Source organism: Zalophus californianus, chromosome 3 (genome assembly GCF_009762305.2).
Source record: "Zalophus californianus isolate mZalCal1 chromosome 3, mZalCal1.pri.v2, whole genome shotgun sequence".
NCBI classification, from domain to species: domain Eukaryota; kingdom Metazoa; phylum Chordata; class Mammalia; order Carnivora; family Otariidae; genus Zalophus; species Zalophus californianus.
In genome coordinates this window covers 9417585-9472500 of record NC_045597.1, presented here as the reverse complement: position 1 = coordinate 9472500, position 54916 = coordinate 9417585, and the positions used below count along the sequence as shown (strand labels likewise).

The 54916-nt window shown below is 39.0% G+C and overlaps 1 protein-coding gene and 1 non-coding gene across 4 annotated transcripts; one reads left to right on the top strand and one right to left on the bottom strand.

The window, feature by feature from the left end:
* Positions 1–13318: 13318 nt before the first annotated feature.
* LOC113920131 (thymosin beta-4) lies at positions 13319–48670 on the bottom strand. Of its 3 annotated transcripts, XM_035726763.1 has the most exons (3): positions 48568–48670; positions 47153–47374; positions 13319–13990 (listed from the first exon to the last, which is right to left on the bottom strand). In XM_035726763.1, the coding sequence occupies exon 3, from the start codon at positions 13844–13846 to the stop codon at positions 13712–13714; it is 135 nt and encodes a 44-aa protein (XP_035582656.1). In that variant the 5' UTR covers positions 13847–13990; positions 47153–47374; positions 48568–48670; the 3' UTR covers positions 13319–13711. The 3 variants fall into 3 exon arrangements, with proteins under 3 accessions (XP_035582656.1, XP_027446187.1, XP_035582657.1); XM_027590386.2 differs by lacking the exons at positions 47153–47374; positions 48568–48670 and adding an exon at positions 31006–31021; XM_035726764.1 differs by lacking the exons at positions 47153–47374; positions 48568–48670 and adding an exon at positions 19918–20055.
* On the top strand, positions 46815–46945 carry LOC113921202. The gene has a single exon (XR_003519598.1).
* Positions 48671–54916: the final 6246 nt, after the last annotated feature.

The following is a 54916-nucleotide window of genomic DNA, read 5'->3' as shown; positions in this document are numbered from 1 at the left end:
ACGTTAAGGAAAACTCAAGTCCCTTTGGTTCTTATTATTTGAATTCTACTTAAAGTGCTGTTTGAAAAATATAGACTAGGCATATGACAAATATGTACTTAAGAAACAGCCTGTTAAAAAGACAACCACTAAAATCTAGGTGGCAAACTATATTTTGGTTGAGAGGGTCATATGAGAAACGTTGACGCCTTTTCTAGAAAGATAATCCATTATCTTCCAAAATAATTTTTTTGAACAGAAAACTTTCTGTTTAGATTACACTTTATTCATTGCTTGTTTCCGCAACCATTAATTGAACTAACATTAAATTCCCCTTCGTTCCCTTCTCATCTACACTAACATAAAACCGTGTCACCCGCCGCCACTACCTAACCTAACAAAATGGACAAATTTTCTATTTCACCAGGTTATAACCCAGCTTCCTATTTCCTCAGAAAATCAAAAGATTTAAGGCAGGACTAAAGATTTTGTCTTATTTGGGGAAAAAAATACAATGTATAAAATATACAAACTAGTACACAGAATAATATCACAAACTCCAGAATACTCATGACTCAAATTAATGAATATTAGCATTTCAACATATTTGTGACCTGAGCATTTCAGAAAAGTAAAATTGACTTCTCTCACTCTTGTTAAGTAAACGAATTAAAGTTATGCCAATATATTTCCATTTTATGGAAAACTGACATAAAATTTTTAACTAATTTAAAAATATGTTCTTAGGGGTGCCTGGGTGGCTCAGTCAGTTAAGCAGCTGCCTTCGGCTCAGGTCATGATCCCAGGGTCCTGGGATCGAGCCCCGCATCAGGCTCTGCACTGGGGGGGGGGGGGTCTGCCTCTCCCTCTCCCCCTGCTTCTTCTCTCTCTCAAATAAATAAATAAATAAAATATTTTTAAAAATAAAAATATGTTTTTAGAAGCTCCATTTTAATTCCAAAAAATTAAAATCTCAAGATGCCTCTACTGCATGGGATATCAAACTATCTTAAAAACAACGAGCTGTTGATTTGTTGTTGAGGATTGAGTAAAGAAATTGACTTTAAAAAAATTAACCCCTTGACTAGCAGTTATCAAAAAATAAAAGCTGTAGTAACTTTCCCACTGCTAGAGTTTTCTAATATCTGAGATGAGATGCCAAAATTTGCATCCAATATCCAGAACCCTTTTGGGAAACATTAGTCAATTTCAGGTAAGATAGAAAAAGAATCTAAAACAAATAAATTCTATTAAAGTTAAGAAACTGGAAAGTTAAATAGTGATGCCCTCAATGTGCCAAAAGAGTCATGTCATAAAGCTCAAGGAAATTACCAAGATTAATGGCAGTGTAAATAAAGTTTAGGAAGTAAAGAAAGAGGGAATACTAAGAGTCTATAAAATTAATGCCAAATGTCTTAGGAGAAGCAGTCCGGAAAAAAAAAAATGAAGAACAGAATTCCTTTTTGAAAGAGGAAAAATGGGATAGCATTGCCAAATAATTAGGAAAGCATTTTTTATATTAATCAATCAGGGACGAATACCGTATGCTGCTTCTATAACATTCTGGTGTCCTGTCGTGGGTTCCAGAATATCCCAATATGGACAGATGCCAGAGAAACAGTTGAATCAAAAATATTCTCCCATCAAGTTCTTCTGAATTCACATAGCTCTACGGTTCTATAAAAGCTTGTTGAGTTCCCTGAGGTATTTCACAAGTAGAGTAAAATCTGGGGAGATGTTCTGTAATTATTGAAACTTTTTACATGCTAAGTTTGTGTAAAAAGAACACTTCTCATACCGGTTTTTCTTGCATTTCCAAATTGGACTCTCTTCTTTACATTGCGACCATGAATTTGATCCCTCCTCAAATAAAGACTTACTGCCAGAAAGCTATGGTTTGTTTTCCTATATATTGGTGGAAATTATTACATCTTTGTCCTATCACCTAAGGAAACACATAAAAGGTCATTAACTGTGACTACTATTTATTGAGAATCTATTATGCCAGGCACTGTGTTAGTTGCCTCTCATCTTTTATGCTATTTAAAGGAAAGATAAATCTTTTAGTATAATGTATGAGATTTCTATAGTTCTTTTCTATATTTACTGATACATTATTTACTTATGTTACATAGGCTATTGTTAACATTATTAAACAAACAAACAAAAAATACCAAATATTTTTGTCTGGAAAAGATGGCCTAACCCTGTTCCAAAGGACTTGGGATTCTTGATGACCTCTCCGTCACTCAATTCAATTATCCAACCATTATTTATTGAGCATTGGCCCCCCTGTGAAAGTAACTGTACAGGACTCCATGTTGCATGCTAACCTATAAAATTAAACCAGCTCTCCAGTTACACAATAAAGAAGAACAAGAGTAGTCCAAGAATCAACACAGGTTTCTGGGGGCCTCCAGTTTAGGGATGATCCGAAGATACTTTCACTGACCTGAGTTCAGACCGTTATTTAAGTTGCGTTTTGGAAGACATCAAAGTTGTTACTTATGCTTTGTCATGTTACAAATCACTATTAGATGACAAAAATTAAAACTATTAGAAAAAAATGCAAGCTTTAGAATACATGTAAATAAAGCTAAAATGAGGAAAGCCTCATCATAACTGTAAGAATTAACTGTAGACTTTGTGGCATATATAGGTAGGAAAGCCTATTTTCATTAGGCTGAGGTAAAATAAACCCATTACAATCAAGGTCGTCTAAAAATTAAACATATCTACAGCACATCATAGTTAACTAACCTAAAGATAAGTATAATGACTAGAATTTCAGAACACAATAAAATATACATTTTATTTTAACATAGAACATACGAACTTTCATGAGATTAGGAATCAAAAGTCTTTGTAACGGTCTTAGCATGCTTTTTCTAATTATTCCCAGGAGTTACTTTTCTATATCATTCTTTCTTTTAATAACAAAATCCCACCCCCCACCACAGTTTTGGAAGGACACATGGGTCCCCAGGTAGGGAAGAGAATGCCCAACCTCCGTCGCAGCGAAGTTGTGGTCATGTGACTGGGTTCTGACCAATGACGTGTGAGCAGAAGAAGACTTCCGGGGCACAACCTTCGAAGGAAGCTGCTTGTCTTCACTTCTCCCTTTGTCCTTTCTATGAGCTGAAAGGAATGCTGTGAGCAGCTTTGACAGCACAGACAGGTACACAGCCCAGGAATGAAGTACCGAGATAGAAGAAACTCGGTCAGAGCAGCCAACCTGTCCCTGACTGCCCACTTACCGCTGCACTTGAGGTGACAGAGAAAGAAACTTTTATTTTGTTTGAGCCAGTGTATTCTGTATGAATTTATCACAGCAGCTTATTCTCTCTACTATCTTAGGGACTGGCCTGCAATTAATAACACACTTAAATTTGGGTTACTTATGTTAAAAGGATAAAGAACACAAGTACATCACTTGTAACCTATGGCTTTATTCACAGCCTGTGACTCCCCTTTCCATTCACTAAAGCAGCTACTGATCTCTTAGCTGTCTTTTATAAACTCTCCTGCTTATCCTCACGTCCGGGGCAAACATCCCATTGTCAGATCTTACTTCCTTTGTCTCCTTCCCTGCCCCGCTCCCTGCCCATTAGATGTAACCTATGACAGTTTGGAGCTTATGACCCTAACAGTAAAGCTTTGATCACTGAAAGGAGAAGAAAGACAGAGGGCATAGTGATTGGAAGAAAGAGGAGGTCAGAAAGAGAAAAAGAAGACCAGGGTGTACACGAGGACCTCCGTGTCTATATTTACCTTGCAAGCCTTTTTCAAAAAGATGGTGCCTTTTGTTGTTTGCACACTTATTCCTTCTCTATTGTTGCTGTGAACGATTAGCATCACTTTTTAAGGGATGATTCTCAATTCTGCATCACTGTACCACTCATTAGTACCATTTTCCCCCCTCTCCCCATGTGCCCACATTGACTCATGGTGTCAAAACCTCTGCTCCTGTCTCCTAGAGGGAACAGTCTGGAAGGGCAACCCCAGTCCTTCTCTCTCTCCCCTCCCAATTTCTTAGTGACGCAGGAATGACTTAAGTGGCCCAGCCCCCTCTTCTCTCTCTTTCTTTAGATTTGTCTGCCTGCAAAAATTTTCAGACTCCTGTCCTTCAGCTCTTCTCTGTGGGAAACCCTGGGTCAGCCTCAGAGCCCACAGCCCGTCTTCTAGAAGCAGGTCTGGAGACTGGTCTCTCTCTGTACTCCTCAGGGGGCTTGGAGCAAACATTGTCAGTGCCCCATATAGATGGCTCTCCTTCGGCCATATCAGCATGTTCTAGTTGATTTCCAGCTTCCAGTATCTCCATCTCTGTACCTGAGGGATTTTTTTTTTTTTTTTCCAACCATGGAAGGCCCCTCTGTCCTGGTACTCATAGTAAAAGCCTGGGAATTAACACTCCCTGGGAGAGTTTCTCCATGATGAAACACCCAGCTCCCTTACCTCTTGGGAGGGATAACGAGGAGACATGTGTTTTGCATCCTTTCCCAGAGTTTCCTTGTGGGACTGAGAGAGTCTCCCACTGGGATTGTGGGCTTATGAACATACTATTGGCCCTCTCCCCTTCCCCATATCCATTCCTCCCTCATCTGCTCTATTGTCTCCCAAATAAACTACTTATACCACATCCTCTGTAGAAACTCAAACCAATACAGGGTTAAAGAGAGAAAGCAGGGGTTCTGGGCAAATGTGCCTGCTCTCTAGAAGCAAACTCTTCCTTGAGTGGTCATCGAAGTTTCCGGATGGAGAGGTAATATTTGATGAGACCAATTATTGCCCAAAAGTTAAGTTTCATTCTCCCAAACAACCTCATCAGTAATAAAACTAATATTTATTTCTCTCTTTCTAACTTGTGTGGCCACATTCCTTAAGTGAATCTGAACTCAGAAGTGGAGAAAAGAGGGAGGGTTAATTATTACCTCATAAGACCCCCAAATACTAGAAAATAATATAAGAGAAAAACCCCCATCTTTGTTCCTATTATGTTCAGAGAGTATAATCCTAAAACAGTGAGGAACCTGCCAAGAGACCCAGGCAAATGCAGGTGAATTCCCCCGAGTTCTTAGAAATATGAGCTTCTCTTGGCAAAATGCCACAAAGCTTCATTCTCACCTAAAGGAACCTTATCTCAGCCCATATGGATTAGATATGCCTGGTAGTAAAGCCCCAATTTTCTGTACAGCCTCCGTGAGAATCCAGGGACCTTTGTATCCTCTGAGGCAGGTGGGAATGGACATTATACAAGCAGGACACTGTAATTGGAGGGGTTCTGCAGATGGTCTGTCATATCAATGTCTCTATACCCTTACAACCACGCTTCCTACTTGCAAACATTAAATTTTCTTTCAATATGAATTAAATATCTTTACTAAAACCAAATCAAAGCAATGGCAACTTCTTTATGGACTACTTCAACTACACTTTACTTTCTCCCCCTTAACCCCCCAATTTTTTATGCTTATCTAGGGAAGTATGCCCCCGTTGGAAACCATTGTCATTTATGATTTGAAGTGTTCTCAAGGAAAACTACATTTTCTGTAAATAGGATCCTGTTCCTTATCTCTAGAACTCTTGAATAAGACAACTTTGGATATATCGTTTTTAATTTGCAGGAGAAATTTGTCCACTCAACTTTCTCAATTTGGAAAGAGATTTATATATTCAAAAATTCAGAATGTTATTTATCATGGACGATAGTTCACTTTCTAAAATTTGTATAACTGGAGAACATGAATTAACATTATCGAATACCTGCCTAAAGAACAGAGGTACATCCATCTGCACGATGAACTGTCTATGGTCAGCTCAGCAACCGTCAATGCCCCAATTCAAGCTTGCCTGGAGAAGCCAGGCACTCACTTCTGAAAATACCTTTTCTATGTGGCTCCAGGTTAGCTTTCCAGATTAGCTCTTTGAGAGGCCCTCAAAATGAGATTTGGAACCAGAAAAGAAAAGGCCAATTCTTTGAAGGCAATTGCCGGGCAGTGCAAGATTCACAGTGGTTTCTTGGTGGCTCCTTGAGAACCATAGCTGTCGTAAGGATCATGGCAGCGTCCCAGTCAACTCTTGAGAGTGTCCACTTTCAGCGCATCAGGCTGAAATAATGGATAATGGTTGACCTGGGTTTCATTCCTAGCTTTTCCAACAGTCCTAAATCTCCAGGTCCCATATTAAAACACTTTGAAATCAGAACACATCAAATGTCTTCAGGTCTCCTGATTTATTCCGGATGGAGACACTGTATTTTCTCTGCCCGTGTTCCAAACCATTACAGGTAACTGGTACCTGTTGATAAAGAATTTTCATTGAGTTCGTAATAGTTTATATGACATCTAAATATCTGGTATGACAATGAGAACTTTGCTTCAGGATGTTTTATTACACATCATTAAAAATATAAATTATATGAACAGAGATATCATTTCTTCCTATAAGTATTAACTGAGCACCTTACCAAACATGGGCTTCCATAGGCCACTTTGAATGAAAATGACTTCATTGGGCTTATTTCTTATATTTCCTCAAAAAAAGAGGTCCATAAAAACAAATTCAATTCTTCTAGAAGAAAATGCATGGGATTATTTTACCTGTAAACCAAATTTTCCTGTCATTAAGTTAAAATATGTCTTTTGTAAAGCAATTTATCAAAATCAATGTAAAAATTGCAATTCAAAAAAAGTGTCATATATACTAACACTTAGATTACAAAGTAAATGAAGAAAAATGCCAACTCAGAGGATTTACACTGCAGGAAATAAATAGCACAAGTTTGTTGGACCATAAATTTCTAGAGGTCAAAAACTGAAGCTACTTAACTTGCTTGATAGAGCACCCTAATAATCTCGATGTGTACATGTTTGATTATTTGTATCCTGAACATGGGACTTCTACAAAAATGTAGATTCTAAGGATTATGCTATGAGAAAAATATCCCATTTCTTTGTTCACATCAACAGACATTTTCATGAACATTTATAATACTGTAGATTTAAGTGCACATAATTGAATTGCTGTCCATGCAGGTGTGAAAAATGTTTAAAATACTGTGTTTGAACATTAATTTGGTTTAATGTAGTTTTGGCGTCTGGACAATAATGCACTTATACTTTATTACTTGTCTGAATGACATAAATAATATAATGTATACACATGCATAATGGCTCAAGATTATTGTCTCTTAGCATTAACTTTGTTTTTTTAAGATAAACATGACAATAAACAATACACAAGTAATTAATCAAGCATATCCAGGCCAATATTTTAGGTTTTATTTAAGGAATTTATACCTTGGATAAAACTGGAATAAAAATATACCAAAATCATATTTTAACCTCAATATCAACCACTTTCCTTCAATCAATAGATATTGCTCAAGCTCTGATACACATTAAGATATTTTTTAATTTTATTTTAACTTTTGAAATAAGCACATCCTTTATGGAGCCATTTCCAAGTTTTTGGATGTGTTTGTTTTCTTTAAAGATTTTATTTATTTATTTGACAGGGAGGGACACAGCGCCAGAGAGAACGCAAGCAGGGGGAGTGGGAGAGGGAGAGGCAGGCTCCCCGCTGAGCCGGGAGCCCGCCGCGGGGCTCGATTCCAGGACTCTGGGATCATGACCCGAGCCAAAGGCAGTCGCTTAACCGACTGAGCCACCCAGGCACCCCTGGATGTGTTTGTTTTAAAGCTCCATTAGTAAACTGAGTATGATATTATTCCATCAAGGCAATATTTTAACATAAGATTTTCAGATATGTTCAGGTAGCAGAAGGTGGAAGTCTTGATGCACAATGCAGAGCCACGTGACATACTGTTAACAGCAAACCTAGGTTACTAAACATAATACTTATACCATCTTTAGTAGGTTATGGTATGATCAGCAGCAGCAGCAGGCAGGCACCAAAATCTCAAGTTGAATTTGGGAGAAAAATAAAATTGGGAGAAAAAATATCAATAATATTTTAGTTTTATTTCCTACACTTTGGGAAAAAAACACCACTAGTTACAGAAAAACGTGACTATGTATTTCTTAAACACTGAAACTTCAAAGGCTGCTAAACAAGGGAGCGTGAGTCTGGACTACAATGCAAACCGTGGGGCACCTGGGCGGCTCAGAGGGTTAAGCGTTTGCCTTCAGCTCAGGTCACCATCACAGCGTCCTAGGATCCAGCCCCGCATTGGGCTCCCTGCTTGGCGGGGGGCCTGCTTCTCCTTCTCCCTCTAACGTTCCCCTTGCTTGTGCTCTCTCGCCCTCTCTGTCAAATAAACAGATAAAATCTTTAAAAGGAAAAGAAAAGAAAATTTAAAAAATAAATAAATAAAATGCAAGCTGTGTTCCATTGGTCGAGCCAGTGCCCCAGGCATCAACCTACATCTTCTTCCCATTGGTTCACCCCGGGGGCTGACTTTTTCTCATTGGTCTGCCAGAGGTAGTGCATTTTTCTAATGGGCCAGCCCAGACGGTATGCTTTTTCTGATCGTCGGCCTAAAAGGAGTGCCTTTTTCTAATTTTTTTCTGATTCACACAGAGCTCTGGATTCTTGGCCTTCCCGCCTAGGACATGTGAAGACCGAGGAGACCCACGAGAAGGTCCCATGAGACCAAGGAGACTCTTCTCTAAAGAAGAGAGTGTTGAGGCACGTAAGACTGATCAAAGAAGATAGACTCAGATTCAGAAGGAACGGTTGGTTAACTTTTGAATATAGTACAAAGTTTGAAATTTAGATTGGGGCTCATTTTCCACCTTTTTCTATCTGGTTAGCCCAGAGGACAATGCGTCTGATGATATTCTAAATAAGTTATTTTGTTGTTCCTTAAAACCTGAGTGCTAATCACTGGATGTATTGAAATCTTTGCAACAGAGTCTATTCTCAAGCACCCCATCTCTCCCACTTGTTATGTGTTGATTTCTGCACAGGAAGAATATGTATCTAAAACATACAAAACTCAGCATTGAATGGCAGTCGACCTGAAGCGGACTGGGCCGCTGGTCTGTATCTAATGTATTTGAGGATTAATAGTTCTATTTATTTACAAAATATTTGCAAATCTGTATCATGCATGCCTGCCGATTTTATCTCCAGCATTTAACCAGCCAATTCATTAGAAATTTGGCCAGCCTCTAGATGTATGGGAAAATCTGCATCACTAAAACATTTTGGCTCTGTCTACGTGAGACTGACCAATGAATGTTTAAAAATTCCAGCCATCTCAGTTAATCGTCTCTCTCTCTCTCTCTCTCTCTCCCTCTCTCTCTCTCCAACATGCAACTTGCATGAACACACACATACACAAAACTATTTGAGTTTAATTTTTCCTAAATTGACCATTTTTGTCACGTCTGAAAAGTAACTAAGAGACTAGTGCTGCCTGCAAAAGGGATTTTGTGGTTTTTGAAATCACTGGCTTCAGGGAAGTAAGGATGTGGGACAGGTTTGGACCATTTCCACAAAATGGGACTGAGTAGAATCCTATCAGGTTTGGTTTTTAAATAGTTTTTCTAAGGCCGACACACCATTTCTCTTTCCTCCTCTCCACCACCTCCATCCACATTGGAATTATGGAAAATGAGCAAGTTCACCAGCAAGTCATGAGCAAAGTGCTTCATTAACCCTTTGCTCTCTGCAATGTTGTATTTGTATGTTTAAAACTAGGCTTTGGGGGAAAACATCATAAAGTGTATTTTTATTTTAAGCTATTCATTTATTTGCTATTCACTTATCCTAATAATCTATAAGCTCTGTCTTTTAATTGTTCATCTATTAAAATTTCTACCTTTTTTATTATCTTTCTGTCCTTGGTTCCTGTATTATTTCCTTTTATCATTATTCTCACTTGAAAGTAATGTGCTCTGAGAATACGGTGTGTTGAGACTTCCATAGGACCTGGAACATGGCTAATTTTCACTCTCTGATAACTCTTAAGATTTTTCTCTTTCTCTGATGATCTGCAGTTTCTCTGTGATGCGCTTATGGGTAGGTTTGTCTCTATTGAGCCTATTTTATGCAGTGTATGCTCTTCTTCAATTCCAAAATTCTTTCTCTCTTCAGATATTTATTCTTTACCATCTTCTTCTCTTTTCCTGGAAATTCTAATATGGAAAATATTGATCCTTTCTTACTTTATGTGTTTGGTTCATGATTTCTTGTGCATGCCTCATGTAAGCTGTGTTTTTATTTCTCTATTTAAGCATCTTAAGCATACTCACATTAAAGTCTCTGTCAGATTGTCTTATGAAGTAAACGTCATGTGGGTTAAATTTACATTCTGACTGTTGATTTTGTTAGTGGCTATTCTCAGCATACGGTTCAAATGTGTGTTGGAATTTAGGCTTTTAGAAGGTGAGCAGGAAGATTTTTGTTTAGATTTTTGTTTCTCTCCCCTCTCCGTTCTCCCTCATTCTGCCTAATGGCTGCCTCCCTGCGGGACCTGCCAGGACCACTGTCCAGACCAAAACCAATGGCATTCCCGGTCCTCACAAGCTGCAGTCATACACAGGATACTGTACATTAAATCCCCAATGCAGTACTCGACCTTGAAAACTTGCCTGGTATGGAAGGGTAGTTTCTATCTGGAATACTTCCAGTAACTGTGGCAGGAAAAGAAAGAGCTGGAAAAGCATGGACTAGCTTTAGAAGCTTCCTCTTAGAAAGGAGACACATCACTTCCACTCACATGGCCTATTGTAATTCTTATGACCCTACCTGGGTTTGATAATGCAGCGAAGTATAATCCTCCCACAAGACGGGAAGCCAGAGATTGGTCATTAGTAATATAATGTTTCAGGTTTGCCCTGCCCAACACCAAATATCTGTTTTCCTCTCCTTTCTCCAGGCTGAGTACACTCAACCCCTCTCCAAGGGAGACATCCAAAACTTCCATCCAATCACTGCTCAAAGCCAGGATCTCTGAGCGATACACCATAGTTTCTACATCAGATCTAGATGTGGCTTTTCTTGATCTGGAGACTCAGGAACTAAAGAGACAAAGTATCTGCTTCTCACACTGCCAAAAGATAGTGGGAAAGGATAATACTGGTACACTTGCTTTTACTGAAAGAGGAAAAAAAGAGAGAGAAATTGAGAAACACACAGAGAGAGAGAGAGAGAGAGAAGTCACTAGTAAATAGCAAATTCAAAATCTTGCTGAGCAGAAGCCATGAGGACTTCAACTACTGGGGGTGGCATGTGCTCTGCTCTCTGGTGGTACCTCCCAGCCCACTGTCCTCCATGCCCCTTGGCTCAGCCCAGCAGAGGGCCTCCCTTTTTCTATTACTGTCCTTGGCCACAACTTGAGAGAGTATTGAAGAATATGCCTTCCTTGAGAGCCCAGCTTCTCAGCCAGCTTCTCTCTGATGGAAGTATGGGTGTTGTTTCGGGCTGTTCGAGCTGCTCTAACAGAACACCACAGACTGGGTGGCCTGTAAACAGAAATTTATTTCTCACAATTGTGGAGACTGGGAACTCCACGATCAAGGCGCTGGCAGATTCAGTGTCTGGTGAGGTTCCTCTTCCTTATTCATAGACATCTGTCTTTTTCCTGTGTCTTCACAAGGCAGAAGGGGGAAGGGGTCTCTCTCCGGTCTCTTTTATAAGGGCTTGGATCTCATTCATGAGGTCTCAGTCCTTATGACCTAATCACCTTCCAAAGGCCCCACCTCCAAATGCCATCACATTGGGGATTAGGTTTCAAATTACGAATAAACAGCAGGTGTCTAAGTGGCTTATTAAGTATCAATCATAGTCTCTTTCTGTCCAAGTTGGTGCTTCTTTGTGTTGTATAATTCTCTCAAAAACTTAAGCATCTTGTCATCTATTTTTTCCGATCAGTTTTCTTGTTCCATGCCCCATAGCCAGCTTAAGTGCAGCTACCTTGTGTTCATAAGGCATCAGTGGGAAAGCCACACACAGTCTCCTTTTCTTGAGCCATTTTGTCCAACTGAAAGTATTTACTGGGAGAATGTTAATCTCTTCCAAAATTTTAACAACCAGTGTGATAAACATGCTCTATATTTGATCCTTACCTTAAGACTGAGTCTTCATTAGCCTTTCACATTCCAAGAATTTCTCAATTTTATCTTGTGATGCTTCAGTTTGAGATGTATTTTTCTTGTCAACCTACAGGTCCCTGAATACGTAGGCGATCTCTATTCTTTTTCATTCTTGCTTGCAAATCAGCCAACATTGTTCTGATCTTGTCTCTTTCTTGTGATGAACTTTCAAATGCAGTCAAGAGCAGCAATGCATGCTCCTATAAGTTTGTGTTCCCACAAAGCTACGGATTTATTGGGCATACAGTTTGCCTTCTAAGTTAACACAGGCAACCATTTTACTAAGTAATTTGCCACTACATAACATGGATTACCATGCTTCTAACCTCCATTACCAGTTTCTTTGCAAACTAGTGCCTAGCCTATAAACCAAAGCCACATATTCAAGGTTGTTCATTAAAATAGCACTCCAGTCCTGATTCTAATTTCTGTTTCAGTCAGATGGATCTGATTACACTGCAGGAGTAAACAACCCTAGAATTTCAGTGGCTTCAAACAACACATGTTTATTTCTGTGCCACATTTATATGTCCATCACAAATAGGATGGTGGCACTGATCCCCATCATTATCGTCCTCACTCTGGGTTGCAGGCTGATAAGAAGAGGCACTTTCCGAAACATCACAGCAAAAGGGAAGAAGAGCATGTGAAGCATGTACTGACTCTAAAAACTTCTGCCTCAAAGTGACACACATCACTTCTGCTACCATGGTCACACATGATACGTAAGTATAATTCTCAGGCAGGAAGCAGAGCTAGGTTTTGGTGGAAAATGTTAGAATCTATCATTAAAACCTAACAAGTCAAAGAAATATACTTACTATTACCAAAAGACATAAAAGCCAAGCTTGCAAATTTTATCAGGGAACTGAAAAAACATGAAATGACATAAGAACTAGAAATAAAAGTATGCTGGATTCTATAATTAAAATAGTCAATGGAAATTAAGAACTAGAGATACAGGTTTAAGAGCAGATCAAGCCAGACTTCAGACTTTGAACTGGAAAGAAATATCTACGCAGCACATTACACAGACAGACAAATATACGGCTAAGAATCATAGAGAAGGTTATAAATTAAAGAAAGCAACAAATAGCACTCTCCAGGAAGAAATAAAATGCTCACATAATAGAAGGTCAGAGATGCTAGAAGAAATGAAGAGTAAATAAAGTGATAAGCAAAACACTTAATCTAAATAAACACTAAAACAAGTAACAATAATGTCTTATGGGATTTATTTTCTATTCAAAGAGAAATAAAACACATAATGGCCATAGTTTTTTTTTTCACATTTTAAACTTTTTATTTGCATATTAAAAAATTGTGCATTCCAATAATTAAAATCATACGAAGAAAAAAATGGCACTCTGATTAAACTGCATTGTACAGCCTGCCAGATACCTTGGGCCAACTTAATGTTACTGGTGGTCTCACCCAGCTTCCTTCACGAGCATACGTTATTTCCCTCCCTGCCAGCCAGACAGGCAGATGGAAAGGAGGCTTGGGGTTCCTGGTCAGTAGTTCAGATTCTTTGATGTGAAAAGGGGCAGCACAGTCATTTAAACTTGATCCAACCTCTTTGCATCTTACAAAGTTAAACAGCTAAAAGAAGTAAAATAAGAAGGCAATGCTTGTGTAATGTACAGTGCATATTGGCGGCACGCGCCTCACTATGATTCGCCTGCTTGCTTCTCCTGTTCAATCGTTTCTTTTGAAGGTAGTGGATTTTTCTCTTGAGTTTCTGTCTTCTTCAATTTCGACTTATCGAATTTCTCAATCTCAGCCATATCGGGTTTGTCAGACATGGTTGCAGAGGAAGCTGCGGAACGAGGTGCGCGTTCAAGTGACGTCCGATCTGCTCAGTGGCGGCCGCCGAATCCATAATGGCCATAGTTTTGAGCAGGTAGGGGATACATGGAGAAAATGTCTTCTCACATGCTTATGTTTTCCTGGAGGAAAGGAAAAATATCAAGTAACGTTAGACTTTAATAAGTTAAGAATGCATAGTATAAATTCCAGAGTATTAATTAAGAAAAATAGTGTATAACTTCAAATAATGAAAAAATATGATCATAAAAATTATCAATCCAAAAAGAGGTAAAAAGGAAAAAACAAAAGACACATAAAATAGGTTCAACAAATAGAATATACATAATAAGGGAGAATTTTAACCCAAATATATTGCTAATTATATTAAGTGTAAGTGGATGAAAAGATTCAGATTGTATAGACTTGCAGATTGTATAAAAAAACAATAACAATGATAACAGCTTTAAGTTATTCATAAGAGACATGCAACATAAGAACTCAGAGGAAAAAAAGCAATAATAATAAGAAAGATGTACCATGCAGACATTAAACTAAAGAAAGTTTTTTTCATAATGATAGAAGGTATAATTTATCAGAAACATAAAACAAATTTTACATTTGTGTATACATGTTATTGTGGCTCCAGAAATTTTTAAAAATATACATATATTTTAAAAATTACAATAATAAATAAATTAAATTAAATACATAGAATTAAATTTAAAATATACACATATACAAGGAAAGGTGAGAAACACAATCATAATGGAAGATTTTAACACTGTCAACAAAACAGACAAAACAACAATAAGCATATATAAGATTTAAACAGCATAATTAATATTAACTAATGGAGACAGATCTATAAATATATAACCCTGCACCCAGCAATGAAGGCTATATCTTTTTTTCAAACAAGTTTGAAACCTTTATAAAATTTGGCCATATGCTAAGGCACAAAGAAAGTCTTAACAAATTTCAAAGATATAAAATACTACACAGGATGTTCTCTAATCACGGTGTAATTAATCAAGAAATAAATCACAACAAATAAGTATAATCTGCATATATTAGAATTCAGAAATACACATTTAAGTGACCCACGGTGAAAGAAGACATTGCAATGGAAATTAAAAATATTCAACTAGTGGGGCACCTGGGTGACTCAGTTGGTTGAATGTGGGACTCTTGATTTTGGCTCAGATCATGATCTCGGGGTGTGGGATGGAGCCTCGCCTCTGGCTCCACACTCAGTTCAGTGGGACATCTGCTCAAAATTCTCTCACTGCCTCTCTGCCCCTCCCCTCTCCCTCCGCGCACACACTCTCTCTCTAAAATAAAATAAAATCTTCTAAAAAATTAAAAAATAAAATAAATACATCTTTAAAAAAATATATTCAACTAATGGTAATGAAAAATGGAAGGAAATTTATAACCTAAAATGTTTATATTGGAAAAGAAGAAAGGCTGAAATTTTAATGAGCTAAGAGTCAATCACAGAAATTCAGTAAAAGAATAGTAAATTGCCCAGATAACCTGGGGGGGGGGGACGATGAAATGAAATCAGTAAGATGGAATATAAAAAATAAACTAAGAAAAATAATTATAAACTAAAAAAGATCAACAAAGCTTTGAAAAACTGACAAACCTGATAAACTCTGATCCCCCAAAATAAAAGGAGAAGCACACACACACCCATGCATCCATATAATGTTAAAAATGAAGAAAGGGCTATCACCACAGATCTTGCAGACATTAAAAGGATGAAAAGAGAAAATAATGAGCAAATTTGTATGAATAAGTTTTTAATGTTACTTACTTAATTGGCATAGCTTTGTGAATTATTATGAAGTACAGACTCTTGTACTCCACAGATCAAAAGAACCCTAGTAGCTCCCAGTAGCCCCCAGTGTGTCTGATACCAATCACAGCTCTCTCCCTCCAAAAGTAACTACTCTCCTGGCTTTTATAGCCTCACTTCCTTGCAGGAGATTCCAGGGAAGGAGCGTGAGGAAAAGCTACCAAGTAGGGAGAAGAAAATGATAAAGTGGCCCGTAGGGAGCCAAAACAAAGGAAAGGGGGTAGAGAAATAAGTGAGAGTGGGAGGAAAGGGAAAGTCAGAAGAGTGACTCTAGTACCCTCAGAGGATAATATTCCTGTGGGATGGTCCACTTCAAAGAGAAAGAAACAAGCAAAGCTGGAGGGTGAGTATGAGAATCCAAGAATCAAAGGATATGAGAGAGGGGCGCCTGGGTGGCTCATTCGGTTGAGTGGACAACTCTTGATTTAGGCTCAGGACATGATCTCAGGGTCCTGGGATCAAGCCCCACTTGGGGCTTCGTGCTCAGCATGGAGTCTGCTTAGGGATTCTCTCTCTCTCTCTCTCTCTCTCTCTCTCTCTCTCTCTCCCCCCCTGCCCTCTCCCTGCTTGCTTGCTCTCTCTCTCCCTCTCTCTCTCTCCCCCCTAAAATAAATAAATCTAAAAAGTATATATTAAAAAAATATGAGAGAGCTAAAAGTGATGGGATGCAGAGCCCAAATGAAGGATTGGAGTGTTTCTGGACTTGGAAGTGAAAAGATGGAAAAATTTCTAACTAATGATTTCGATGTTTAAGGGAAATATGAATCCAAGTTAAGAGTGCGGATGAAAGTATAAGAAGGGGGAATGAAAAATTTATGGAGAAAAGAAAAGGAACAAAACAGTTAACTCAAAACGTGAGAAAGCAATTTATAAAACAAGTCCAGGTTAGTTGTCTGTCAGAGTCAAGTGTCCCCTTGGAATTTTGTATGATTTCTTTAAAAGGAAACCAGTTGGCCTGACTGCATCTCTTTCCTCCTGCAATGAGCATCTGTCTGTATGTAAGCACAGAACTTGTGGTTGGATGGTTGAGTCATCACAGACTGGGATTTTACCAGGCAAAAATGACACAAGGAGCAAAGAAAAGGTTAAGGAGATTGCAAGAGAGGAATAATGATGATAAGCCATGGGCTCTGAGTTGCACAAGGAAGACCGTGAAAACAGGAGGGGGGTGTTAGATAGAAAGTATTGGGGTAGATTAACTGGAGATAATTAATTGATAAGAATTGTTACAGTAAGAGTATTTGAGTCCATGAGCTGTTAGGAAGGGAGGTGGTTGCCGAATTGGGAGAAATTGAGGATTTCAGTGTCAGTACAGTTTCTCCCAATGACAAGTTCCCGGTTGGACTGTGGGAGTGGAAGTTTGGCAGGGGAGGGAAGGAAAAGATGATTGGAGAAATATTGGTCAAGGAACTGAGAAGCCAGCATGCCCGATAGGACATGTCCCAGGATGTCCAAGTCACTGGGAAGGGTGATATGAGTCAGGAAGAAGCAGAAAGCTCTAGTGAGGAAGCTCTCAGTGAATGAGGGAGAGAGGCCAGGAGATCAGTATAAAGCAAAGAGGGAGAGAGGAAAACGATTACACTGGCTGGAGACCATCTGCCCATCAGGTCAACCCTGCACTTGTTCTGTGCCCCAGACACTCCCAGATGCAATACTTCAAGGGGATCCCTTGCCCTCTGGTTTCTGGTTCAACACTGGAGAGCCTCTCAGGAGACTAGAGGCAGGGAGGCCTGAATATTTATTCCCCAGGTTGGATCAGGCTGACTGTCCCTTGGCTGAAGGTCACCAATCACTCAAGGCAGCCAATCCTACAAGTCTCCCATTCTGGGTTCTGATAATAACTCCTTCTTTCCTCCTTTGAGGTGACCTCTGGTTTTAGCTCCAGGTTCCTGCCACTATTCTGCATGGTTTCTCTACACCCTGTTTGTATTTTTCTGAATGCTCCCTTTTTAAAGCCTTCTTTGAATGTTCCTACTTTGAGTGTGCTGTTTCCTTGCTGGGACTCTGATACCATGGTAGAATCCAATAGTGTGAGCATGGACTTTTTCAGGGAGAGAGAGAGAGAGAGAGAGGGAGAAAGTGGGAGAGAGAGAAAGGAAGGAAGGAAGGAAGGAAGGAAGGAAGGAAGGAAGGAAGGAAGGAAGGAAGGGAGGAAGGAAGGAAGGAAGGGAGGGAGGAGGAGAGGAAGAAAGAAAGACAGGAAGGAAGGAAAAGAGGCCAACGATCCAGAAGTGCTGATTAGAATTAAGAGGACACCTGCCCCACCATGTGGTTCAGAAGTATGTGGTGCACTAGAGAGAAAAACAGTGCCTCCGATTGGAGGGCTCTAGGGGAAGCAATTTCCTCAGTCACCTGCCAGACATCTGGTAGAAGCCACTAGTTGAAAGAATGTTAAAAAAAAAAAAAAAATATTTGATGGTGGAGAAGGATATGGAACAAATTGGAAGAAGGCTGTCAGATTTCTTAGCTCCTATAGATCCATGACCATTCCAGTATGAATGAATTCCATTCAAGACAAGTGAATAATGACCCCAAAGGCAATTCAGACACCATCAGAGCTGCCTCCTCAGTTTCAGAGAAGAGGGCCATTGCCTCAGTTTCAACTGGCAAGATGGCGGTCACCTTGGGGATATGACCCTTGCCCAGCAGAGCAACAGAGGCAGGAGGACCTCCACCCACTGGGTCCAGAAAGCAGAGCACTGAAACAAAGAGTATCTTGAGCCTTTAGATCTAATGATGTTTACTTGCTTAGAACCCATCACCCCTTCCTTCTTCCCTATTCCTCCTTTTTGAAATGGGAATGTCTATCCCATGACTGTCCTACCATTGTATTGGGGAAGTACATGACTTACCTGGTTTCACAGGTTCACAGCTGGAGAGAACTTTGCCTCAGGATGAATTGTACCTTGGGTCTCACCCATTCTGATTTAGATAGTATTTAGACTTTGGACTTTATACTCTAGAGTTAACGCTGGAATAAGTTGAGATTGGTGGGGGGGGGGATGTTAGGATGGAATTAATGTATTTTTTATGGGAGAAGGAATGCATTAGGGGTGGGGGGCCACGAACGGAATGTTCGTGTCCCTCCAAAATTCATGTTGAAGTCCTAATCCCCAATGAGATGGTATTTGGCGGTGGAACTTTGGGGGGTGATTAGGTTTAGGTGAGGCTATGAGAGTGGGGGCCCCCCATGATGGAATTGGTACCTTTCTAAGAGGAGGGAGGGACTGGAGCTCATTCTCTCTTCTATGTGAGGACACAGTGAGAAGGCAGCTATCCACAAGCTAGGAAGAAAGCTCTCACTAGGAACAGAATATATCAGCACCTTGATCTTGGATTCCCCAGCCTCCAGAACTGTGAGATATAAATGTGTATTGTTTAAACACTCAATCTATGGTACTTCATTATATCAGCTTGAGCTGACTAAGATGGAGGGGAGATGGCCAATCACAGAGCAGTGACAGGAATGGAAGGGAAGGCTGCAGATTGGGACAGATTAAGGGTATAAAGAGAACATAAAGGAGATTTCAGGTAGTAATGAATGTCTGCAGAGGCTTGGACTTCTGAGGATGACCAAAGCAAGCAGGGAATCAAGGCAAACAAGATTAGAGGCATATGGGTTGTGGGTCCTAGCATTGCATTATGGCCTCAAACATTTTCAAATTATTGATGTTGCAATTGGTCATTCAGGTCATGAGCAGTTTTTTGGCAGACACCAGGGCAAGGTCACTCTTGTAGGCTCTGGTCAGTGGTCTAACTACAGATAAAGGGCACTACTCTCAGAATGCAAAGATTACTCTGCAAGTGATATAAAGCTTTTTAAAATGGAAGGGACTGGGATGTGTTAAGAGCTGATGGGAAGGAGATCGACACAAAGCAAGGGGTTGAAGACACAGAAGAGAGGGCAATTGGTCATGAGAAGTCCCAGAGGCAACCGGATCCTGAGAGTGGGTGATGAGATTGTCTTTCATTCTGGCAGGAAGGAAACATTTTGCTAAGATGTCACAGGATCTGTTGAGAATGGCATGTAATTTACTATGCATACTAATTACTCACAATGAATTTGTAATGGCACACTAAGGTAACAAGCTCTGGGCTGGACAGGTCTATATCCTCCTCAGTGTAATTCTCGTCTCCAATTTGACCTGCCCTGGGATATCTGCTTCTTTCTTTTTGGCCACAGTGAATGTTGCCAGTGGTTCTTACCTGTGAGTAGAGCCATGCGAGCCAACATGTCTTCTATGTATCTGAACACTCAAGGCAAAAATAAGGGTTTCTTCTCTGCCCTCTTTTGGTCCAGCAGAAACAATCTCCATGTTGTGATGATGCTAGAGATCTTAAAGATCCTGTGGTAGCAGTAGTCCTTAACTGTTTTGAATCCAAACACTGTACCACGATGCCTCCTGTGAAACACCATTACACATGCCCAAGCATTATCAACTAGGGAGGTCACTAGTTACACTAGCTCCACTAAAGCAGTAACCATCTGCACACTGTGAACAGAGACAGGTGGGTCAAAATCAAAAGATCAAAAGGACAAACAAAATCAAGTGAAGGAAGTAGTGGTATTTGCCTAAACAATCTGAAAATCAGATACCAAATCCAAAGTAAATCCAGACAGATCCCAGATCCAAAGGAGGCAGCCCAGGCTTGTGTTACAAAATAAGAATGAAAAATAAATGGGGAAGGGACCAGAAAAGCTTTCTCAGCTTTTCTACAAAGACGTTTTGCAGGCATAGATCCATGAGGAGGAAAGAGAAAGTCCCCAAATGCCCAGGAGAAAGAGAAAAGAAATATTCATACTAGTTTGGGAAGGAAGAGTAGAACGGGAGCGGTCTGAGAGATGACAACATAGGAAAGTGCCTGGCGCCCCTTCTTGAGCACAGACCAGTGACCATTCCCAAATGATTTCTGGGACAAAAGGTATTAATATTCTACCATTGGTTACAGGGAAACTTACCAAGCTCAAGAAGCTGAGCGGTGGGTCTGCTATTCCATAGGAATAGTCATGTTCACCTACCACAATGACCTGAATACAACAAATGCATATAGTGAAACCTTGATATACCTTGATTCATGTACTTAACCAGGTGCATGTTTCCTCTGAACAAAATGTCTCCCTCCCAGGGGATTGAAGGTGAAGCTGATCTGAGAGAAGAAAAGGTTTCTTTGATCCTTGAGACTCAGAGATGCTGAGGTGGAGCAGCCCGGGATTGGATCAGACCCCCCAGGTCACCAGGTGCGTTATGGGAGGGGGATGTTGAGGTCGGGAGGTCCATGGCCAGTTCCAGGACGACGGAGACCGCTCTGGGGCAGGCCGGCCTGTGTTTCAACAGTGACACCATGTGGCAGCAACGGCTACAGGGACAGCAGAAGACCATTATTAGCCTTCTGTTCTTCTCTCTGACACAGTTGAATACTGACTGGGACTACTGACACTTCAATGACAAAGCCCTTGAGGTTTTCTTACCTATGCGCCTGCGCATGCGTGCTCTGCGTGGGGGCGTTACTAAGAATAAAATGCCCGCACACAGAAGGAAGACCTTCAAAGACTGAGAGAGGAGGACCGGATTCAATTTGAAGAAGCAAAGAGACATACTGCTTTGTACCGCTGGTAAAACACGTGACTCCAGCTCTAAGGCAGGTCTTACTTCACCATACTCTCATGATCTTCAGGATCCCTCTGGAGTTACAAAGTAAAATCGCATAGGTCAGAACGAGTGCAAACACCATACAGGAAAAAGTGTGGATTTGGCATGAGGCCAACTGGGGTGCAAATCAGTTCTTCCGGTGACTAGCTGTGTGACGTCGGAGACGTTTCTTAAGCCGTCTGAATTTCTGTTTCCTTATCCACCAATGGTGATGAGGGACAGGATCGATGTGATCCTTGCAGCCATGATGTTTCCACGCTGTGACATCTCACATCCTTTCTCCGCTTCTCAGGACATGTTGAAATGATGCTTTGGCCGTCGGCGTAAGAATAACGAGCCAAGATTGGAACTGGCTACGTTTCTGAAACGTTTATAATGACGACAAATTTGGATTAAACTATATGAGAGGGAAATGAATAAATCAATATGGTAAATTCATATTAAGAAATATTAGGCAGTTATTAAAAATGAAGCCTTTGGTGAATTTCAGTGACATTAGGGACTGTTGACAGGATAATATGAAGTGGAAACGGAAGTACATAAAGCTTCATATGTAATTTAACCAAGATTACAATTCATATATAGTATTCACATATGCATATATGCATCAATATGGAATTCATAGAGGCTTAAAGGAGACACAAAACTCTTAACAATGTGTCTTTCATGGTTTTTTTAAGTGGTTTGGGGGGGCATATTCCGATTTTATCTTCATTAAGTAAAACACTTTAAAAATGATATTAAATAGTATCACTGCTTTATAGCTTTCTCACTGTAATACATATAGAGAATACTTGATAAAACTTGATTCATGTACATAACCAGGTGCATATTTCTTCTGAACAAAATGTCTCCCACCCAGGGGAATGAAGGTGAAGTTGATCTGAGAGAAGAAAAGGTCCTTTGATTCTTGAGACTCAAGGATGCTGAGGTTGAGTGGACCAGTCAGACTCCCAGGTCACCAGGTGAGATTAGGGCTACCATCTTAAAAGATAAGGGCTTCATCTTATTTTTTGTATTCTCCCACTTTAATGTATGGAAGATGTTCCGTACATCCTCCAAATGTATGTCCACTTGTTCTTGGCTACATTCTGGTGGATAACAGTCCCAGATTCTGAAGTGGGTACTAGAATTGTGCCAGATAGATGAATTTGCAAATACTTTTTTCCACTGTGTGGATTGTGTTTTCACCTTTTGGAAAATGTCCTTTGCCGCAGAAAGTTTAAAATTTCATCATTTTTCTTTGTGCTTTTGATGTCATATCTTAAAGGTTTTATCCACCAAATCTTTTTAAAGCAGCCTGAAGCAACAAAATGCTATATACTGGAATGTTTTCCCTTCTTGGGCACCTGTTTCCTTTTTGCTGGTTTCTTACAAAGTTCCTGATGAGGATCTTAATTTTGCAGCACCTGTTTTGGAACCTCTTGTGGTATCTGTTGTGTCACCATCATTGCCCCACCCTCCCAGCTTGTCATCACACTGTGAGAACCTCTCCGTGTCTTCTCTTGCCAAGTCCAGTCTCCAGCAAATCTCTTGGTCTTTTATTGGCTTCTGGCCAAGAGAAGATAAACCAGTTGACCTACAATAATCATCTCCCCAAAATGTCATCTTGACCACCAGCAAGACAACCCTTTCTATTATCATGCAAAACAGCTTGACTCTTCTTTATCCCAAGCTCCACATTCTGCACCAGGTTCTGGATGGATATCACTGTGCATAACAAAAATTCCATTAAAGCATTTGCCATGTGCCCAAACTCTCCAAAATGTGAGCTCCTACCAAACATTAATTCTGCCCCCACTCTTGGAATGGAAAGAGCATTGCAATTTTAAAAACAGTACCCTATTATTTTTACACATCATGTGTCTTTTTGGGGGGGAAAGTAGTGGCTCATGGCAAAAAGGGAAGTAATTTCACCCCATGTCTATGCAGGTGTCTTCAGTGCAATATGGCTTTGGGGCAGTGTCCCATCTTGGGGGGGGAGGGAGTCCCCTTAAAGTAGCACTGACAGCTGGTGGATGGCCCCGGGCACAGTGCTAACACACTCACTTGGGCCTTTGCAGTCATCATGAAAATACTTAGAAGACATTTTTATCTTTGATCTGGACATAAGGGGGATACACAAGTAAATTAAAAGAGAGTACCTGTTTGGGAATACATGTAAGACCCCCCCCCCCACTGTGACTTGCAGATGCAGAGCTTCAGATCCTACACGTGTGGAGTTAAATTAAAGGAAAAAGGGAAATTTCAACAACACTGAAGAGCTTGCAAATGGATGGTCTCATGCAAAATTAAATCCCTAAATGAGACTCAGAGGCAGATTTTGATCATTTCTAATTTAAAGAAATAATAAAATGGGTAAATTTTTAATTTTTTATGACTTCTTGTAAAACCCGGAATTAAGCTTTATAAATTCCAGGCAGTAACTCCTCGATTAAACCTAACAGTAGTATCTTGCAGATCATATTTATTGATTTCTCAACTTATTGAAGTACAATTACATCTACTATGATGCCTCCAAGGCTAGACAAAATATTAAAGACTGACAATTGAGAGGTTGACATAAAATTAAATAAATCAATATGCCCTATCATGTACTTGAAAGCAGTAAGAAGAAAATTAGTTGGCACTAAAAGCATCCTGTCATTTCATATTATCTTGAGGAAACTACATTCTGGAGTATTTTTTGTGGAAAAAATATAAAAATCATAGAGATATGGACATTTCTATGCATAAACTCAAGATTGAATATGGGCCAGTGTGAATATCAGGAGTGATTAGAAGTGTTGCTGTTTAAAATGAGCAAAGGGAGGGGCGCCTGGGTGGCTCAGTCGTTAAGCGTCTGCCTTCGGCTCAGGTCATGGTCCCAGGGTCCTGGGATTGAGTCCCACATCAAGCTCCTTGCTCAGTGGGAAGCCTGTTTCTCCCTCTCCCACTCCCCCTGCTTGTGCTCTCTCTCTCGCTGTGTCTCTCTCTGTCAAATAAATAAATAAAATCTTAAAAAAATAAAAAATAAAATGAACAAAGAGAAAAAGAGAGAGACAACCCAAGAAACAGACTCCTAACTATAGAGAACAAACTGGTGGTTGAGGGGAGTTGGGTGGGGATTAAGGAGCACATTTGTGCTGAGCACTGGGCAATGTATGGAATTGTTGAATCACTATATCGTACACCCGAAACTAGTATTACACTGTATGTTAACTAACTGGAATTTAAATAAAAACTTAAAAAAATAAATGGGTTGGAACACATAAAAAAAAGAGCTTTGCTGTTGATCCTTTTACAGTAAAAGGCAAATGATTTGAGTAATATTATCTGCTTTCATTTCTGTCTTACTATCATTCCATGAAATGGTACTTAAAAAAAAATAAGAATTTCAAGGCAAGTGAATAAAGACTCCTGACCTGTGTCTCACAGTTCAGTAGCCAGCCACATGTGTCTCCTGTGCAGCTAATTCAAAGTGAGGTGGGCTGCAAGTGTGCAATACCCACTAGGCTTCAAAGACTAGTATAGAAAGAGAATATAAAATATCTCAATAATCACATTTTATATTAATTATAATGTGAAAAATATCTTTAGACATATGGGGTTCAATAAAATATATTAGTAAAATTATTACCACCTATTTCTTTTTATTTTTGTTAATGTGACTGCTAGATAATTTAAAGTACTTGAGCAGTTTGCTTTAGATTTGTTGGATAGAGCTGCCTGACAGAATACCAAAGGAAACCTTTTAAACATGATCAGAAATCGGAGGTTGCAGGCCTTCTCGGGCACAGTAGGCCAACCCCACAAAGGAGGCAGCTAGTGGGGCCCAGGCCGCATGGCTGACAGCACACTTGGGTCCTTCTACCTCTATTGCTCGGCAGAGAGTGCCTGCCTGCCATATTATATCTGCCCAAGCTGTAGAGCTGGTTTTATACAAGACCTTCCAGAAGGGACCGGGAATGCATTGATTCTACCTCTGCCCAGCCCCCACAGATGAGAGCTGAGGACTTGGATCCGCACCTGCTCAGGCTGCTTTTGCATCAAGGTAATAGAAGTATAAAAGTAAACTAACAAACAAGCAACAATAACAATAACAATACAACAACTCTGGGGAGTTGTTGATGGTTGACAGAGAGATGTTGATGATGACAGAGAGATGGCTGGAGAACTCACCAAAAAGTAATAATAATCTTACAAATACAACAAGCAATGAGCATACAGTTTGTAGTATATTAGACTCACACACTTCAACACTGAACAAACTATCCTAAGAATTATTTCTATATTGGGCTTGACACTTCATACTCGCTTAGCGGTCTGGCCTCTTCTGTAGCTAAGGCATTAATTAATACCTCTCTGTAGGGGAAGAGAATGAAGTAAATGGTGTAGTAAATGGTCATATTATATCTGAAAGCTGCAGAACAAGATGTCCAAACTGACATCTCCCAAAAGGGACTCTGTAGAGCTTTGCACAAGACTATCACCTACATCGAAATACCTAAAGCCCTGAATTTCATATTCCTTTCATGTGAAATAAGAGATTTAGAAGGACGGGAAGGGAAAGAGTATTCCCAACTGAACTCATGAGAATGGAGGATTAAGCTCATAAGTGGCATGAGAATTAACAATGAATTCCTAACTATTTACCTGAAAGCATTCTTTTATTACTCATTGCCTTTAAAAGCTAAGTAGCTTTACTAGTTTGGGCAACCCACAGCTACCATAGGAAAAATCATTGTCAAACTGGGATCTCCAACAATTTTAATTGGTGTTATCAACTCTTCTCAGTATTTCAAAAATCCTAATATCAATTATATATATATGCCCATGATAAGACTTTCCTTCTGAGCAAGACAAATTGTTCCTTTACTCTGAGTTGAAATTGTGTAAGAATATATGGTAATAGAGTGGCCCAAGCCTTTGGAATGAGGAAGATCTGGTTTCACGACCCAGTTCTACAATTTCTGTGTTACTTTGGGCAAATTGCCTAATTTTTGCCTTTGCTTGTAAAATGGGTACATCTGTACCTACCTAATAAGGTTTTTGAAAAGATTAAAGGAGATAACTATAGGTAATTCACTTTTGATGACATATTAGGAAATTTTAGAATCTGTGGAGAAAATAGCAACAAAAAGGGACCCTGCGTGGTAAAAATATGGGAACCATTCAGTTAATTAAATGGTGTCCAACTGTACTGTGTGCAGTCCCAGAGTAGTGGAACCCTCAAGAATTTCTAGAGTCTTGACATTGAAAATGTGGGCCATACCAACGCCAGGCCAATGCCACCAAGAAACCTCTGCTTTTATCTGTTTTATATATTTACACAATGCATATGATTTATAGGATTTCACTGAATATCAGCAAAAGAGTTCTGCTGCTATTGAAAAAAACTTTGATAGCCATTAATTTAAAGAGGGTAAATCTGATATAATTTGATATATAATCTGATAGAACCTGAACTGAGTTTTTTCACGTAATGATGTCACGTTAGCCTGACATCATTCTGTCCCTTTCTTAATCTCCGGGTGGAAAGAATCATTTGGGGATCCTGGAATCTTGCATTAAAAAGTCAAAAAAACAGATGTTGATACCATCACAAGAAGAAATGGGAAACAAAGAAGAAGGCTTTGCCACTGACATTCCTGTAACAAGGAAAGATTTATCACCATGTGTGCAAGGAACTTGATTTATTCTCAACAAATCATTTTAAAGATCAATACTGAGGTCTTGAGCAGAAATCACATTTTTTTTTCTCATTGTTCGCCCATTCAAACCGTACATCAGTCTTCACCAAGGGGGTAGTGAAGAGCTGCACTGTTTGGCCACAGTTTCTAGAACTGGAGATTTACCAAGACACACAAGACCATCCAGGAAACAACTTTTGTTCTCCTGGCATGGTTGATATCGTTTTGTTTTGTTTTTTCTGACCCTTGCTGCTTCCTCTAGTTTCCACTCTCATGAGAAGTTCCCAAACTCAATAACAACTGTAATACCTAACACTCTTTTAAGTGACAGGATCCGCACCCTAACTGGGCTTCAGAATCCACAAGCCTCACCATTTCTCCTTACTGAGTCATGCACCATGTTACAGGAAAAGGGGAAAAATAAGAAATTCAGTTATAAGCCACAGGCCTATGGCTAAGCCTAAACAAAAGGATTGTCGCATTGTCCAGGCAACCCCAAGGGGACCATACACAGTGATTTAGGGCCCTGTGTCAGAGTAAAGCGAGTGCTTGTTTCCCAGACAAGTGTCTCTGCATAAATTTCAGAGGTAAAGAAGCTCAAAGAAAAGGTTCAAAGGACTCTCAAAGGGAAGAGTAATTAAATCATCTAGGACAGAAACGTAACCTTTCACCTCCTGGCCAAATATATCATGAACTCATCCCCTTCATTCTCTGAAAAGATCCTGAGGTACAGACTATGAAAAGGCAAGGCCAAGGACAGCCCGGGAGAGAGTAATGGCTGCAACAAAAGAAGCACAGCCGGAGCAGAACCAGCTTCAAAATAATAAAACACAAAAGACTTGGACTTCTTTCCGAATTCCAGGAGGAAGATTCGTTCCTGTAGGAGGAGCTGCGAAAGACAGGACAGAATGTACATGAGTCCTGTCACGAGCCTATTGAAATCCCGTCTTCAAAATGAACAGATGGCCTCGCACCAAAGCCCTCGCGTGTGTGTTTGAAGTACACATTGGGGAGTTCTGGCAAATAAAATGTTTCCTGAGCCCTGACAACTTTATGTGTGGCAACCTGTGCTTTGAAAGCCTCTTGCTAAAAAGTTAAAAATGAATAAATACAAATAATAAATAAATAAATAAATAAGTAAAAAGAAAGTAAGTTAAGTAAGTAAAGGAAAGTGGTGAACCGCTTGCTAACAATCAGTTTCCTACCAAGCAGAAAGGAACTCGATTGGCCAGATTCTAATAAAGGGGGTGCGCTTGAGTTGTGGAAATCAAAGAATTTCAGGGCAGGGCCAAGAGAAAACCCTACGTTTCTCATTGTATTATCTTACTTCCGGGAAAGACTGTTGTGGTTGCTTTAATTTACACCTGGAATTTTCCGAAGAAGACTGTCTGGTTTCTTTGTAAACATGTCATAGCTCCTCTCAATCTCTAAGGCCCCTGGGGGCTCAGAGGTTTTTACCTTTGTCTGCAGAGCTAGTTGCATGCATTTCTACATTAAAAGATATTTTTCTTTTTGCCCAAAGTATACACTCAGTTACTGAAGTACACTCAGGAAATCATTGTAAATGTAAATCAGAATGCTGATGATATAGACAAAAGTGTGAGGCTTTAAAAAACCCTTAGTTGAAATGGCACCTGTTGTTTGACATAAATTATGAATTCCATCGATCGGCATAGGGGGGAAAAGCATTAAGCTAATACAACATGTTCAGCATCTTTATTCCTTGTGCAGTTTAGATGTCTACGGAGGTGACTTGGCTCTTTGAGATTTTGACCATGTCATCCCTCCAGAGGGATCAGGGGTCATATTCTCATAATCATTTTCGCAGCTTTTACTGGAGTTCCCATCTTACTTGAACTTGCCCTTTGTGGCTGCTCTCTTATCCCTGTGCTGATCCACAGATGAAATACAGCCCCTCTTCTTTCTTTTCCCCAAACAATCCACGCAGTGCTTTGTGGGTAGAGTAGACTTTGCTAAAGATCAGAGTGCAGAAGAGGGGCTTACAAATGCAGGAATGCAATCAAGTTAACACTGGAAATTTGCCTCCCCAAGCCTGGGATTCTCATCGGCTACTTTCTCAGTGGGCCCAACCCCCAACCACGTGGCACAGTCCTACCCTTCTCTGTACCAAGTGCATCCCCATGCTTCCCCAATCTTCATCTTTCTCTGCTCCTGTTCTCCTAAATTTTGGACTATCTGCTTCTCCTACTGGGAAATTCAGATGAAGTTGTTCTTCAGCCACTACGAAAACCTGGGTCTATTTTTGTATATCTACAGTGTTGTTAATATTCCTGCTTAAAGAAAGGGTTTTCTAAACTGGACTTCTGCCACTAGCACGTAGAGGAATTAACCAGGACTTTGAAATTTCAGTCTTTTATTTCTACCCCTCTCCCTCCTATCTCTACAAAAGGCAAAAAGCGGTAGAGAAACACATTTTCCCTCCGAAATGAATTATTCCTCCCTGCACCTATATCCAACAGCAGTTATAATTGGTCAGTTTGGGTTTAGAATAACATTTTTCCTTCATTATATTGAAACAAACTGAAACAAACAAACAAAAAAAGCAGAGTGAAGGGGCGCCTGGGTGGCTCAGTCATTAAGCGTCTGCTTTTGGCTCAGGTCACGATCCCAGGGTCCTGGGATGGAGCCCCGCATCGGGTTCCCTGCTCATCAGGGAGTCTGCTTCTCCCTCTCCCTCTGCTGCTCCCCCGGCTTGTGCTCTCTCTCTCTCTCTCTCTCTCTGTATCTCTTTGTCTCAAATGAATAAATAAAAATCTTAAAAAAAAAAAAAAAGCAGAGTGAGGGGCCACAAGTAAGTTTACCCAATTGAGACCATTTGCTAATGTATCTCATATGGTTGTACAGCAACTCTCATTTTCTTAAAGTTATGTGCTGGGCTGGGCTGGGCTGGGCTGGGCTGTCCAGACATCCATGAGGGCACTCACTAGCCACATATGGCCATTTCAGTTTAAAATTTTTTCTAAGATTTTATTTATTTATTTATTTGAGAGACAGCGTGCGCAAGAGCGGCAGGGGGTAGAGGGAGAGGGAAAAGCAGACTCCTCGCTGAGCAAGGAGCTCGACTACTCTGGGCTCCATCCCAGAACCCCGAGATCACGAGATCATGACGTGAGCTGAAGGCAGATGCTTAAATGACTGAGCCACCCAGGCGCCCCTCAGTTTAAATTTTAATTAATTAAATAAAATTAAAAATTCAGTTTCTCATCCACACTAGCCACATGCAGCTAGTGACTAGTCTATGACATAATATAAAATTACAGAACATTTCCACCAATGTCCAGAAATTTCTACTGGACAGTGCTATTCTAGATGGAGAAAAAAAAAACAAAAACATCCCACATGTTTAGTAACACACACTAACCTGCGTTTAATCTGGGGCCAAAGGTATGGAATTAACCACCATCAAGAAGATTCAGACTCAAACCATGAGCATAAAGCCTTCTCTGAGATACAAAGTATCTCTGAATTTCAAAATGCTCACAGCAAAATCTGATTTCTTCACTGCTTCAGGACCTTTCAAAGGAATGCCCACTAATGACTGTTAGCTGACATAAATATGTTTATTAAAGTTGAGGGAGGTACATGTAAACTCCCTCATGGTGATCAAGGACATTCACAATGACAGAGATCAGGCATTGATTCCTTAACTCACCTCTTCATCTGAGCCCAGAAAAAAATGTGGCAATCTCATTCAATCCTTACTCTAGTTGGTGTAATGTAGATTACAAAGTAGCACATCAGTGCTAGATTTTCATCTTCTGCTCAAATTCTAATGAGGTAATCCAGAAAAATCTTAGGAGTTTTCTACACTTTATTCATGGATTTTAATGCAGGAACCTTCCTACCAATGGCAGGGATAAAAGTCGCACATTAAAGGAAAAAGTATAATTAATTAAAATGTATTTATAACAACGTCTACACACATATGCATTGCACTTTACCTGTATTACCTCATTTAAATTCTTGACAATCTCCTCAAATAGGTATTATAATCCCATTTTATGCATGAAGGCATTGGAGAGATCGGATCATTCTTAAAGGTCACATACATCCTAGGTGCAGAGCCATGTTCTCCAAAGTGTCTCCTTACTCCACTGTGCTCTTTCTAAAATGTAAGACATTTGGGCATTCAGGGAACACACAGAATGTCAACTCTCTACTATTCATTGAGGTTTAAGACCAACTGACGCCAACCGAAAAGGCCAGGCAAGCATTCACTTCAAATCTGCTACTAAAGGCAAACAGAGCGTCCCCTGATTCCTAAGCTTCTCAGTAATCAGACATTTGAGGCTGGCATCCATGGATGGTAACAAGCACCACATCATTCATTCCCAAGCTCATTGTCAATAGAAACACACCCTTCACTCAGCCAATATACCTTGATCTCTACCGTATGCAGGATCTGTGCTGGGCACTACACTAGGCACATGCTAGGGAGTGGTCCTTACTCTCACAGACTTGCTAGACTATTTGCCACATAGACTAGATATTTGCACTGTGTGGTTCTTTGAGAGGATATTTAATGTATTCAGTGAAAGCTTAATATTGGCTGAGGTCTGTTGAATTTTATGTGCTTAAAAATATACCTACCCACCTCACACCCATTAGGGTGGCTACTACCAGAAACACAGAAAATAGTAAGCGTTGGCAAGGGTGGGGTGTGAAATGGTGCAAACACTATGGAAAATAATATGGTGGCTCCTCAGAAACTAATAATAGAACTATTACATGATCGGACCATCTCAATCCTAGGCACACACCCAAAAAAGTGTTAGAGTTAATAAATAAATTCAATAAAGTTGCAATATACAAAATCAACATACAAAAACCAGTTGCCTATACACTCACAACAAGCTGTCTGAAAACAAATAATAAAACAATCTCATTTACAATAGCATCAAAAACAATGAAATACTCAGGAATTTAACGAAGGAGGTGAATGGACTAAAGAGAGGGGGATATAAATGATAGAGAATACTGTTAGGAAGCCAGTGAAGTGGGGAGGAAATCAGGAAAGCTGAACCTATACGAGGGCATGGAAAAGAGACTTTGGAGATGATTAGAAAGTAAAATCAACAGTGTCACAAGACAAATCAACACGAAAAACAGAAAGAAATAGAATAGTATAAGTGGATGCCCTCCTGGTGTTCTTTTTTATTTCTTAAGTAGGGTCTTATTGATTTTCATCCTTTCTTCTTTATGTATATAAGAATTTAAGGATATACATTTCCTATTAAGTATGTTTTTAACTATATCACACACGTTGTTGTTTGTTTGTTTGTTTGTTTGTTTGTTTTGGGCAGGGAAGAAGGGGCAGAGGAATAGGGAGAGAGAATCTGAGTGTAGAGCTCAACACAGGGCTCGATCTCATGACCCTGAGATCATGACATGAGCGGAAATCAGGAGTCAGATGCTTAACCAACTGAGCCACCCAGGCGCCCCTACATCACACAAGTTTTTATGTATAGCGTATCTCTTATCAGTTCTAAATGATTTCCAATTTCCATTAAAATATCTTTTTCTGAATGTGTTAAAACTGCACATTTATATTTTCAAATGCATAGTACTTTTTAGTTATTTTTTAACACTTATTTTTTCCTGAGTTGCATTAAAGTAAGAAAATATAATCTGTATAATAACACTTCTTAAGCTATATTGAGACTCGATCTGCAGCATAGTATATAGTTCCTTTTTATAAATGTGCTCTGTGGATTTGAAAAAAATATGCATTCTCTACTTGTTGAACACAGAGTTCTACACATGTCCATTTAATTAAGATTGTTCATTGATTGCATTGTTTAAGTATTCTATAGCCCTAGTAAATTTCTTTCTTAGCTACTAATCACTGACAAGGATTTAAAAATATTCCACTAAAACACCTGTTTTGTGCATTTCTTGGTACCACTAATTTTCACCCTTACATGTTTTTAAACTGTATTATGGACCCAGTTTGGGTCCATCTTCTTGGTGAATTGGATATGTTATCATTGTTGCTACATCTTCTTGGTGAATTGGATATGTTATCATTGTATTGGGCACCTCTTTATTCCTTAAAGCCTGTTTCATTTGATTTGTTTTTAATTAGTATTTGCCTAATACATCTTTTCCTATGTTTTTATTTTTCAGACTTTGTCCTTTTATTTGAAGTACAACTTCTGAAAATAACATATAAGTAAGTTTACTTTTAAATTTTCTGTTGAAGCCCTAAATTTCAATGCTCCTACTTGAAGGGTGGGGTATTTACGATGCAATTAGGTCATAACAGTGAAGCCCTCATGATGGGATTAGTGCCCTCAGAAGAAGAAACAGGAAAGAAATACAGACAGAGAGACAAAGAGAGCTCTCTACCAAGGGAGGACACAGCAAGAAGGCAGCCCTTTGCAAGAGGGGAAGAGGGCTCTCACCAGGAAAGGAATCTTCCAGCACCTTGATCTTGGACTTCCCAGCCCAGAACTCTGAGAAATAATCTCCTTTTGTTTGAGCCACCTGCTCTGTGGTATTTTGTCATAGCACCCAAAGGGGCTAAGACATCATTTTATCACCTTTGATGCCAAATTTCTTACTAGACTGATCCTGAGGTGTGAGTTTTCAAGAAATAACTGTATTTTACAGATAAAAGTAAGTCACATTTAAAAATCTAAGTAACATTTTTTCTGAGCATGAAGGATAAGAGTTTTGAAGTAGATCCATTAGCGAATAATTACTAATTTAAATTTCTCTCCTCCTGAGTGTTCCAAAGAAAAGAGGCTGAGAAATATACTCTGTGATTCTGGGACACAGTATTTGATAAATCCTAGTCCAAACTCATTTTCCTAGATATTCACAATGGGCATTATCACATTACAGATTTTGCAATGTCCTGATGGAAGGAAATCAGATTATATTGGTTGAATTCCCAAAGTTTTTGAAACTCATTTAGCCATTGAAACACCTTTTATGTTCTAGTAATAATAACCGAAATCTCAAATAAATTTGGGAATTGCTGCCTTAACATTTTAAAATATTTTTAAAACTTCAATAATAAATTCACAAAGAACGATTTTTAAAGACTTTCTTAGTTTTCTTTTCAAAAATTAATATCAGATTTTTGAACAAAAATATTCAGAGGCTGACGTATGCTCTCATTATTTTGTTGGCTCAACTTGTCAGTAAGTCACTTAATCATATCAATGGTTATTCAAAAGGTTGGTAGCTGAACTAATGAAAAAAGTGAAGTGTTATCCTTCCGACGAGAAAATGGGATAATAACTCACTATTAGCACAGGGTGAAAGGCGTTTTCACCAGTAGCGACAGATGTAAGCAAATCCATCTACCCTCTCTTTATTCCTATGATAAGTGACAGACTTTCCCATAACCGCTGGCAAAAGTTAGGGACAGGAAAAATTCACAGAAGCAAGATACAGATAAAACCATCACTTTTTGAATTTTGGATTTTATCAATGCAGTTTAATAACTGAAGGTTTTTAAAGACATGCCTATATCTAATGCGCTTCAGTTTGCCTATTTATTTCTTAATATCTAACGCATCAGGGTACAACCTACCTGCAGGACATTTTAAAATTCACTTGTAATTTAGACCTAAACCACATTTATATGTTCAATAGATAATTTTTCTCCTTAATTTTTTCCATTTTCTCTTTTTAATATTTGTTGCTGTTTAAGAGCATTTTTGACGGATGTCCCCAATTTGACACAAATTCCAGTATAGATTTAAATTACTTCTTGTTTATATTCATCTTTGTTCAAACAAAAAGTTTTCCATTTAGAAAGAAATTATTTTGGAATGCTAACAAGTTTAATATTTTTAATCTCACGTTACCATTTTTAATTTAAAAAATCTTATTAAGTTAATCTGGTAAATGCTAAATTCTTTAGGATAGATAGGCATACTTATGAAATAATAAGGGATAGATACCAAGTTAGATCTAATAACCCTACTCAGGGTTTTATCAGCTTATCCTCACACTAATTTCCTTCTCTAGTGTTACAACTAGGAATGACAGTTACCATTTACAAGGAGCTGAATTCAGGTTCTCTCCATTAATCTACAAAAACACCCTGAAGTGGCTTTAATCATTTCCATTCAGGTAACAAAACTGACATAATTGACAATCTGTCAGTGAGACATAGAGAGGGGCAAAGTCAGGAGTGGTGGCAGCTCTGTCTGTTCTTTCTCACCTTTATGCTCCAACATGTATTATCTCTGTCTGCCTTGTACTTTGAACTCCAGTTGACTCAACCAAACACTGTGAAGCCTACATCTTACTTAAGAATGTATTTTTCTACCAAAGAAGTGTATAATTATGAAGCCAATATCTAGGAGATGAGGAAAATCCAAAGTGCTAAGACCAGCATTTGTACCATTTCTCTGTTAGAGGCTTCCGACAGTTCTGGAGGTTGTAGATGAAATGCTCAATGTTGAACACAACTCTCAAGAGACTCAAAAGCCAAAGGGTTCACCAGCAATGAAAATTCAAAAAGGAAATAAAGAAAACAATTCCATTTACAGTAGTACCCAAAGGAATAAAACACCTATGTATAAGTATAAATTTAACCAAGAAGGTGGAAGACTTATAGTCTGAAAACTACTGAAAGAAATTAAAGAAGACCTACATAAGTGGAAAAACATCCCACGTTCATGGATTGGAAGACTTAATGTGGTTAAGAAATCAATACAATATACAGATTCAGTGCAATGTCTATCAAAATTCCAACGGTCTTCCTTTTTTTTGCACAAATGAAAAATCTGACCCTCATATTCATATGGAAGTAAAGGGACTTACAATAGACAAAACCATCTTGAGAAAGAAGGTCCAAGTTGGAGGGTCAGCATCTCCCTATTTCAACACTTAGTACAAAGCTATAGTAATTAAGACAGTGTGCCACCAGCAGGAGGATAGGCACATAGAGCAATGGAAAAAAACTGAGAGTCCAGAAATAACTTCATACATTTGTGGCCAATTGATTTTCTGTTTTTTTTTTTTTTTTTAAGATTTATTTATTTAATTTAGAGAGGGGTGGAGAGGAACAGAGGGAGAGGGAGAGTTCCAAGCTGACTACGCACTGAGCACGGAGCCCAACAAAGGGCTTTATCTCACCATCCTGAGATCGCATCCTGAGCCAAAACCAAGAGTCAGACACTTAAACGACTGTACCACCCGGGTGCCCCTGGCCAATTGTTTTGCAAGAGATACCGACACTAATCAATGGGAAAAGAACAGACTCTTCAACAATTGGTGCTGGGACAATAGCCACATGCAAAGGGATGAAGTTGCACCCCTACTCACACCATATAAAAAAATTAAATCAACATGGGTCAATGAATAAATATAAGAGCTAAAATCAGAAAACTCTTAGAAAAAAGTATAGGGGTAAATTTTCATGACCTTGGATTTGCAAAGGACTCTTAGATGTGACATCAAAAGTGCAAGCAACAAGAGAAAAAACAGATAGATTAGACTTCATCAAAATTAAAAACCTTTGTGCATAAAAGAACAGTAGAAGGTGAAAAGAGATTGTACATAATGGGATAAAATATTTGCAAAACGTACATCTGATGATGGTCTAGAATTCAGAATATATAAAAATGCTTAAACTCAACAACAATGATCCAAATAATTCCCATCTCCATCTATTTCCACTTTTGTTTGATACCTTCCACTTGATGGAGACTTTAGCCTAATGACTTGTGTCTAATAAATATAATATGGCAAAAGTGATGTAAGCCAGTCACAAAAGAACAAATGTAGGACGCCTGGGTGGCTCAGTCGGTTGGGCCTCTGCCTTCGGCTCAGGTCATGATCTTGGGATTGTGGGATCGAGTCCCACATCAGGCCCCTTGCTCAGCAGGGAGCCTGCTCCTCCCTCTCCCTCTGCAGCTCCCCCTGCTTGTGCTCTCTCTCTCTCTCTCTGACAAATAAATAAATAAAAATATTTAAAAAAAAGAACAAATGTGTGATTCTACTCATATGAAATGTCTAAAAATAGTCTAAATTATAGAGAGAGAAAGTAGAAGAGTGCTTACCAAGAGTTGGAAAATTAGTGTTCAACAGGTATAGAGTTTCAATGTTGCAAGATGAAAAAGTTCTAGAGATGTGTAACAACACAACAAAGTGAATATACTAAATACTGCTGAACTACACACTTAAAAATGATTAAGATGGGGGACACCTGGGTGGCTCAGTCAGTTAAGCGTCTGCCTTTGGCTCAGGTCATTGTCCCAGGGTCCTGGGATCAAGTCCCGCATTGGGCTCCTTCCTCTCCGGGGAGCCGGCTTCTCCCATTGCTTGTGCTCTCTCTCTCTCTCTCTCAGGAAAAAAAAAAATGGTTAAGATGGTAATTTTATGTTATGTATTTTTACCATAGTAAAATAAAAGTGTCCTATTGAAAACTGATGGGATGTCACTTCCATTAATGTTAAAAAAAGACAGTGATTTCCATCTTGCTGTCATTTCTATTGCCTTCTCAGCTTGCATGCTTTGATGAAGCAATCTGCCATCTTGGAGCAGCCCACATAACCAACAATCATGAGCCAGGTTAAAAGTAGATTTTTCCCCAGTTGAGCTTTGAAATGACTACAGTCCAGCTGATACCTTCATTGAAGCCTGCCTGAGAGCCTGAACCAAAGGATCCAGCTAAGCCACACCCAAATAATAAATGTAAGATAATAAATATTGTTGTTTTAAACCACTAAGTCTTTTTTTTAAGATTTATTTATTTATTTGAGAGAGCGAGGATGAGAGAGAGTACATGAGAGGGGGGAGGGTCAGAGGGAGAAGCAGGCTCCTCGCTGAGCAGGGAGCCCGATGCAGGACTCGATCCTGGTACTCCAGGATCATGACCTGAGCGGAAGGCAGTCACCTAACCAACTGAGCCACCCAGGCACCCCTTAAACCGCTAAGTTTGAGATAATTTATATTTTGTTAGGCAGCACATAGGTAACTAATACAAGAGAGTCAATTAAAATCCAATGGGGATTTATTTATTTATTTATTGAAACCAATTATTTGATTCTAAAATTTATATGGGAATGCAATGTGCCAAGTATAGACAATTTTAAAGAGCAACAAAGCTGGATACCTTGTACTATCACATATTAAGACCTTTTATGAAGATACAGAAATACAAAGTATGGAATTGGTGCAAGGAGAGACAAACTCCTTTATGGAACCTCACAGTGTCCAGAAAAAGAACCACACATATATAACCACCTGCTTGATGACAGGTAACTTTGCAATGTAGAGGGAAAAGGATGATTATTTCAATAAACAGCGCTGGGTCAACTGGACATATATAAGAAAAAAATTAATTTGGCATCTACCTCCACATGGATCTGTAATCCAAGAGGTTTTTGTAAACTAGTGGGAGAATTGTAAGCCAAAAGGTTAAACAATAAAGTGTGAAGCAAAAACGTCAGAGAATATCTTCATGGTATTTTCTTATGTATCTATTTCTTGAACACATTTCTAAGGTGCTGGAAATATTCTGTTCCTTGATCTGAGTGCTGGCTACACAGTTGTGTTTGATTTGTGAAAATTCACAAAGCTACACACACTTATGGTATATGTACTTTTCTGTATGAGTTCAAGAATTAGATATAAGGGGGCACCTGGGTGGCTCAGTCGTTAAGCAACAGCCTCCGGCTCACGTCATGGTCTCAGGGTCCTGGGATCGAGCCCCGCATCAAGCTTCTTGCTCAGCGGGAAACCTGCTTCTTCCTCTCCCACTCCTGCTTGTGTTCCCTCTCTCGCTGTCTCTCTCTCTCTCTCTCTCCATCAAAATAAATAAATAAAATGTTAAAAAAAAGAAATATAAGAATAAAAAACTCAAGAAAAAAATAATTTAGGAATAAATCTAACCAAATGTGTTCAAAACTTCAAACCAAAAAGTTATAAAACACTTTTGAGAAACATTAAAGAAGACCTAAATAAATGGGGGGGATATGTCATGTTATGAACTGAAGAACAATACTAAAGATGTTAATTCTACCTAAATTGATATGCAGATTCAATGAAATCCTAAACCAAGCACTGACAGGTTTTTTAGCATAAATTGATCATCGAATTCTAATATTTTCATAGAAATGTAAAGGGTCAAGAATAGTTAAAGCAATCTTAAAGAGTAAGAATAAAGTGGGAGAATTTACCTAGCTACATATGAAAACATACTATAAAACTTCAGTAATTAAGACAGAGTGGTATTGACATCAGGATAGATAAATACAGCATTGGGGCAGAATAGAGTCCAGCAATACATCCACACATATAGGGACCCTTGATTTTTTTTTAAGATATTATTTATTTATTTGACAGAGAGAGAGAGAGCACAAGTAGGGGGAGTGGGAGAGGGAGAAGCAGTCTCCCCACTGAGCCGGAGCCCACCATAGGGCTCGATCCCAGGATCCAGGGATCATGACCTGAGCCGAAGGCAGATGCTTAACGAACTGAGTCACCCAGGCACCCCCTGGACTCTTGATTTTTAATACATGTGGCATGGCAGAACGGTAGGAAAAGACAAACTTCTTTTCCCCCTTTGGAAAAGACAATCTTGTCAATAAATGATCCGGGTCAATTGGATATCTATATGAAAAAAAAAATTAATCTTGTCCCCAATGTAAATTCTAGATGAATTTATGTCTAAATGTGAAAAGCAAAACAATAAAACTTCAAGACCTTGGGATAGGAAAACTTTTCTTAAGTGGGACGCAGAAAATAATTTTTTTCTTCAAACTTTTATCCAAATTCTAGTAATTTAATATACAGTGCAATATTGGTTTCAGGAGTAGAATTCAGTGATTCATCACTTACATACAACACCCAGTGCTCAACAGGATAAGTACCCTCCTGAGTACCCAACCCCCAACTAGCCCATCCCCCACCCACTTCCCTCCATCAACCCTCTGTTTATTCTCTATCTTTTTTTTAAAGATTTTATTTATTTATTTGAGAGAGAGAGCACATGAGGGGGGGAGCGTCAGAGGGAGAAGCAGACTCCTCGCTGAGCAGGGAGCCCCATGCAGGACTCAATCCCAGGACTCCAGGATCATGACCTGAGCCGAAGGCAGTCGCTTAACCAACTGAGCCACCCAGGTGCCCTATTCTCTATCTTTAAGAGTCTCTTATGGTTTGTTTCCCTCTCTCTTTTCCCCCCAACCCATATGTTCATCCATTTTGTTTCTTAAATTCTACATATGAGTGAAATCATATGGTATTTGTCTTTCTCTGACTGACTTATTTTGCTTAGCATAGTACCCTCTAGTTCCATCCACATCATTGTGAATGGCAAGATTTCATTCTTTTTGATAGCTGAGTAATATTCCATTGTGTGTGTATATATATATATATATATATATATATATACACACACATATATATTATATATATAGGCCACATCTTCTTTATCCATTCATCAGTCGATGAACATTTGGGCTCGCTCCATGGTTTGGCTATGATTGATAATGCTGCTATAAACATCAGGACACACATACCCCTTTGAATCTGTATTTTTGTGTACTTTGGATAAATACCTAGTAGTGCAATTGCTGGATTATAGGGTGGTTCTATTTTTAAGGGACACAAAAAATACTAACCAAGATGGAAAAGACTGATAAATTGGACCCCATTAAAATAAAGAAAATGTTTATCAAAAGACATCAAGATAGTGCAAATCTGAGGAACATAGAAGGAACGGCTATTTGGAACACAAGACTAATAAAGGTTTCATATGCAGAATCTATAAAGAATGCCTTCAAATTAATAAGAAAAAAAACAATCCAATAGAAAAATCATGAGAGGGGCGCCTGGGTGGCTCAGATGGTTAAGCGTCTGCCTTCGGCTCAGGTCATGATCCCAGGGTCCTGGGATCGAGTCCCGCATCGGGCTCCCTGCTAGGCAGGGAGCCTGCTTCTCCCTCTGCCTCTCTCTCTTTCTCTCTCTCTCTGACTCTCATGAATAAATAAATAAATAAAAACATTTAAAAAAAAAAAAAGAAAAATCATGAGAAACTTGAATAGGCATTTCACCAAAGAGGATATCCTGTCAATACACATATGAAAATATGTCCAATCTCATTCATAATTATGGAAAAGCAAGTGAAAACTATAATGGCATAGCAAAGCACACACACTAGGCTAAAAATACAAGATCTGACAATCCCAGGTATGGACAAGGTTGTAGAACAATAGGATCTGACAAACACAACTAGTGGAGGGCGTGTAATTGATACAAGCTCTTGGGAAAACTCTGCCAAAATCTACTCAGGTTGTCCTATGCATACCCTTGTGACTCAGCCAACAGGAACACGTGCAGATATAGTAAATAAATGTACAAAATGTTTATTATAGTAACATTTGTATTAGACCCCAGACTGGAAAGAATCCAAATATCTATCTACAGTAGAAAGTGTAGAAAATCTCTGTAAACTCATACGATGGAAAATTTTGCATCAGTGAAAAAGAATGAAATCCTGCTAAATGCAACCATAAGGCTTAGGTACTAAAATCATAATGCTGAGTAAAAGAAGCCAAACATGAAAGAATACATACTTTATGCTTCCACTTATATGCATTTCAAAACCAGTCAAATATGGGAACGGTGGGCGGGAGGAAGATAGTAAAGACTGAGGGGGTTTGCAGGGTGGTGGCAGAGGGGGTCCTGCTTAAGTGCTGGCAATCTTCTATGGTCTGACCTTGCTCAAGGTTACACAAGTGTTGGACCTCACTGAAGTATATTCTATGATTTGTGTACTCTTCTATGTATATTTCAATTTAAAAGTTTAAAAAAAACAATTTCAATGAATAAGAAAAAAAAAAAAAACAACTCTGTACCTGAATCCTAACTGTGGCCCTATGTGTAGATTTCTGCCTTCTTCCTGACATGTTGCTCATGTCCATCATATGCTGGCATTCCCCAGCTCTTAGCTCCTCATTTTATGCTCCCTCCTGAGATCTGCTCTCAGTCTCAGATGGCAGCCATTTTGGTTCAGCCTTAGCCTTTCTCCTGGCCCACCTCTAGTGGCCCCACCAGGCCCAGATCCCTCAACAGTGTGAGACGCCATCACTGGCCCTTTCCTCGAGGCGGAAGAGGACACACTTACAACATCTGTCTTATACACTTTGTACATGCCTGTCTCCCCCAGGACATCACAAGCTCCCCATCAGAAGAAACTGCTTTCCTCATGTTTGTATGCAGCAGATTCCCAGCACGGTGCCGGGCAAGCAACAGACATTCAAGAAGGGAGGAATGATGCTACCTTCACAATGTGTTCGACAAAACATGTGCCAGTGTCAAAAGAACAGAAGGGGTAGTAGAGACCAGGCCAGAGGAGAGGGATGCTTCTATGCTCCTCGTTCTGAGCAAAATGGATTTGATTATATATGTCTGAAAGGCTTCAATGTTTTGCTTTGTTTCCCGTGATTTTGCCTACACTTGACTTCAAACATCCCTCTGCCAGGTTCTAACTAAGGTACCTTTTGCTATAATTATCTGATTACCAGAGAGATTAATAACCTTTTCAGCTTGGCTCATAAATCACAGAGTTCTACAAGTGGGAGATTTTCAAAGAAGAGGCAAAATCCCATTGCTTAGTCACTCTATTGTCTACTTGAATCAGTTTTAGAATCTAACAGCACTTCATGTTCAAAGGCATATAAAAGTATTGACTTTCTTTGAGATGAACATTATGTTCTAATGACCAAAAGTGATAAATATTGTATTGAATGAAAGTAAGACAAGCCCAGTATTTCAAAAGACTATAAATCTTTATGTTTTCCCAAATGAAAATACATTCCTATTTTATTACCAGAGAACAATTTGAAAGATTTAAACCACTAAAAAGACCAAGTAATATTATGTCTGGTAAAAGAACATGGGTATTATTGTACCCGGCAGGGTTTATGGCCTGAAGAAGTTGATATTAAAGAAATGCAGAGTGGGCATCAGATTCAGTTGAGAACCAAAAGGAGAGACTACCAGAGGATGCCCAATGTAGCACCAGATTGGGAAATCCTAGGAAGGCTTCTAAGGACAGTAACCAAAGATTATTCACCTGAGAAAGTTGGTATTTTACTAGACAGAAAACAGTGGCTGCTATAATTCTCTTTGCATCTGTTTTCAACAATCCAGACTGAATGACATCTTATTGCTTACTACCTGAACCACTTAGAAAGCTTAAAATTTAGCTAGGAGTCTCCCTCCTAGCTCACCCTATCATTCCCTTCCCTACTTTTACATCTTTGGCATTACTAAAGAGAATTCTATAAGAATCTGCACTGGGGCCTTTTTTTTTTAAAGATTTTGACAGAGAAAGACACAGCAAGAGAGGGAACACAAGCAGGGGGAGCGGGAGAAGGAGAAGCAGGCTTCCCGCTGAGCAGGGAGCCCCATGTGGGGCTCGATTCCAGGACCCTGGGATCATGACCTGAACCGAAGGCAGACGCTTAGTGACTGAGCCACCCAGGCGCCCTACACTGGGGCCTTTTTGAACCTAATATTTCTCATTTCAATTGGTGGCACCATAGGACCAATAGCATGCTTTAGTCAATTAATTCTAGAATTGCCTCCAGATGCCTTTCCAAAATTCATAACTAATTTTGCAGAAAGATGGCCTATCACTATCTTAAGCTTTTAAGAAAAAGAAGAAAAAATATAAAATATATCAGAATGACACAGGGGAAGAACAGGCTTACTTTCCTTAGCTCCAATTAAAAAAAAAAAAATCCCTGGGAAGAACTGACTTGGGTCGTGCACCCATCTTCGAGGATAGAAGGACTCAATACTATGTGATTGGCAGTTCCCACTAGAACAAAAAATTTTCATGTCAGAAGAGCAATAGGTTCTCCCCTCAAAAAAGCATGTTATTCCCGGAAAAGACCAAAAATAGATTTGTTCCATAAATGCATGTTGCAGGGTTTGGGGGATATAATTAATACATCCCTCTTGAATTGTCTCTGACTTTGGAACTGATTGAGAGATAAATGCAGGTATTCAATGAACAGAGGTTAAATTACCTGTGTTTAGGCTAAATTGAGGGAATTGCTCAGATCTACAGCCAGTAACTAGTTACCTTATATCTGACCCCATGTCTAGATCTTGGGATTACAAACCCCAAGGAGATTTTGGATCTTCGAAGCAGATTTGCTAACCCAAAACAGCTGCCTCCCACCAACAAACTTCACAGTGAAGACAGAAATAAATGTTTTATGTAATGATGTTATCATCGGATGAGCATCGTATAAATGTAAAGATGGATATTTACAAAGAAATATCATTCATTCATTCAGTAAACATATAATGAATATCTCCTAGGTGCCAGGCACTGTTCTTGGTGCTTGGCAAACATAAATGAACCAGTCAAAGACCCTGCTCCTGTAGAACTTAATTCCTAGGAGTAAAACAGAAACTGATGGATATGAAAGAGAGAAAGAACATACTAGAAACAACAATCACTAGATAGTAAAGAATGAAGAAATAGAGTAAAATTAACTTGCTAAAAATCAAATCATGAGTTTAGGAATTCACAGTATAAAATAAACAAATCCTGGGAAAAGAAAAGTTGGAGAATTTGACATCTCTCAGACCACTAGGAAAGAGAAATTTTCAGTAAAAGAAACCAAGGAGCATAATTAGAAAAGGCAGTGTAAGAATCTTCATATTGGGTATCATGTCAGTCAGAGTTCAAACAATGAAGCAGAACCAGTAGGAGATAAATATTAAGAGATTTGCTGAAATGAATTTGCTTCTGTGCCCATAGGAGCCAGCAAGGCAAGTCTGCAATCCATGGTGGGCGGGGGGGGGGGGGGGGGGCGGTTGTCAGGAAGGGCACTGGCTGAAGCTCTATTCCACAGACAGGATTTCTTCTCTCTGAGCAGCCTCAGTTCTGCTTTTAGGACATTTCAGTGGATTGAATCAAGCCCACCCAGATTATCTAGGACAATCGTCCTTCCTTAAAATCAACCGATTATGGACTTTACAGCTACAAAATACCTTCACCACAACACCTTAATTAATGTTTAATTGAGTGACTGGGAAAGTAGCCTAGCCAAGTTGACATGTCAAACTGACCATTGCAGGTGTGAAGATAAAAAAAAAAAAAGGATCCTACTTCATCAATGACTGAGAGAGAGTGAAATAGTTCATGAACAGAACAGATGAAGCCCATTTCCCAACCAAGTGAAGGGGCTACCTTATTAGTATATGTCTACCGTGTCACCCAGAAACCTACCTGTTAACTGTAACGGGTTTGAGGTTATTATGGAACACGAACCGTGAAGCCCACAAACCTATCACTCACTTTACATAAACCAGAGTGGTCAGAGGCCCTAACAGTTCTTCTACGTAAGCTGTAGCCTCTCCTCTCTGTTCTCACATCATACCTCAAGTCCTTGCCTTCCTTCCTTTGCCATATTCTTCCTTTCCCTGAGAAGAGCCTCACTATCTCTTCCCCACCACACTCACTATACGACCACCATGTAACCTATCTTAACTCTTGCTGGACCTCTCACTGTCTAATGTGTTTAGTCATTTCTCATACGCACCTTATCTCCTCTCCCAGACTGTAACCTCTGTGAAGACAAGTGCCAATTCTTATTTACCGAGGCATATACGGCACATAGCGGAAACCCAAAATAAGTTTCATGAATAAATAATGAGCAACTGAAAGAAGAACTATAAATGATACCTTTTAAACAATGACTAAGATTTCGATAGAAAAACTCAAAAAGCCTCTAAATAATTGATAGGAAGTGTCCAGCCAACTCAAGAGTTAACATTTAAACGATCTTTAAGTTTGCAGAATGTCTTGGCGTCTCCTGCAATATTAATGTTGCAATTGAATGACACAATTAATTTTTGACCAACTTTAAAAGAAGAAAAGGAAAACTATGAAGTCAGAGTGTTGCAAAATTAATTCAAAATAGCGACTCACTTTTAGACTTAGAAACAAACACAACATACCTTTTAAGGAAAATTCAACAGCTTTTCACTGCATTATTGGTACAGGACTAGTATCTGGAGTAAGTAACAATTTCTTATTAAAGTTACCACTGAATCTATATTGAATTTACTTTTTCATTGTCAATCACGCTTTCGAAACTGATATCAGTGGGCATTGTTAATGCAAAGGGCAAGTTTGATTTTATTTTTCAAGAGCAAAAAATGTTTCTATATCTAGTGTTATTACATTAGAATTAGAAAGAGGAGAAGAGTAGTAGGTGCTCGTCCAAAAATAGCTTCCCTGTGGGACTCCCCGTGACCTGAAATGCTCACCATGCAACTAACTATTGGACTGTGTATCTGTATAGTTCTCGAATATTTATATTTTCCTGATTATAAAAGCACTGTATATCCATTGCAGAAAATTCAGAAAAACAGAACAAAGATAAGAGTCCGTTTACTTCTCATGACCAACTTTCCCTAACTTTGCCCTCAGCCTTGGTTGAGAAGCTCTTCTTGCTCACTGTCCCTCCCTTAACAATCAACATCCAAGTCTCAACCATAAAGTGAAACCAATTATTCCCAAAGGCTTGACACATGACAGGGGTAATTAAGGGTCCTACAAGCAGTAGCTTCACCCACAACAGCCAGGGCTCCAAACCCAACTCAACGTTCCTCTACCTTCCTCCTGCAGGCTCTCCCGCCAGGGAGAAAGCCACACAGTCTCACACTAGACACACGTCTAGATTTAAATCCAGTTTGTGTTCATTAGGCTTATAGTAAACTCAATTTATATTCTGAGGTAAATCTCCATTAAGAAAAGAAACCCAGCCTCTCTCCCATGGGACTGTGAAGGGTCCCTTTTTTCCTCAGCCACGGCTGGAGGCCAAGACCAGCCCTTGAGGATCATTGCCCGGGCTGCCATGAGCTGGCAGCCTTGTTTTCCAGCCCCAGACGTCTGTAGGTGCCGGGAGCCCCCACTTGGTCTACCCTAAGCCTGCTGGTCCCATAGCCAGACTAGGGTCTGAAGGGGCAGTGCTGGGCATGGGACCTTTAGCTCTCCTTGGATGGTGTCAGGCTCTCATGAGCTGATCCTAGCCTGTGGTGCTCCAAAAGTAGCTTGGCTCCCTGCCTGCCCCCCAGGTTACACCTCACAAGTAAACTCACCTCAACAGGATCCCACAGAGAATTGTGAGGTGCGGGGTGGTGAGGAAGAGCCGGGAGTGGGTGCTGGATAAGAAAGTGTGCCGCGGGCGTCAGGGCAGCGAGGTCAGACCAGGTGCAAGCCTTGCTTCTAGGTTAGCCGTGTCTGCGGACGGGTTGGGCCCCACACTTGCAAGTGGGAAGTTGTCTCCGTTGAAGTGCCAACTTCCACCAGCTGACAAAATACTGTTTTAGGAAAGTTTTCAAGTTTTAACAGTTTTTCTTCACTAACAAAAGTTCTGAAAGCATCTTATTTTGTTCTAAAAGCAATAAACCACTTTTTGTTCAACCATAAAAAAAAAAAGAAAAGAACCCCAGAAAGTTCCAAAAAGTAGACCATCCATGGCAAGCACAGGACTCTGGCTGCTCAGAAGGGTGGTCCGCCTGAGTTGGGCCCATGCAGGAAGGAAGGTGGCACAGAGAGAGAAGGCTTATTGGGGAGGCGAGGGGGTTTGGGAAAGGCCAAAAGCATCGCTGGGGGAGGAAGGAAGGTGCATGATGGACAGGCTGAGACTCTCCATTATTTTGCCTGCCTGGGAATGGCCCGAAATGCCCTCATACGTATATCTGACATCCCTATATTTTAGAACACAGAAATGGAAACCTTAAAAAAAAAATTGCACCTGGGCAGATGGCCATTTATAACTTGTCTCCTGGGGGAGACTCTTACTCACTGGGTCAGCAGCCTGAGTCAGCGCTGAAGAAAACATGGCCATCTGAAGTGAATACCAGATTGAGAATAATTGCTCCCCTGGGGCCTTGCAGATTTGCAAAATGACTAGGAGTCTACATGCGTCTAACTTGGGGAAACAAGAAAAGCAGACCAAAAAAAACTGAAAACACTGACATTTCCCATTAGAACACTGATCATGATAGGCTTCATTTAAAAAAATTTTTTTTAAATTCTGAAATGATCTCAAAATTTAAAGAGAAATTGCAAGTACAATTTTTTTCCCCTGAAGTATTTGAGTGCAGGTTGCTGACATGATGCCTTATCACTGCTGTATCCTATATATATATATGTATATATGCCCTTATATATATATATATATATATATATATATATAAAGTCTCCTATATATAAGGACATCCTCTTACATATCCACAATTCAATCAAGAAATTAACACTGGTACATTACCGCTTTATTTTTTAGAGCAGTTTTAGTTCACAGCAAAAAGTTCAATATACCCCCATTCTCACACACATGCACAGCCCCCCCTCATAGCAACATCCCACACCAGACTAGCACCTTGGTTATAATCCATAAACTTTCACCGACACATCATTATCACCCCTAAATCCATAGTTTACATTAGGGTTCACTCTTGGTATTCCATGTTCTATAGGTTTTGACAAATGTATGATGATATATACTCACCATTAGGGTCTTGTACAGAATAGTTTCGCTGGCCTAAAAAATCCTCTGTGCTCCACCTACTCATCCCGCCCCCCAGCCCCTGGAAACCACTGATCTTTCTACTGTTTCCATAGTTTTGTCTTTTCTGAAACTGTCATAGAATTGGAATCATATAGTATGGAACCTTCTCAGAGTAGCTTCCTTCCCTTAGTGACACCTTTTCAAGTTTCCTCCATGTCTTTTCATGACTCGACAGCTCATTTATTTTCGGCACTAAATAATATTCTACTGTCTGGATGTACCACTTTATTCATCCATTCATCTACTAAAGGATCTCGGTTGCTTCCAAGTTTGGGCAATTATGCATTAAACTACTGTAAACATCTGTGTGCAGGGTTTTGTGTCAATATAAGTTTTCAACTCTTTTGGGTTTTCAACTCTAAGGAGTGCAATTGCTGGATCATGTTGTAAGAGTGTGGATAGCTTTATAAGAAACTGCCAAACTGTCTTCCAAAATGGCTATACAATGTTGTACTCTCACCAGCAACAAATAAGAGTTTCTATTGCTCCACATCCTCATCAGCATTTGGTGTTGTCAGTGTTCTGGATTTTGGCCATTCTAATAGATGCTTAGTGGTATCCCATTTAACTGACATCTTTTCATATGCTTATTTGCCATCTGCATATATCTTCTTTGGTGAGGTGTCTGTTAAGGTCTTTGGCTCATTTCTTAGTTGGGTTGTTTGTTTTCCTATTGTTGAGTTTTAAGAGCTCCTTGTATGTTTTGGATAATAGTCATTTATCAGATACATATTCTGCAAATATTTCCTCCCAGTCCGTGACTTGCCTTTTCATTCTCTTGAGGGACGTGAATTTTCATTGACATTTGAACTTCTCTTTTTGAAATTTTGTTTTGCATTTTTCTATAATGGACCACTTTTTATTTAGGATGTGTTATTTAATATCTGAAATATGAAAAATATAGAACACATATGTAAGTTATGAAGCAAAACATTAAAACAAATCACTCTAAACTCATAACTTAAGATCTAGAGTATTGCCAAGACGCTTACATCTTCACTATCTCATGCTTTCCTATGTTATTTCCAGGGGATCCACCTGGGTCTACCCCTCACTGAAAAGCAATCATTGCCCTAGATTGTGCATTTATTTCTGCTTTAAAAAATAATGTAGCCATATGTAGGGAATATAACTTTTAATTTTGTTTGCCTTAAAGGTTTATAAAAATGGTGGCATATTAAAATTGTTTACACGGCTTGCTTTTTTCACTCAATATAATTTTTTTTAAGATTTGTTGAAGTTTTTCAATGTAACTATATTTCATTCATTTTCTCTGCTATGTGCTATTTCACTGCATAAAATACACAACAGTGCATATTTTTCTTATCAGTAACCATTTATATTAACTTCATTTTTTGATATTGCAAACAATGTCATAAAAGGAGTCTATATGCACACCTCCTGACATAGGAGCAAAAAGTTCTCTAAGTGTAGTCTAACAATGGAATTGTTGCCACACGGCCAAAGTGATTATAGCAGTTTACAATTTTTTTAATTATATTCAGTTAGCCAGCATATAGTACATCATAAGTTTTTGATGTAGTGTTCAACGATTCATTAGTTGCATATAACACCCAGTGCTCATCACAATGCAGTTTATACTTTTTTATAACAGCAGTGTGTAAAAATTATCCATTATTCCACGTCCTCACTAATAAATGTAAACAGGTTCTTTGCGTCTTCCAATCTAGTGGTATAAAAGTGGTATCTTGTTGTTGTCTGAAATGACATTTTCTGATTAAGACTGAGCAACTTCTCATAAGTTCATTGGACATTTGTATTTCCTTTTCTGTATAATGCCTCTTCTATACGTTGCTAATTTTTCTACCGATTTGACATTCTCTATTTGGTTTATAGTTCTTCTGTATTCTGATTACTAATGTTTGATTTTATACATCATAAATATTTTCAGCCAGTTTGAACTTTTATTTTCATTTTCTTTACAGGGTCTTGGTGAACGAAAGTTCTTGATTTTAATTTTGCCAAATGTGTCGATCTTTTCTGCTATGTTAATACCTTCTGTATCATGTTTAAGAAATTTTTTCTTACCCCCATGTCACAAAATATTTTCCTATATTTTCTCCTACAATTTTTCGTATTTAAGTATTTAGTTTAGTGAAAGGTATAAAGTAGTAATTTAATTTCAGTTTTTATTTAGATAACCAAGTATCCGATGAAACTTAACTAATGGTCAATTTCTTCCAGAGAAATCCACTATGTGTTGCATTATTAGAAAGAAATTTGCATGTGTAAATGACTTTTTTCCATTAGGTAATCTGTGTCTGACCAGAGGCATGTGATACTGATTTCCATGGCTTTATCAGAAATCCTCAAATTTGGTGGCGTAAGTCCCTCCATCTTATTCCTCTTGGAGGTATTTTAATATTCCTGGGCTTTTAAATTTTAAGAATCTGCTTGTCAACTTCCCTAGCAAGTTCTTTTGGAATTTTTATTGGAATTGGATTTCTACCTTCAATATTATCTTTACGATATTGTCTTTCAATCCATAAATGTGTATTATCTTTCCATTTATTTATATCTTTTCCAGTTGTCTGCTAATACAGTTCAATAATTTTGTCCATATAGATCACGCACATAATTTGTTACACTTACGGCAATGTACCTTCCATTTTTGTTGCTTTAAAAAGATATATAGTTTTTTGTTTTTTTAATTAAATTTTTCATTTTGAGATAATTGTAGGTTTACATACAACTATAGGAAATAACACAGAGAAACACTGTATATGCTTCACCTCATTTCCCCAGGTGGTAACATCTTCATAACTACTGTACAATATCACAACTAGGAAATTGATCTCAATGAAATGCATGCATCTAATTCGAATTCCACCAGCTTTACATGCACATGTATGTGTGTTTAGTTCTATGCAATTTTATCACACGTAGCAATTTTATCACCCGTGTAGCCACCACTATGTACAAGAGAGAAAAAAATTCGGTCCCCAAAAGAATTCCTCATGCTCTAAGTTTATAGGGACATCAGCATCCCTTCCTCCCAACTGCTCAACCTCTCTCGAACCCCTGGCAACCACTAATGCATTCTCTCTATATAAAATGTCATGTTGAAAACGTTGTCTGAACACAATCATACAACATATAAACTTCAGGGATTGGCTTTTGACTCTACATAATTTCTTTGAGATTCATCCTTTTGTTGCAGGTATCAATCGTCGCTTCCTTTCTATTGCTGAGTAGCCTGTGATGTAGATGCAGTCATGTTTAGTCATTCACCCACTAAAGGACACCTGAGTTGTTTCCAGTCCGGGGCTATTAGAGATAAAACTGCTATAAACGTTCATGTACGTACTTATGAGTAAACGGAAGTTTTCATTTCTCTGGGGAAGATGCCCAAGAGCGCCATTGTTGAGTTGCATTGTAAGTGCGTGTGTAGTTTTATAAAATAGCTAACTATTTTCCATAGTAGGTCTGTACCATTTGACATTGCATTTGCGAGATCACCCCAACTTGGTCATGTGGTATCATTATATTTTTATATAACTGGTCATTTTGGATCACCTCTTAATGATTTTTTTTTTTTTAGATTTTACTCTTCGTTTTCTTAAACATTTTATAAACTAGTTCATATTCTGTGTTTGATGATGCCAATATCTGAAATGTTGGAGCCCCGGCTCAATTTTTTTGTTGTGTCTGCTGAGTTTCATTCATGGTCATTTATTTTCTTGGGCACTTGATGGGTTCTTTTCTTACAAGCTCATATTCGGTTGATTTAAATCTTCGGGGAAACCGAAGGCCATAACAGGATTATTAGCTCCAGGAAGGACTTGTGTTTGTTTTTGCTGGTAGTCTAGGGTACTAGTTCTTGGGACCCTCTAAGCTCCTTTCCAGTGTCCCCACTTTAATTTAGACTCAATCCCCCCAAATTGCAGTTATTTCACATCACTGGATTTCACGGATCTCCCAAGTAGCTATTTGTAGGATAAAGTAAGCAGGAGGAGAGAGGAGCAAAGTCCTGAGTGGTTTGGGACTGTGGTGCTGACCCAGCTGGGGTCCCCCAGATGCACATTGAGCCCTGTACAGGAAGAGGCAGGATGAGGTTGAGTGTGGAGATGGTTCTGGAAGATTTAGTATGGGAATGAAGGTTCCAGGCGTAAACTAGTACCTTATTTCACATTTACCTGAGGCCATCCCTGGATAAAAGCCCTATCAGTCAGCTGTCAGACATTTGAAAGGCTCTTTCCAATCTTTTATTAACAGTATTTAAATAACAAGATCTCATTTTTCTAGAATCCCAACCAGTCTAAACTGAATCATGTCTGTTAAACAGCGACTTGACTGCTTTAAGCAATGAAGGCTTCAAGTAATATCCCCCAAGACCAATGGGAACAAGAACAGTCTCCATTTATGGGGTGTGTAGCCCAGTTTTCCATGAGGTCATACTACTTATCCTGATCTATGGGATACTTCCATGAACCTATAGTTAGTTAAGCCTGAGTACTATATTAGCTGGCGTTGTTCCAGGTTTATAACAATCCATCTTCTTACAGAAGGATGCTGAAGCACGGTAAAGAATGCAAATGCTTGGTTATATATCCCTCAGCCAGTGGCAAGAGGCAGGTTGTTAATTCTTAGATTCTATCAGTGTTTAAATATTTCAGTTTTGAATACTTTTTTTAAAGGAAGTTTTATTTATTTATTTATTTTTGAGAGAGTGCAGGAGAGAATCTTTTTTTTTAAATTTTATTCTATTATGTTATGTTAGTCACCATACATTACATCATTAGTTTTTGATGTAGTGTTCCATGATTCATTGTTTGCATGTAACACCTAGGGCTCCATTCAATAACGTGCCCTCCTTAATACCCATCACTGGGCTAACCCATCCCTGCACCCCTCTCCCCTCTAAAACCTTCAGTTTGTTTCTCAGAGTCCATAGTTGAGAGAGAGAATCTTAAGCAGGCTCCACGCTCAGTGTGGAGCCCCATGCGGGACTCAATCTGACAACCCTGAGATCATGACCTGAGCTGAAGTCAAGAAACAGTCAGACACTTAACTGACTGAGCCACCCAGACGCCCCTGAATACTTTCAAACATACATAAAAGTAGAAAGACCAGCACAATAAACTCCCATATACCCACCTCTCAGAGTTAAAAATTTGTCAACTTTTCGTCATACTTAGTTTTACTTATTTAGATGTTTTCTTGTCTTTTGTTTTTTGATTTTTTGAAATGGGATATTGTTTTTATTTTAGCTAAAGAATTTTAAATAAAATCACAGATGTGATATCATTTTATCAGTAAATATTTCAATACTCATTACTAATAATATGGACATTATCTCACATAAGTACAATACCAGTATGCTACCTAAAAAAAATTAACACAATCCAGGTGGCATTGTGAGGATTTTTCATTGTTGTTGCTGTTTTTGATTAATTCTCTGTTGAGGGTCATTTGGGTTCTTTCCAGTCTCTTGCTTTTATAAGTAATTATCAGACCTTTCATAACTAAGCAACTCCCAAAAGAATATAGAAGTTTAATTTTGGTTTGGGGCTTCCCCTTCTAATACATGCTTGCTCTACACATTCGAGCCCCCCTGTATGTAACCCAAACTGCATTTTGGCAGGAAGAGTAAAGAAGATATGTTTATTGAAGCTGTTTCTTGAAATGTGCTAGGAGTTTGGGTTTCATTAGGTGAGGATAATCGAAGTCAATGGCAGACAGCCATGTGTAATTTACAAAGAGAAAGCAGACCCAGCCTCTGGTCACCCTAAAAGAAAATGTCATTTGGATTACCTCCTGCTGATTTTTAAAAGAACAAATCTTGGAATTTTCTCAGTTTTCTTATAATCTGACATTTATTGGTCTCCGCTTCTGTGAATTCTTTTTAATCAAACGAAGCTTTTGAATATCTGAGTCAGTGTGAGGTCAAGTGGCAGATTTTTATATTCACCGTTTGTTCAGTGAAATGGAACTTCTAAAAGACAGTCAATAAATCACTCTGTCACTTGAAAAGTGAGCTAGAAAAAAGATAATGGGAGTGGTAAGAAAAATTATAAAATGCCAAATATATTCACTGCAATCCATTCATAAAACAGAAGGGAACCGATTTCAATCTGTAAAGCATAATTCCAGTATAACCTTGCTTTTCTCTCAGCCAAGGAGCTCAGAGAACCAACCTCAGCTTGTATGTCCCTAAAAATAGCAAATCAGTTTAATTTAGGAATAAGGGGCTATAAAATGTTAGTAGCCTTTTTTTAAGCTGCTGCCGTACCAGTTTCCACATGGACACTCATTTCTAATATAAAAG

Excerpts from the sequence above, each read along its gene's own strand:
- LOC113920131 (XM_035726763.1), bottom strand. The coding sequence starts at position 13,846 with ATGTCTGACAAACCCGATATGGCTGAGATTGAGAAATTCGATAAGTCG.